The following is a 72,089-nucleotide window of genomic DNA, read 5'->3' on the forward strand; positions in this document are numbered from 1 at the left end:
ACCCGCGTGTCCCGTCTTCCTGAGATATCATGAGCATAAAAATATGGGTGTTTTATGGTAGGTCCTAAAGTACTTGGACTGGACAATAGGCCCACTGTTTATGATGGGTCCGCATTACGGTATCCTTAACGGTCATCCTGCTCGAGGCTCACGTCCGGTGGTCATACCGTAGCGGTAATTACCAGGCGACCCCTCCAAATCTCGAACAATACGCATTGTGTGCATTTTTGCACCTTTAAATTGCCCATAAATACATAAAGATGTGCAGTCCGGTATGATTATATTGGAAAAGTTCGAAAGATATTTAGCGAAATAATGAGAATATAAAATATACAACATGACGATGCACACAGTGCAAATTGGGAAGGACATGAGCTGTAATGAATGCGAAGGGGAAAACAGAAATTATTATCATGCATATATGTACGTGTACACCGCATTAATTAATAATTAATTAAGTTCGTTATTACGATTCGCTCGTGTCATTCGATTTTAATAGAGAAGTGAAAAATATTGAAAATTTTGAGCGATCAGCATTCGATGATTGGGAACTATGTATTGCATTCGTGAAATGGACTGGATCGATGGTTCCAGAGAACAGGTCGATCCTATTATTTCTTGGCCAGTTCAAAAAGAATCGTGCGTGATTAAGACCTCGTGGAATGAGGAAGAAAATTGATTTCGAGAGATAATCTTTTGGATGGTGATGGATTTAGCAATGAAAAGTGGTCCAGGTCTGAGGAAAAGGAAGCGAAAGAAGAGGAATAGCTCGTTCGTGAGATTGTCAGAGGTGTTATCTGTGGCGTTAAGTAGCCATCTCTCTGGTAGGGTTGGATACTAAGAATGGCGAGATAAGAAGGGTTCGTTTTCTCAACAGCGATATCAGGGTAATTAGCGAAGATCGTGGTATTCTTGGATAAAAAGAATGATCAGTTTGATGCAATAAGACTTGCAAGATTTGTAAGATTTGTGAGAGTTGTTAGTAGATGGCAGATAAAATATTGGAGAATAATGGCTGCGACTTTTGCGATGAAGATCGATCGTATGGGGACTTTCACAGATGAAAAAATCCGCAGATTTCTATATTCTAGAATTTTCAATGTTCTAGGAATTTCGAGATAGTGCGAGAATTATTTTGATTCAAGATTGTTCAATCGAAAATTAGTTATCTACATAATAAGCTTATCATAAGCTTATAATGAGCTTATAATATAATGACGCGACACTAAATTTTGTGATACTGAAGTAATTTGCAATATTCGAACCAGCTCCTTCTAAATGGTCTCGGAATTATTATTATTTAAGATCACTAGATGGAAAATTCGGATGATTTCTTTGCGTAATTCTATAAAAGAGCTCGTGTTCCATTAGATGGCGCAAAGCCGGTGACATTAGACGACTCGTACTACGTGTTACGTATTAGCGATGTTACGAGTTACCCTACAGCCTCTGAGATGTTTCCTCCATGCACATTCTCATTCTGAGACACGTGCACATCATGTCAGCTCAACGCATTAGGAATTATGTACATGCTTTGTCGCCCATACTCTACGTATACATGCATATGCACGCTTGTCACCTTGTAATCCCTCTCTCACATTCTTCACGTCAAAGTTTGTTGCAACACGGTTCAGCCGTATTTAACACTTCAAGAATCAGTTTAAGTTAAATGACCATTAAGAAGTTTGCAAACATGAACCTTTGTGTGGTTTCCTTTTCCTTTATACAAAGGGAGAGGAGATGGCACAATATATGTATACTGTCCTCACCTTTATACCGTTGTATTACGTCACCGTGCAAAGTAGCACTATTCTTGAGAATATAAAGATATAAATATTCGCGAATATGTTCTTCTTCTTTAAACATTATCTTTTTAATATAATATCTATGTGTCTAAAATATTATAGTACAGGTATCCCTCGCATAACACGGTATTCTTACACACGGATTCCATCAAATACGATACATTTGTTAGTTTAGTTCAATAAATCTTGTGAGATATTAATACATATGTGTCAAAAGAAACAAAAATACAATAACTATATGTACATATTATTTTCATTAGATATTTTAAAATTCTCTCTTATTCTCTACTATTATATTATATACTACTCGATAACGAAATAATAATATAGTAACAATTTAATTACACAATCACATTTGCTCTCTGCAAATGAAATTTCGAACAAATGGGCCATGCATTCTTTATTCATATTATAACCTCAAATATTCTGCATTCGCACGTTCAAAAGTCTCGCCTCGTCTAATCTCTCCCACACAACACAACCAATCAATTCTCTTACTTAACACGAACTTAATTAATCAAGGCACGGAATTAAGAATTCTATAAAGCCACCATAACTCGATTTTAACGTCAACCGAATGACTAAAATGAAAAACGCGACTCGACGTTCGAAGATCGTTCGTCGATGGCTGGAGCACGCGAGCACGGTTCGTTCGCATTAATTTTTCGCTCGAGGCGGCGCTCGTGCGCCGATTACGCGATTATTAATTGCGATTATTTATCGTTTGTCGGGATCGATGCACACGTATAACACAAAATATCTTTCCACAAATCTGACCCGTGTCATGCGACGAAAAAAGGTGTTTGCCGTCTTCGAAGAAACGAGAACATATATAGAAGGGACGATTAAGAACACATGATTTAGAAGAAAAGGCTCGAAGACTGTTCGAAAGGTGAAATGGAAGTTACATCATATATATTAATATATAACAATATCAGGACTGCTCGACTCGGTAAGTTTAATGCGACTCTATTTATTTGCAATCGTTTAGTGACGTTAAAGTTTGAGGTTTTTAGAGCGTCCTCTTCGAAGATACATACTTTTTCTATTAATATTGCGTTATTGTATGTAGATCTACTCATGAAATGAGTAAAAGTAGAGTATGTATTCAAATCACTGAAAAAAGTATAATTTTATTAACACAGTTATTTAAACTAGCAATCTCAAACATGACATTGGATTATCCATTTAATAACAACTATCTATATATCTAATTCTCTTAATAGTATTAAGTTATTAACTTAACCTCTAAACACTATGTATGTATGTACATATATTATTATATCCTAAGGATGAAAATAAGCAGAAGCAGAATGTACATTTAAATAATTGCAAAATAGAATTTTATTAATATATATAACCACATGAAGCAACCAGTTAAAATATGCTACTGAATAATTCATTTGATTATAACTTTGGTAATATTGTTCATAAATCATGTATTACGTTGAATATTATCCTAATATCTGAAATGTACTTGATCCCTATCTGCAAACAATAATATTGGAAGTATGAATATCAACATGTAATATCATGAATATCAAGCTTTACCACTCTAATCATGATAATTCTCTTACTTCAGTATCGTTACCTATATTAATGGAAACGATAATGTACCGTTAATTGTACACTGTATCGATGTGAACATAGCTGCTGGTGGAGAAATAGCTAAGTCGTAAATTATGTATATCGAATAATAGGTACCGATTAATATTGTCCATGTATTTCCTACAAAATTTCTTGATTGCATTCATAACTCATAAGAAAAATTATATTCCCTCTAATATAAGCCATTCTTAATGATTTAATGTAAATTACCAATTGATGGTTGATAATTACCAATTGAAAGGAAAAGAATTATATCGTCTCGTAAATTCCTCTAAAAGATTTATAAAGAAATCGTATATTAAATTGTAATTAAAAATAGTCTGTTAGAAAATGTACTATATTGTGATAATATACGAATAAAAAGAGCTTATACAAAATTTTCTGCTTAACTGACTTTACGATCTCGCTATATCTCCAGCATTTATAAACACCAATTCGTGCATGGGCTAATCCACGTGAAATAACACCATAAAGAAGACAAGTTTTTTATAACGAATCTACCCGTAATACTTTGCCACGTGCGTGTCATCGCTAGCATCGTATTCGTTGGTACATTTTCAACGCGTATGTCGTCCGCGCGAAATTACACGCTCGCACGCGAGTAGATGCGTGTACCGGCCACCTTTCAACCAGGACAGATCATTACAAAACAATCCCGCGGTTCTCAATTTCATTCTGTCCTTTTTTCGTCGCCGCTTTATCTCTTTTTGCACATTCGCGAGAGAAACCGTACAAAATCGGTTCGCGTGTCGCAGGTTGCCGACCCCGCAACACTCTCGTGTTCCGACGTATTAACCCCGAAACTCGCATAGAATGACACTCGCCAGCTCAATTACCCAGCTGTTTTCTCGCGACAACAGCTTCGATCGCGCAACCATAAGTCGACATCGAAATGTAGAAAAAACTAGAACCTCGAATTTTTATTCAGATAGTATGATGTTATTTTCCATAAAACCATTAAACACATCATAATTCCGAAAATTAAAAATTTGCTAGCCTTCCATAAATTTGGGTTTCGAGTCTTTATTTATTATATTATTTTAAACCGAAGTATATTTGATAGATACATATTAAATTGTACCAATACCAACGATTTTATACCGAAACTTGTAAGCTGCAAGTGTAACACTCCTTAAATCAATAGTCTGCACCTGCAGAATATAATTTTCAATAATTTTCATACGATAAACGTAACTAACTGTTTAAGAAAGGATAAGAAGATAACAAGAGCTAAGAAACTTCATTATTGTCCGATCGATCAGCATGTTCGGCTTGAATACGTAAATTATGATAGCCCAAAGTTGACGTCGCGAGTTGAGCTTGAAAGAAAGGTGCTCATACGCAGTCGAACGTCCCAGTGGAGCTCAGAGTATGTCAGGAGTATATATGATGTCGTCCGTGATGATGACGTCAGAAAAATATCCCTCAGTTGCACTTTGTCAGGTTGATAAAACTTTTAGAAGGTCTATGCTTAGGATGAACATTTCTTTAAAAATTAAGGTAACATTTCTTAAAAAAGATTGGCTAAATTAGAAATGATCGAAGATCAGTGATTGAGAATTTTTCATTCTATATCGTGCAATAGGTATACACCTTATCAAAGTAAGAAATACTTTAAGTATTAATTAAGTATTAATTAAATACCTTAGTACCTAAATAAGAAAAGAATGGACCTTCTAATTTCTAATACTAATCTTATGAAACGAACAGGGGGAAATCAACGAAGGACAAGGATGTAGTAACAAAAACGTTTTAAAGCATTTTTTCCCTGTCGCTTGTTGGAGTTTCTTTATTCGGCGAATTTCAATTTATAAGACGGGGTAATGCTTTCTAATGCAGCTGGAGGAATGTTGCATTATGCATACGGCTGGCATTAACTTCGTTATCCAATTCAAAGCGTTTCTTTCTTCTGCAGGCGGTTACCGGAGTAACGTATTAGGGTTTAGGAAAATTGTATCTGGGAGAAAGAGGATCTCGCGTAGAGGAATGGACAAAAAATATGAGGATAGTAGTCCAAGTTTAAGGAAAGGAGACGATCTACGACTACGAGCGTACTCTCTCCGTTACTTTCGCCGAATAATTAGTATGTATTTATTAGAGCATATGTGGCATTGTGTTAGCATAAATTTACAAGTTTCGCTCCATTTATTCCCTTAATGTACAGCTTCTCATCACCTGAGCCAACCCCTTATTTCGCGGCTGGATATTCGGTATGCTGAGCTCTCAGTTTAATGAATTGAATATTCTTCAAAGTGTTAAGTGAGCATCTGTTTCGAAGTTTGAAGAGACGACGGAAACTTTTCGGCGAGGACAGATAGAGATAGAATTGCTGATATGCGTATTTCCACGAGGGTGGAATCGATAATAATGGAATTTTAGGAGATTTAGGAAGAGTAGCACCTGAGCTTTTGAAGATTGGTTATATTAATGATCGAGTTCTCGAATAATGTTTTGTCTCTTTGTTAATTGCATCTACAGTCACTCATATGGTTTTTTAATTTAATAGGCTTATAATCAGTTAGATGCTCGATCATTCCAATGATTCCATACTTGTAACAATTAAGAACATTTAACAAGAATTTAACAAGAAAAATTAAGAGAAAAGTAGTAATTTTCAATATATTATTTGAGGAGGAAGTCTTCCTTCAAACCTTTTTTAAAAAGGCGAATAAGAATAAACTATCTGGAATAAAATTCTGCTCCCATACGCATCTTTTAAGAAGAAACCTAATTCATGACTAAGAACCATCAGAGTCAAATTTTCGTTCCTAACAATAGGTGCGCGAGAAAAATGTAATAGCGACGGTTTAACATTTCGCGAAAGGGAAGCTAAACCTCATCAGGCCGTTAAGCACTTTCCCAAAATGGAAACGATCAAAATAACCAGGTAATGGTGTCCCTTAACCTCTAACCGGTTTAACCTGCATGTAAAATGCATTGAATAGCTGAACTGCAACGGTCGGTATGTGTCGGTGAATGGGCTGGTGTTTCGTACGAATATTCGTAGGAGGACGTAGGCGCTCGTAATAGCTGCTAAATTACGACCCTATCCTCGAAAAATGGACAGGATCGTTTAAACGGAACTTCTGTTATCGTGAATTCGCAGAATCGCGATTATCTCGCCTAAGTTTTCCACGATTCGCTATGATAAACGAAATAGAGGATAAAATGGAAACGCTCGGAGACACTAATCATCTGAAAACACTGGGACGAATGCAGTAGGATGGAACAATATATCCATTAATCAGCCTACATCCCCGTAACTTGAGAATGAGATTAACCGATTGTCCCAAGCGGCATTAAAGGAACTTAAATATTTAAATTAATTCATCGAACCGATAGTTCTTCATTTTTTTTTTTTTTTTTTTATTCACATGAGACTAGTGAAGCACCCGCGCGTTTTCGAAACATCGCGGCTCGAAATTATGCTGGAAATTATATTAATGCGAGATTGACGCAATTAAAATGCAAAACGCATTTCGTGAGCTCTAAATGAGATACAAATAAAAACGATTGCAGGCGAAAAGGTGGCGGTGACAGATAGTACCGTTTCATGGGAGGGGAACGGTGCTAAAGAAAGCTGCAAAAAAGAAATTGCATTCATGATTCGGTCGCTGTTGGCGAATATATATTTCCACGAAGCTTTTCGTCGGGCTCTGGACCGCTTAAGAAATTAAAAAAGAAAAAGGGAAAAAGAAGTAAAAAGGATGGGGAAAGGAGGAAAAGGCATACGTCATGAATATTCATGCGTTAATGCGGCATGCGTAATGATGAGAAAGTTGTTCACCATTGCCGTGCTTTCCGCGAGGAGATATGCGCCTGGTGTATACGTGCCCACTTCACGCGCGTTCGGCTGAAGTGCCACTATAAACTGATATACGAGCGTCATAGTCATGCTTGCTTGCGGACCGGATATTAAAAAATGCCTTTAACGCGAAATTCATCCTTTCGATATGGCGACAACGCGAATTTCCTTCGTGTGGTGTTTGTTTGACTAGCTGTGTCCCGAGCTAAGGGTTGGTTACGTCAAGAGTAAGTTGATACATTGAGAAAGTGAATTAAAATCGTGTAGACGAAGTGAAAGATTCGATGGTGAGGATCAAAGAACTCAGAAATTCATATATATTATGTACCAAAGACTCAAATCAGTGAAAGCTTACGCATTAACGACGAGGAAAATTTGAAAATTTTTACACGACCAACGATAAATTGATAAGATCCAACAATACAGTCATTAATGATAGAAAAATTCAAGAAATTAGAAACTTCATTGTGAGATGAATATAAATCACGCAGATTCGTGTGAACATTTTCATCGTAAAATCGATGAACGAGCTTCAGATTCCAAGTAGGCGATATTTGTGGAATAAAAACGATGGAAAAACGAAATCGTTTCAGAACGACAGATACCATCAATCGTAACCCGTTTCATGGTGGTCTTGCGGATGTTGCTGAAATATTCTTGATTTCTTTTATCCGCTTATCGATGTGAATCGAGGCACAAATCCCAATATTTACCATACCAGCGTTCCACATTGAAAGTTAACCGCCTTCTCGCGCTCGCCAGCATCTTCCTGCCAACTTTCGTTATCCAAATTTCCGCATAAGAATCGACTTATCCCCCAGTCGATATCGGAAAAATCCTTGAAAAATCCGACTTCCCGAGATAAACAGATACTCGATGCGCACAACACGATCCTCACCGCAAGCATCGTTCTCCGGTCGAAACGACTCGCGTTACGGATAGTTATGGTTGATCGAGTCGCATCATACACGAAACGAGACACGGAAAGTGATCGGTTTCCGATCGATTACCCCGTAAACGAAACGGTTGATCAACGACGTTAATTATGGGAATAGGATCAACGATCGATCGCGTTCAATCGCTCGTATTTCGTGAGCTTGCATGTCGCTACGTTGGGTTTGGTACACGGCGGCGATGCGAGTTTGCCGTTGTGACGCTTTGCAATTTGATAGTTTTGGTATAAATGCATGAACATTTGCTCGAGCACAGAGTCTATTAGACATGTTTAATGATGTGATACATACGAGAGTATTACTATTGAAAATATATAGAAGCAATGGAAAGTTATAACGACTAAGAATCATTCGAATGCATCGAGTACCTGAGTCTTGCTCGGATTACTCAAGATACCTTGATTAAGATACTTTAGGACTTAAATTACAAATTTAAATTTCAATAAAAATTTAAGTTTCAATACAAATTGAGAATCTCAAGCGTTTTCTTTGACTGGATAAAAACAGGAGTTACTTGCTAGATAACGTAATATTATTTCTAATTACGTGCTTGTCGATATCGATCTCCTAAACCAAATTGATTTCAGATACGCATTTCCCGTTAAGCTAAAGTACAGTGAAAAGCCAATTAATTAAATTCGACTAATTAAAATGAATTTGATTTTAAATAGGATTTGAATTTTGGGATTCCAACATTAAAATTTAATATATATTTAATATGTTTCTAATTCAATATAAAACTGTTACATGCTGATTGAGTTTTCGAAAACTAGCTTTCTATAAAACGATGACATTTTCTGGCTCTGTAAATATCTATAAAAGCAACTGCAAACGCAAATACTTATATCAAACTCAGATAACTTGAGTAATCTGAACAAGATTCAACGCGAGTTCGCGCGAATCGGACAACGCGAATTGAACGACCATTCACGTGACGTTGTTCTTTGTACTTTTTGTTTCAATCTATCTTTCTTTTGCTTTTTCTAACCTGTTCCGCCGCAACGATTACTTGGTTTTGTAGCTGACCCGATGGAACGAAAATGGGCAACGAGCTTCCGCTTCGAGACCACGCCTTTGATTCCTTCCTGCGCATTTCTTCTCGCACGACATTCGCGTTCGTATGATCAATCTCCAGCGAGCTCTCGGATCCGGAATCCATGGCCAAAATAATTCCAACAACAGAGAGAGCTACTCGAACGTCTCGAAACCGGAAGTAGAATGATACAGATTTCTGATAAAAGACATTCTGTTGTTTCGATGGAATTTTTAGATATGTGAATGGTATGACCATTTTTGAAATTATTGAACACTAGAATAGGACTGATAAGATAAAACATTGTTATAAAATTGGTATATGAGAATAAATAAACGTACAGGAATATTAGATGAAATTGTATTTTAAGATCGAATGTAAGTGGTTCTTTTCTGATATTTTTTCCACGTTAACCCATTCGTTGACATTTTATTTAAAAATACTGAGAATACGAAAATTTGTTGTCAGTTTTATACGTACACTTTGAATGCATTTTCTTTCGTTCTGCAAAAAAAAGAAACATTTTAAACGTATCGCTTTCTTTTACATTTCCACTCGGCGTAATAATAGCTAGTACGAAAGTGATGGTTTTGCGTTCAAAATTCATGCTGAAATTTCCAAAAAAAATAATTTTGTTCCGGGACACTTTTTTCTGCGTAACTTCGTTTCAGAATACTTTTTTCCTGCGAATCTAGAATTGAAAGAAACGTTCGAATGGTCCCATTTAAATGCACCGCTCGTGCCTGCGGGTAACAAAATACCAAAACCGTAAAAACACAATTTTTGGGCTAAGCGAGAAGTGGCGATAGTATGCAGTCGAATTTTTGACCTGATAAAAGTGACAGAGCATGTAAATTCGTTCGCGCATTCGAATAAAACAAACCAGTGGAACTGTCGTTTCCGTTTCGCTAAAACATTCCTCACTTTCCTGTAATTTATGACTCAAATTTCGGAGTAATGTTTCCACGCATTTCGAAATAGTTTCGCCACAATTTTCGCGTGTATTTTATCATTTGTGTTTTCTTGCCACAATTCGACTAATGTTATTAGCGAAGTTCATCGAATCATAAAGTGTAAGTTGTTAGCAATTATTAAATCCTTTTATGACAATGAAAGAAATGAGAACAACATTACAAGTGATATTTTGCAAAATTACTAGTTATTTGACTATCTTGTTTGACGTACAGTCGTAAAAAAATAGTCTATATAATTAAAAAGCGAGATACTTGAATGATGCAGTGGTATTATTCTTTGTCATCGATATCATTGGCATTATGTATATGAGTTTTTAAATCAACTACAAATCAAATTTCGTACTGCATTTCGAAAGTTAATCTCGTTTAAGATCGTAATCGAAAATTAGGACAGTTACTTGTTTTATTCGGGTATAAATTACAAACCCAACTCATTCTTTATTCGAGAAATGACAGGCTGGAATCGTTATGTGAAAGCACAGTTGAACGATTCGTAGATAACGTTATTTAACGTTATTCAGCAGCAAGGAGAACAAAATGGAAGCCACGCGGTTTCGCGTTTCATCCAATTATCGACTCTCGTCGACATTGCGTGCTTTCTTCCGTTTACGTTACCAGAGATTGCGCCTGATCGTTACTAAATACCTTTACAAAGACTTCCGTCTGCTATGCGCTCTTTGCAGTTACCTTTACCGTGAAATTTGCAACTTGAAAAGTTTCGCGAACTTTTTATTCGATAAAGCAAAAAGAGGAACTATTCGAGAAATTACGATTTACGAACTCATCTGACGAAGTTTAGTTATTTACGTTGTAAATTGCTCACAGCTCTCGCAGCTTCGGCTCTACTTTTAGTTTATTAAGTTTCTCGGGTTCTCTTCCGCATAAAGACTTAAGTTTTCTGGACGATACTCAACAACCGTTCTTCCTCGCATGTATTAAAAATTTTGAATCAGTTTCTAACATCGTTGATGGAAGCCGGAAGTCTTCCGTTGGAGCGAAGTAAAAAATTCCTGTTTCTAAAAAAGTTAAAATGAAGTTACGCGAGTTGATGTTACGCGGTCCACGTTTCAGAAAAAGTTTCACAATATATTTTTTGCGTTGCTGACAAGTTTAGAAGAAAAAGAAGCATAGATTGTGTGAAACTTCGCGCGAAAAACCGGAAATCGATCGGCTGTGACGATTTTGGCGACGTCTACCGGCACATTTTCGAGCCAAATTTCTCTTACGCTGCTAATATCAACATTCGATATGGTTTCTTTTATAAGAGAAACAGACACGTATTTTCTTCGTAAAAGACAAACTGCACGAATCCAACATGGGACGATAACTATTTATGGGAAATAAAGTGTACACCCGCTGTGACTTCAACATATTTTATTTCACTTCACATACGATTACAATCTTTTCAATGGAAATAATTTCGCGTATAACATCTCTCGAATCTCATGGAATTTTAATCAACGTATTGCAGCAATTAATTTAGTACGAAACAAAAAGTTCGAAAATCATTTTTACAATAATAAACGATCAATAATAAATGAAGATTAGAACATTAAAGTTAATGATCTGAAAGACACGATTTTGGATCACTATAAAAGAAATAAAATTAAATCCTTTTCCATTTGAGCTCGTATGCTTAAATAGGGAGTGTGAAATGAAAAGCCAGAAATCACAGAATCTCAGAGAAATAACAGATAAGGTGGATGTTCTCTGAGAGTATACAGTTGCCTGGGCTTCTCACGTCCCCTGCTTAAGTACAATAGATATAATATATTTCATGTAATAACGTAAACAAGATGTTTTTGTACAAATATCCCTTATATAAATATGGTGCTTGTCTGACGGCTAGGCACAAATTTCGTGACTTGCGTGTCTCAATCATTTTTTCTTTCGCCTTTTTTTTGATATTTTTCTATTTTTTCTTTTTTTTTTTTTTTTTGACTAGACACAGCCCCACCGTAAGTATATTTTAGGCTAGCAAAGTCGACTGATCAGTAAACGAAAATAATCACGTAATTACAGAGACGGACGATGGACATACGCACAAGACATCGATTAGGGACGATCATCCAACATTAATATCGTTTCAATTTGCATTCTTTTTTTTTTCATCTTTTTTATCTGTTATCTTTTCTGAAAAATATGGTCTTCGCGACGTTCGTCATAGGCAATCTAAAGTCCAATGCGGATGAATGTGCTTACAAGGATAAAAACTCGAGTCTCAAGGTACTTTCGATTAGTTCTTTCTTATGCGCTAAATGTTTCGCTGTTTTAATTTCTTAGAATCATCGTCCCGTCCAGAAAAGGTTTAATTGAGAGCAGAAAGGCTCCTTTATCGTTTTATCCCTACAACCTCGACAAAATTCTTTTCTATCTAAAATTGTTTCGTTGGCTATGAGAAAGTTTCCGCATCTATCGCCGTAGTTCATCGACCAAACATGGACCGTTCGTTTCAAATCGATCAATACCCTCAAACTTCACACGAGATGTGGTCCGAAATCTTGATTAGGAACACCAATAATTTCTCAGAAACGGACGTTCGCTTCACAGCATCCGATATTATCCTCCGAACAAGACGAAGGCTACGGATTTCTTAACCAATACGATACAAATACCCTGAATCCGGAAGCTAAAGTTTAAAGCGATGAATATCGAAAGGTACCAGCTCTTTTCGTCAAATATTTTCTCCCGCGAGATCGATAACTTTGTAATAAGAATATCCTCTTGTAATAATATAATATATTATAATATAATATAATATAATATATTATAATATAATATAATATAGTAATATAAAGGATAAGGATAAGTAATATAAAGGATATAAAGAAATAAGAATAAGTAGAATATTACGATTAAGTACAATGACAATAGAACAAATCAAATCCTAGTAATAATTTTCTGAAAAGTCCTCTCTGTAGGACCTCCGAACAAAACGTCTTACAAAAACATTTCCGCCTGTCATAGTAAAGAGATATCTTTATTACAAAATTAATTTGTTAAAAGGAGAAGGTACTGATCGAAAAGCAGCTTTCTAGATTCGCATTTCGAGATCCATCTACACGATCGTCTGTCGTTGTCTTTCTTATCGAGTGTTATCTGTCGTATTCGTATCCAGGGTTGGTGAACACCGTCGCCTTCAACGTGATGGAGGGCGGTTGTGACAACGAACTGTTCCTAGCTACCCAATTGTTTATAATTTCATTCCTTCTGTGCCTCCATAGTTTATGGAGAATGAGAGAGACTTTGGTGTGGTACGCTGAACAAATTGATCCCCTGGCAAGTGCATCTTTGGGGCATTGACGACACTTGAGCAAATTTCTTCTGTTCTGTTGATTTCGATACCTAGCTTTCATATCTATCAAGGTGATAGCCCTGGATGGACACTTCTTTACAGGACTGGATGTCGTTTCTTCTAGTTTCTTGTCCTGGTTCTCCCCCTCAGAACAAGTTGAGTCCTCGTCATCGAACTCCTGGACCCCTGTCACCTTTCTGGGCTGTCTCTGCTTCCTCGGTCGCCTCTCGTGCGGTTTGCTCAGCATGTTTCTTAGCCAAGGTAACTCATACGGCTCCGTGGCTGACTGTCCCTTGCTCGCTTCGGGTACGGCTCGGTAGCTGTGCGCAAAATCACGATTAAGTAAAGTAGAAGTAGAGTCACGACTGGAACAACCGGTGCACGGTTCGTCGTGTACATGACGGTTGTCGTGTTGCTCGACGTTCGACGAGCATACGGCGTAAAACGAAACGAGGTCGCGTCTCAGTATCTCGGTTTCATGGTGATCGACGATCTGGTTGGCGTCGTGTTGACGATGGCGACGACGATGGTCGTGGTCGCGGCCGTGCTCGTGCCAGCTCGACCGCCTCTCCTCCTCCAAGGTCGGGTACGCCATTGTCGCTGCAGTTGCAGGGGAGTTTACCATCTCGTGGCTGCAACCACCGCGGCACTGTTCCATAAGTTACGTTCGCGTCATTTTTCTACCAACGAACGAGCGCTCGTCGACCGTGCGACGAGAAGGCAAGAAACATTTTTCTTTTCTTTTTTGGTTTTTTTTTGTTGTTGCTTTGTTTATTTATTTTTTAAAGAAGAAAAGTATAAGAGACAGTGACAACGAGAGAAGAACAGACAACGAAAGTGAAGCACGGGAACGTGCACGACACCGCGTGTCCTGGCGACACCGAAAGCAAACAAACGAAGCGTGCACACGGCGCGAAAGAAAAAAACTAAAAAATGACGCTGCAACGTAACAGAAAATGGAGAGGTAGGAGGGCGGGCGAAATGGTGAAGAGCAGTTTCAGTGGCAGATTGTAATCTTTTTGTTCAAAATCGATCTATAAATTTTACAAACGACTTTTGTTTAGCAGACAATAGTTGTTGAGAGATGGTCTACCCTTTTGAAATTCGTAGGAATTTATGTTGCAGAACGATTCAATCTACCACTGAATAACGTCGACCTGGTACAATGGGCGAATATAGAACGTAATATAAAAAAAAAAGCAAGCGCAGGAATGGCACTCGCAACTTACGAGCACACACGACGTCGCTAATGTTCGTTTAGGTATTTATTAGTAAAAGTACTTTAAGGCGTTAAACGACAAACTTTAATTTGCTACAAATTCGATTTCCACTGTCAGAATATGTATTGGGTAGATTAAACGAATTACTTGATATCTAGTTCTCAACTGAGCACTCTGGCACAATTGAATTAATATATTATTAGTGACATTATACGAGTCACAAATTATCTGCCTATCCTATTTGATAAAAGATTATAAGACTGTAAAGGAGATCTACAATTTTTAGCTTAGAAATTTGGATTGATTATTGTGCGAGAAGTATCCTGATATCTTTGGTCATGGGTAACTACGGCGATCTATCTTTAATTTGGACCACGTAGTTCAATAAAAAAAACTCTGTACGAATGACTGGAAAACCGAATCGATAAAGTCCATAATGTAAAAATGTATATTTAATATCAAAATGTACGTATTTTATGTTTTATCAATTTAAAAAAAGGTGGTGTATAATTAGGTTTCTGTATACTTCAATTATTCTCGTTATATAAAACATAGAATTCAATGCAAAATTCAATCTTCCCAAAATTAAATAACATAACCCAAACTAAAATAAATTACTATCTATAGCCTAATAATACCGATCTTGCAAATAATAATATAGCGGATAATACCGAAATTACAAATTCCAACAGTGGACATCAAATCTACATTTCTCTCTAAAGATTCAGATATTAGCTAATAGAAACTGGCGTAAAATCTCGTTGTAAAGATTCATGCTATTCGACATACAGATTCCCGATTAAAAAACATCAAAAACTAGCATGTTTTGTCTGTCGTACGGGACAAATGAGCAAACGAATTCGAATTTACGAGCGGAGTTAGCTTCGCCGATCTCTGTGCGCCAACGAGCGAATCACGGACGGGCAAAAACAAAAACGAATAAAATAGCTTAGGAGCGTGGGAATCAGAAGGTTAGCGAGATGCTTACCCGAGTATCGTTGTCGGTGGTATCACAGTGGTAGCAGGTGCGATGGCTGGAGCTGGAGCTGGAAAAACTGGTGGACCAGGTGGTGGCCGTCCTCCTCCTGCGGGACTGTAAATTCGATAATTAACCATGTATAAAGCACATATTACAGCGAATTGCAATATTATTATTCAATGAATAAATCGTAATACGATCATAATTTCAAAATGTAAGCCAAGTGAAACAAACAATTATCCGATCCAACAACGTTGTGCAGAAACTTATGAGAGCCTTTGAACACTTTTAGAAACATTTTATGAATATATTATGTACGTTAAGCGAAACAATTTGAAATTTCATAAACATTATAACGACACCTAACGAGTATAATTATATATAGGTAACGTTTGCAACAAATCTGAAAATGTGCATCAGATTAATTTCTACTGGTGCGCGAAAGCTTTTCGTTTGCAGTTATCTTCCATAGAAAAATAAAATAACAACCAATCCTCCAAAACACTACTCATTTTTAACCACATCATTTTTTAGTCAATATAATCGAACAATTATGGGAAATATTTAAATACTTTCGTGAACCACTGTTCATCGATTGAATAGAAGGAGGTGCAGTAATAAACTGCTGGACGAAAATGATTAATGACGAGAGTTTGCACCAAAACGTGGTATAATATACGAAACCAGCGGCGAACAGATACGGATAAACAAAATTCACATCTTTCCTCTTCAGCGATCGGTCGAATCCCAATTAATTCGTAACTCATCGTGATCGATATATACGTAATACTTTTCTCTAATTTCTGTTAGCGGAACGGTTTTGTGTAAAGATGGCTAACGAACTAGAGAAACGGGGCAGGGAATCGAAGTTTAAATCCGGCTCGACCGCTCGTTACACACTTGCTTTCCCACGGGACGCGACCGGAAAAGTAACGAGAGCGCGGATTAATCGCGTCCGATCGGCTTCCAATTAAATCGTTTTAATGAATTTCCCGGTTCTCGTGTGTCGTGGCAAAACCTCTAAACTAAACAGACCAGCGCACTGCGGTTCGATGAGTTTTACAGGGCGGAAGATGCACGAGAAACCGTCCGATCCGGATTCGTTTAACAGCGCGTGAAGAAAAATGTTGCGCGAATTTTCGAAGTTCGGATCGAATCGTGTGAATCGCGTTTTCGTATGGTTCGACACGACTTTCTGGGCGATTGGAACCAAATGAGTTGGAAGATGAAGCAAAGAATGAGTTTGTAGAGCAGTATGTCGAATTTATATATTGTAGAGATTATGTGAAATTCTTTAAATGTGCCTGTAATAAGAATGTTGTTCAGGACGATTATTGAAAATATAATTGATACGTGTGAATAATTTCCTGAAATATGTAAATACGCTCTACGTCTTATAATTATAAAACCATAGCAAATTTTCAACTCTACGAGGATACAGTGCAGCAAAATCTGTGATACTAGAAGTATGCAAAGTCGAATAGTCAAATTTGTAAATCGCTATCGTTACTATTTCATTTATATAATATCTTTTTCCAGTGAGTATAATCTATCCTTTTTGGGAAGAAAAAGATAAATTGTTTCTCATAATCAAGTTTTTAGATGATTTTGTAGTCATAAGATGCAACGTAGATCGTCCACGTATAAAGTCTTAGTCAATTGAAGAATTTCACTGATATGAATGGCTATCAAGTAAATCCGATTCATATTTCAAATCAATTAAATATCACAGATCAATTAACACGTTCGTCGCCACGTCGCACATATTCGTGCGACGGGTATACTTCCGTGGGGGCCCCGTCACCAACGTATGGTGACGCTCTTCTTGTTCGAGTTCGTCGCCCAGCGTGTTTCGGCTATGTTTCCTGCGGGACCCAAATCCGACTGTGGCTTCCTCAATATTCGAACTCGATGAAATTCTATTTATAATTTTTTTTCTAAAATTCACTACTTCGTCATCACTACTCTCCTCACTTTCAAATATATTTTCACACTGTCTACTGAACATTCTCGACTAAATCGAAGATCTGAGATATCTGCCATGAGATCCCTCGGAATACTCTAGCTGGAAAGTTTATCGCTTTCTCCATTTCAGAACTAAATATATTTGTCGGAAATGAAAGGACATCGGGATTTCCCATCTGGAATGTTGGGAAAAACCCCAATACCCTAGTCCAGACTTTTACTATAGCTACACTTAAGTAATAAAAATAAGAAATAGTTTTAATGTTCCAATCTGGCTTTATGACGATGTGTTCGGGCTCGAAGTGCCATAGTGGGTCACTGGACGTAGCCACGGTCGGATTTGGGCCCCGCAGGAAACATAGCTGAAACACGCTGGGCGACGAACGTGTTAAATAGATGTACTTCTATAACATTCTAAAAATATTTCCTTCTTAATTATCCATTTTATCAACATATCTCAGCACCTATCCAACAACTCAAAATCAACAACTTTTCTCGTAAATCATCCTTCATACTTTTCTAATCCATTATCTCTCATAAACAAATCTCGATTACTGCATCACACGGATAACGGTTAACACAATTAGGACATCAATTACTGCATAATACGTTAACGAAACAGATAGAAACACATTCTTACTGCAAAGGTTGTTGATGGCGATTAGTAGGCGGTGGTGTAGCTTGAGTAGTAGAGGTCGCGGGTGCGTTAGCACTGCTGACTCGATGTACATGCAGCTGGTGCATCTGTAATTGGGCCGCATCTTCGCCAAGGAAAGAGCACCTTGAGCATTGCCGTCTGTTGTGCACCTTGAGCACGTGGGTGGCTAGGCGTTCGGCACGCGCCGCTTTATACTCGCAAAGGGTGCATGCAAACGGCTTCAAATGTGTGTTTAGATGCCGTTTCAAACACCAGTTGTCCACACCGCTCCAGGAACAGTAGCAGCAAGTGTACCTAAAATCGATGACTGTGTTAATCGGTTGTTAAGTCAGCCTATTGATTCGAACGAAACAATCTATTCACCTGAGCTCTACAGGAAATTACTCCAGCCATTAATAAGAACAACAAATTTCTTATATTACATAATCAATAAAAATGAACGATTTCTAGCCACAATTTTAAAAGAGTATTCTTCTATCATTGATAAGAATGCGTTATATTATTTAAAACGAATAATCTTTAGTGTCAATTCCAAGAGAAAATATATTGACAAGAAGAATTATCCTATTAAAAGACGAAAAACTTTAGGCTGCATTTAAGAAATAAAGTCCTTCAATTATTAGGAAAATCTTCAATTATTTATTTTTCTTGTCCAACTCCTATATGTACTATAAAATCATCAAATTTTCCAAAGAAATCTCACCTTCGTTCCTGAGCACCTTTAGAGCTTCCCTTAAGATGGCTCTTGCTGTTACATCCACCATTCTGTACTCTTCTTCCAGTGGCGCAGTTCGCTGCATCAGGTTGCATAATACCCGGAGCAGGCATCGATGTTCCTTGATAAATTCCCCCCGCGTTAGTAGCTGTATTATTGCCAGTATTCGGCTGCAACTGGTAATTTTTGTTATTATTAAATCCTGACGAGTAATTTGTGTGCTGTTGCTGCGGTTGGCCATTCGTATTCACATTTCCGGTATTCGCGGTTCCTGCTTCTTGTTGGAGAGGCTTTGGTGGACTGGATCCAGCTGGTCTGCGTATCCTTGATAACTCGTAACCGTGCTCGCGATGCATCCTTAAGAAATGCTTTTTCACATGATCAGCGCGGTTGAATGGTTTGTAACAGATATAGCAATGGAACGGTTTTTCCTCCCGGTGGATATTTTCGTGTCGTGTGTACAGATCGCGGCGATCCGTTCCATAAGGACAATATGGACAGCTATACCGCTTCACGCTCGGTGTTACTGTCACTGAAGACATCGTGGTGGTGTTCTGTGGAATTAATAAAATTTGAACACTACTTGTTAATTAACTGAGTTACTATCGAGTCGAGAGAAGATTTCATCTTATCGTCACGACAATGGATTTTAGATATGTAATTTTTGCAGTCGCTAGAATTAAGCAGACACTTCTTTAAAAAATTAATATTATTTGCTGAAACTTTCGAAAACTTAATTACTGACACGCAACTGTAAACAGAATCACTGTAGTGGTACCGGCAGTTTTTCATGAATATCTCGGAAACTAAGTGAGTCCACCCCTCGCGTGTATAGAGAAAAGTTATCAGAATAGAGTCATTTATGCATAATATACAATACATTTTGGTACATGTCAACCTTTTATACCTCATCCCGGAATATAGAATATTATCGGAGTAAATATAATTTAGAATTCTATAGGATTGTATAGACTGTAAGATATTTAACACTAAACCTACCGACATTTCGTGTATACCTATCCTTACCGTGTGCGGTCAAAATGATCGGTGATTAAAGAAGTAATAGTTTTTATGATTTAACTTAGATAATGGTTAATTTATCACTAAATGTATATAAAATGATGAACTTTCATAAAATTTCGTTCAAATTTACTTTTGTTTAATTTCAATTATAGACTTAAATGGAATTATACTTTTATTTATATAGAGATATATCTTATTCAACTTCGCTGCATTTTTTACAAATTATCTTATTATCAAATGTACATTTGCCGCATAAATATTTCCCGCATCTTAAACAAATTTGACCTTAAGGTAGCCTTTTCTTTGTACTGATTGCATTTATTTTAAGAATAACTAAAATATTTTGTCGAACAGTCAAAATGACCGCTCATGGTAAGTAAGGCAGAGTACAAATTTTTCTCAGAAAATAAAAGAGCAAACTAAAAGTAAATACCGAAAAATATATTGTATTGTATGTTTTAGGAAAAGTAAAAAATTATGAAGCGATATGATAAAGTTTAAATATGGTTTAGTTTGTGTAGAAATTCGAGAGCGGTCAATTTCACCGCCACTGGTATGTTTAATGTTAATTGTGTTACAGAAAAATTTTACGTGATAGAAATAAACTATGCTCACTCATTTGACTTCAAGGATTTGAGAATAACCATGAACAGAGACATACCTGATGCAAATGTTGTGGTGCAGGAGCTGATGGTAATTCTTGTAACAGAAAGGTGGAGGTGACAGGTAAAAGTGCTGCAGGCACTGTTTGCGTTTCCTGAGTTCTCCTGGATGGTGGTGCCACACGTTCTACTCGTTCACGCAGCCTTTCCAGATAGGAAATCACATCCTCCACTTTTAATTCTTCGGACTGTCGATAATCCTGTGAGGGCGAATGATGTCTGTTTCTGCTATCGTCTCCAAGAATCCTTGACGAGTGAAGTTCCATGAAATGTTCAGCTACATCCCGTGGTCCACCTCCCATCAAATCACCTGGAGAAATAACGTGATTCGTAAATTTATCCGTTAGTCCAGAATATCGGCCTAGCCAATGAATGACCTGATCTGGTAAAAGTAACTCCAGAAACTTTTTGTTTCTTTAATTTATGGTAATAAACTTCTGTAAAATATATCTATGCCTTTATTACTTCAATTTGCACAGAAGATACGATAGTATACACCCTTTGATAGTATCGCGAAACTTCGTCAAACACCGCCAAACACCGTCAAACACCGTCAAACACCGTCAAACACCGTCAAACACCAATCAAATGTTTTCAAATATCGTCAAACGTTGTAAAACGTCTTCAAACGTTGTAAGCGTCTTCAAGCGTCGTCAAAGTGTTAAACGGCGTCGAAGGCGACGATCACTCACGAACTCAAACTCCGTAATGAACGGACGTTGAACCACCCGAAAAGCCATAAGCCCAAGAAAATGGGCAAAAGACGGTAAGACGGGGGGGGGAGGGGGGAGAGAGGGTCAGTACTGTTCACGAGAAACTTTCCATTTGCAAGGGACAGTCACGAAATCCGTAACTCAGGTATTACTAAGGAAACATAGTACGTCATATAGTATTCGTATTGGAGAAGGAACTAAATATCCCCATAAACAGCGAATTGCGTTCACGCATTGTTTATACAGGATGGTTGGTAACTGGTGGTACAAGCGGAAAGTACAAGCGGTGGTACAATAAACATTTTTCGTTTGAGGCTTTGTTTTCGAGAAAATCAACTTTGAATGTTCGCTCAGTACGCGTGCACTTTATCACGTCTCGTTATAACGGATCTCACTATAGATCGTTGTCTCGATGGAAAGATTAAAAAAAAAAATTTTTATTCTATATTTTCAACTTCTTTTTTAGAGTAGAATCACCCCCTTTCCTCTTGTACCACTAGTTACCAACCACCCTGTATATTGAACTCTGTGTCGATTTGTGTATCTAGCCGTGCCGTCGTGCTCGGTGACCTATTATATCACCACATAGCGTTACATGTTTTTATATAGCTCATGTTGTCCTCGATAACCGACGTCATTCTAATAATTAGGCAAATAAAGAAATGAATTGTATTGATGACTATAAATTCTTACGAATTCTATAATGTTCATAATATTTATGAGTCCCTAACTCTATTAATAACTAATATGTATGGGGAGGAATATCTAAAATCTATAAATCAAATTTATCAAATAACCTATATCCCCTCTAGCATTTTTAAAAAAATTTTATTTTATGTTTTATATCTAAGATAAGACAGTTTAAACAGAAGTGGTGCAATTTTTTAAAATTTTACTAGATGTATTATACGAACCGCATTCGTAGCACCTCCATGTCGCTTTTCCAGCGTGATAAGCAGCAATACGACTTCCATCGGTGCCTTTCAAAGGCTCCTCTTCGCAAGTCCAGTTTCCATCATCACTATCGGTCCCGTTTCCGGTATCCTCTTCGGTCTTGTACGATACAGAAGTTTCGAACTCGTTCTGAACGCTTGAGGCTATGATAAACGAAGATAATAAGCTACATTCTCTTTTGCTATTTTATTTTACAGAATACCAAAGCATCTTTTGTTTTCTGCGGGAGCATCATTACGTTTTATGGATTTAAATATTAAAATATAAAATAACGATCTCGATGCACCGAAGCAAAAAAGCGTGCTACGTTTGAAGTATTTATGGTACCCCGCTGGGGGTAGCCACCTACATGATAATCAAACAGCCAAAACAATTCTACCAAATGTCCAAATTGGACAAATTGTGAATGTAAACAACTAAAAAAAAAAAAAACGTTTGAAGTATACCGTAATCCTCCAGAAATATTTATCTTGCTTCAATTAATATTGCAATACTTGCAATTACTCCTTACTTTCATTAACCTTTACTGCGATAGTATATGCAAACCGTTAAACTTGAATTTTAAAGGCACGCTTTAATATTTATACTCAATTTGAAAATTATTACCTCTTCTTTAAAATATGATACACGCCTCATTAATAAAAATATCGATTCCTTTACCGTAGTGATACATGTTAATCTAAACCCTTAATATAAACCTTTAAGCTTGAGAGAGTTTTCAAAGAGCATACTGTATAGTATTTCTAGTTTATTTGAAGACTTATTTTTCTGTTTAAAATGCAGTACACAGTTCAATAGAAGATACTTAAAATTTTCTACCGCAGTAACACATACACAAGTTATTAAATCTATCATTTTAAAGGACACATAAATATCTTTAAATTCACTTACTTCTATGATCAGGATCTTCACCGTACAATTTTCTGGTTATTTCCTTAAACATATCTTCGTAGCAGTCGAGCCTGCTAATTCCTGCACCGCTACCCTCCATCTTTCCAGTCCCCGCCGGTCACCCCCTATCCTTGGAACAATAAACCTTCGCCTACCTGCGAACCGAAAGATGCCCGTAAGCCGGGTTGTAACTAATAATTCCTCTTCCAAATGTATTTTCCTCCCGAATTTTAAAAGGTTGGGTTCCTCCCTTTTCATACTTGGACACTTACAGACCCACCTTCACCCATCGTTATTGCTTTCGTGCTTTCTCTCCTGCCTTTCCTTTTCCGGTACTCGTTTAAAGATATGTCTTTTTTTAGAATCGCTCGCACAGTGACGTATCGACGAAGGGAGCTAATTGACTCATTGAAGCTTAATGAAATCTTGCCAAAGCGTTGCCCCTAATCGTCCACAAGATTTAATCTTTCCGCTGGCCGGCTTGAATGGCACATTTATATAGAGAACGGGAGTTTGTCGGTACTAAGTGCGATTCAAAGAAAACGGAGGAGATTGGTGATAATTTGCCGAATATTCTAGCGCGAGAATAACGAATATAGTTTTTTGAGATACTGTTCTGGATTTTGAACATCTGCAGGAATTATATTATCAAAAAAGAAAGAAAAGAAAAAAAGGAGAAAAAGAACTGAAAACTAAAGTTTGAATAGAGTTAATTTTTCTTGATGCTAAGTGGTGTCATATTATTGACTGTCTCTGTTTTATGAGGGGGGCCGAGAATGGTAAATGAAATGTCGTTTTCGCCGAGCGTTCAATTCTTCGGAAATTCTTAACGTCGAAACAGTTTGTAGAAGGAAAGATATATAACGCAAGAATTTGACGGTCGGATATTAAGTTTCTACGTACAAACATACCCGGTCGCTGCCTCTAAACTCTTCGACAAATTGGAAACGTGAGAATAAAAAGCTGCATTTCCTATTAAGTACGAAAATTACTTTCTGTTTAACGAACCATCTATTTGACAGTAATTTAAATCACAAATTGAAGAAACTTTGAATAAAAATCTCAACGATGATAAACAAATATTAATACTATAATTTCATACTGTGTAACAGAATTTAGTTTTGTATAGTGTAATCATTCTATATCATCGCCGTTAATGACCACAATTGTGAAGGTTGCAAAAAACAATTGCTGTGCGAATCTAGAGGACGATTTTGTTTTTAGAAGACGTGATCGCTTCCGCGTCATCGACTTTTCCCCTATCTTCTTATCTTGTATATATTCAGCTGCAACGCTGCCGACTAAAACATCTTATTCCCTAAAGCCGCCTTCTATCTTCGTGTACCTGAAAAATCGATTCACCCCGGTCAGAAAACGTTAAGAACAACTCGGGGTTCTCGGTGAAGCCGACCTGACGGGCGCTTAAGCCACGTACATACCTACGAAAATGCTTCGTAATGCAATCTCATCGGTAATTGAGAACGATACAATGTTATACGTAATGATAGATGTCTCATTCTAATGCGCTTTGATTTCTTATAACAAGTTTTTAGTTATGTACCTTCTGCTCTGTGGACGAAGAAAGAGTCACTGACAAGGAATCATTAGACTAAACCGCGTTCGCGCTTGATAAAAGTTTCATGTTGATTTGTATTTAAGATATTTGAATTTAAGATACACTATATTGACCATAGAAAGATAATAAAAAATAAATAAAAAGATATTGTTCAAAATTATACTTTCTATTCTATTCTATTTTCTCTGTATCTCTTTCTTGCTCCAGGAAGCAAAGAGTTTCGAATATTTAACTTAAAGAAAGGTTGTATGATATAGTAGTGATATTCATAAGTTTCACAGAAATCTTCCAGACTTTTGAAATCTTAGAACAGTAACAAATATTAGGAAAAATTCCAGAAAAATTCTACGATATTTATTAATGTCTCTATTATATTATACAAATCTTCTCTTAACTGAAATATTTGAAACTTTCCCAAGAGAAATACAAATCCAAAAGAAATAAATTAAAAAGTGAAATGTTCCTTTAAATTCGCGTATTACTCTCAGAGTATTAAAACTAAACATATAATTTTGCAACACGTTGTACAAAAATTAATAAGATTCTATCGTCTATCTTAGACATTTTTAATCACTTTGCCAACGTGTACTAGGCTTAAGGCAATCGCAGCGTTCGATCGTCAAGCGCAAACGAGGCAATGGCAACGTAATAGCAATTCCAAGCTGAAAGAGATTCTGGCCGCGTACGAACGTAAATACAGGGCTAATGTGTGCTAGGAAATCGCGGCTGGTGTTCCATCACGATGACAGGAACCGGTGGTGACGCGAAACTCTGTATCGGAAGCGTTAACGACTTCTCTCCCTGGAGGTAGACGCCGCGATGGAATTAGAATCGAGGCTGTTATGGCCCGTTTAGAAGCACTGATCGTCGTTACGGATCTTCAATTAAGGGCACTTTGAAATCAAGCATGCAGAATAATTATTTTATTCGCACTATACAAGCGTTTTGAAAACTGATGACTAGGCTGCAGAATATTTATGGATTTATGGGAAATTTGTAAATACAAATGCGTATAGAATGCGCATATTGCACAGAAATATATGTTGTGAAATACTGAAAGTGCAATATGTAATAGACAAAATATTTTTCTGTCCAAGTTCGATCTTGTAAGTAATTTAAGTAAGGAAATACGAATTTCCATAAATATCGTAGTCTAGTGAAGAGACTGTGGGGAATGAATTTTACGATTCAACAATTTTCAAACGAATAGAATCTTCGTTTTTCACTTTCAAAGGATAATTTACCACGAAAAATGCGATCTTCCACGTGAAAGAATCTTTCACGTGTTTGCGCAACTTCCAGGCGTTTTGAAACTAAACATTCTGACGTAATATTCCAGTAAACTTTTTAATCGCATATCTGTATTTAAAGAGCGGCGGATACTTAAGAGGCGCGTGAGAGAATATTGTTTGTCAAATTCCGAAAGATAATTTACGAGGAAAAATGGAATTCATCACGTGATAGAATTTTTAATGTTCTCACCAATCGTTGAATGGTTCTACGAAGATAAATGAAAAATTCTGAGGAAAGGCCACGAAGTTAAATACTCTGGTAAATTGTTTAATGCCTGTTCTCTTCATTTTCCGAATGTTTTCAGAAAGTAAGAAACCCTCGAGAGTTGGAGCATGTTGGAAAAGCACTCGGCAGGTCGTGATGTCCTTTGAAAGCGAACCACAATGAATAAAAAAGGATCGAGGAGCAATTGCGAACGTGCTTCGAGGATCTCGAGAAACTGGATCGAAGTTAAGACCACTTTACAATTTGCTGAAGCGTGAGCAGTCTTAACTCTTCTTCCCGGTGTATCTCGAGGGGATGAAAGGAGAATGAAAAATCCGCCTTCGTGTTATCGGCTGCTAAATATTCATGAACCGGGAAATCTTTCGCCTTTGAACCGAGTTACAATTTAGAAGGCTGACTAAAAAGAGTTATCGATTTTCACTTAGAAGTGGAACAAGAGTGAAACCTGCCGTCTCGAACTCATTCACGCGACATCAAGGAACAACACTTCCTTTTCGCCCCATTAACGAGCGCGTTTCCCATTCGTGTCTTTCTTCTTTGAAAAACAGCTGATCAAAGGATAAGAATTCCTTCGAAATAAATGAAAAATATGGAAAGAAAAAAGACAAATTAAATTTTAAATCGGAGGCATTCGAAATAAATGCAAAATAAAAAGAAAGAGAAGAAAGATGGAAATTAAATTGAATTATAAAAATAAAAGATGAAAAAGGAAATGAAAATGAAATTTTTAAGAATCCTTTGCCCTATTTAATGAAATTGCAAACCTTCTAAATTTACATTGAATTTGTAGATACGAACTATTATAAATCTAAGATTTGGAAAAATTGCATTAATAAATCGTAAAAGCTTAAAATTCTATTAACGAATTGTAAAAGTTCAAAATTGTATTCGTTTCTATGCGAGATCTAATATTGTACTAAATAGCGCGTAGAATCCTTAAAACGAAACAAGAAGAATCAAGTGGACAACAATAATTTATTGGACATAAAAATTATTAGCTTGGCTACTACCCTTCAAACACAAGGGAAGGTCTGATTGTCGCAAGGGATCCTTGAAACTAATCGAGCATAAAGACGAGCAGTTCTTCATCGAGCCCTATTGTGAATAATGAAATCCACAACGTCGGGAACAGCTCCTCCAATCTTATAGAACACATTGAAAACGCTTTTGAACGATATAATCACGCTGAGATTCCCATAGCACGTTAATTATTCTAAGTAGGAATCTTCGTAGAAGTCCTATGCCACTCTAACTGGCACGGAGAAGGAAAAACTCATCAGCCACATGGTTTACCGAAAGCAAAACTGTTCTAACAGAGGTATTCAGACATTCAACAGACCTCTTTTCTCCCCAATGCAAACAGCTAAACGGCTAGCACCTACTGTTCCCAAGTTTTCGATCTTCCAGTGTCTATTTAAGTGCATACATTAAACGTGGAATTAGTCGAAACTGAATTTGTAATTCAGGTTGAAACCATTTTACGTTTATTAAGAATTAAAAATTTCCTTAACTTTAAGCAAATTTCAACATCGAATCTCAACATCGATATTTCTCATAATACGTTAAATTTAACGATTCTAAAATTAACATTAAACACGTATGTAAAATTGAATTACACATCAAAGATTGAGACTTATATCTGGTCTTCGATTATTAAAAATCATTTTAATGCTTCAAAATATGATCTTACTTATCACAAAATAATGAACCTTCGAACAATAAATAAAGATTGTATTATCAGTTGGGATTGAAACTACCCTTTGAGTATAAAAAGTTATTCCATTGCTCTTTAAAACTATATTATAAAAATTATATTATACCGTAATCACAATTAACCCAACAATTCCTAAAGATAAACTCCGTCATTACCGGAAGAACGATCTCCAATTAATAGCCCCACCCCATAATCGTCCAGAGCGCGAATAAATTACCCATTGCCGAGATCCTAGCGCTTGGAAGCAACGCATTCCAGAAGCAACAAAATCAATCCGTAAGCAACGCGTAACGCGGCTCGTTAACCGGCCAATCGACTCTGGAGGGGGTGAGTGCCCTGTCAATCGAACTGGATCCTACCCTGTTAGAGCATAGATCGATCGATTTCGATCTCCGCGGCGACGTAACTCACTTTTAGGGGATGCAGCGTCCGGAAAGAGGAAGAAAGAGCCTGGTCGCGTATTGATCGAGCCACGGTTGCTGCCGCGTGAAAACTAGGGGGAGAAACAGAGAGGAAGAGATGAGCAGAACAGAGAAAGACAGGGTGCCTCTGGAAACCCCAAGCGACGGTACCATACATACTCACACACAGATCAAACAGTACATATACACACATACGTATACATACGTACGAAATATGTACACATGCATGCTACTCATATATTATGTACACGTGTATAAGAACGCATACTATTCAGTGTATCTCGGTATACGTATTATAAAGGGGTGGTGGCGAGAACGTTCGCGCTGTGTGGAAGGGGTTAGACCGGCGACGAATAAATCAATATTCCCCTCCGGAACGATCGAGGACATGTCCCGAAGGCGACAGATGGCGAGGGTGCCTTGATTCGTGTTCTGCGCCGGTTGAGCACCACTGTCTCCGAAGAAAACCTAAGCTTGGTGGGGAGATGCGGGTGGGTAGAGCATAGGGAGCTGTCGTATATACAACGAGGAACGTTCGAGGGAACGAAGAGCGGAAGAAACGAAAGAAGAGAAAAAGGTTCAGAGGGAGAGAAACGGCATTGGGGAGTGCTGCGATGGAATAAGACAGAGATATGCAAGAGTGGGGAGATTGTCGAATGGTGGGAGTGAAAAGTAGTGGGGGTAGAGAAGGCGCGCGCAGTGTGCCATTCAAATTCATCCGGAAATTATTACCGACTAACCAAGGACGGCGAGCGGGTCTTGGCGTCGGCGCGCGCGCGTGCAACTCCTCCATGCGTACAGGCATACATACGGCGACACACAGGCATTTATAAATATATAGCGGTGTCTGTATAGCACTGTGGAAGATACAGTAGCCGCGCAGGGACACATAGCAACGAAGCGTAGGTGATTTCCCATTACGATCGAAGAAATTCTACTGGTTCGGTTCTGGTCGCCGTGAGAACGTTTCTCGGTGGCCATTGCGTTTCTTCCGCCTCTGGTAGGCCGATCGAAGGCGCGCACACACGTCGAGCGAGCACGCGAGTAATCGTCGCGATCCGGCGAGCGATACACGCACACGCGACGCATGTCGTCTCGCTGTTCTCTTCTCGAGTTCACTCGTACGCGTACCGCGCACCATGATACTAGCGTTAACCACTCGCACGCGAGCCGGCGTTTTCTTCTTTAGAGCGCGTTTTTTCTTAAAGTTGGATCGTGTTAGAATACACCACACACTCGGATAAAGTGTTCGAGCTACCTACACGAGGACAGCGTCGCTATCTTCTCGGCGGCCACGCGTGTAACGTCGTTCCGCGATGCCCACGGTACATGCTTCCTCTCTCGACGCCTGTTCCGCGTCACACTCTTCAAGTCACTCTGTCACTCTCGCTCTCCGATCGATCGCGGCTGGTTCGTACGTTGGTCTGTCCACTCGTTTGATTCGATTCCTCGTAGCACGAGCACAGTACGCACGTTACATACTGATAGAATTGAGGGTCACGCCGTGTACAGTTCAACTCGAGGAAAGTTCTAACTGACACGATGAAAAATCATGAAGAATCGAAGTCCAGGAGTTGTCGATCTCGGTGAGAGTGAAACGAGCGGTAGAAAGAAGGACGGAACGAAAGAAGGAGAGAAAGACGCGGAATGGGGGGGCCTAGAGAGTGTAAGGGAAAAATTGAAGCGCGCGCGAACGAGTTCGCCCGTATGAGAGGAAGAAGAAGAAGACGACGACGGATAACGAAGGTGATGGTGAAGATACGATACGTGTTATAGAGTACTCACTGGATGTTGTTGCGGTGTGACGAGAACCAGCCTTGCCCAGGATGGAAATTCGTTGTTCGAGGAAACGTTGTGCTGGTTCGGTTGCAGGTTGTTTCCTCGACGGCAGTCGGGTGGCGAGTGGGTGGGCAGGCGGGGTGGCAGGCGGACAGAAGTGGGTGGTGCGGGTGGGTTGGGAGCTAGCGGCGTGTGGGTGGTGGGAGTGGGGTGAGGGAACCCAATACCACCCTCCTCGCCCATTCAATCCTGCAGTATTAGGGGGAGCAGTCGAGCCTGTTCCCTCCCCTCCCTCCCTCCCTTCCTCCCACCCTCTTCGTCACTCTCTCTCTTTCTGTCTTTCTCACTCAGCACATATCCAGCACAGGCAGAGAAACGTCTAGGACGACGAGGATGATGTCGGAGTCGACGACGGATCGTTGTACGCGTGTTGGTGCATACCCTCCACGCTGTATGGAGGTGTTCACGCATGTGTGCGTGCCTCTGTGGTCGCAGTGCCTCACAGTGTCGGCCTGTCTCTTCCTTCTTCGCTACACTCACACGCACGCACGCACACTAAGAACCGAAGCGAACCTCCCTACACGTGTTCACAACGAAGCAGTCAGCCGGTCGAGGGGCGGATTCGCTGGGGTGGGAGGAGAATTTACGGAGGCCCTTCCGAGGTCCTTGTCGAGAAAACCATTACTTGGAAGGGTCTGGAACATTGGGTCTCATGCAGGTCCGTATTTTCGAAACGACAGAGGATCCGTTGAATTGAGAAAGTTGCAGGAGAAGGGTGACGGAAGTTGCTTGCCGGAAGTTCGTATCCTTGGAACGAGGGTGCTCTGCTCGCTTTCGTATGGGTTGTGGAAGGCTCGTATCGTTTCCGGATGGATATCGTGAAAAAATTTTGGCAGAACCCATCTTTTAAATAGAAGAAAGATTCCGTAATTTGCAGCAGGGTAGGAAGGTCGTGGGTGGATGATAGAGCAGATTTGTTCAGATTGGAAATGATTATTTTTAACAATGAGGAAAGAGAATGACTATAATAGAAGAGAAACTGTGGAATTCGTTCCGCTATAAATACTATTTTTTGAGATAGCTTTTATAAGAAATATAGGTAAATTAAAGGTTACAGGGTGGAAGATCGAAGCACCGAGCGTAAAGCGTGAATCGGAGCGGCTAAGTTTTTAGGAGCTTTCTATTAATAGAAAAATCCGATACCGATAGGATCAATTTCTCCATAGAGTCTTTAGAATTTACCTCGTCTCCGATTTTTCTCTGAATTTTGTAATATAAAATACATCACTCTATATATGTTTCCTGCTTCCTATTGAAAATTCTACATTACTCCAATAATAAGTGAAGTTATAATAGAAGTTGATGTAAAAAGGCTACTGATTTGCAATAAACATATAAACGAATTTCAATCAATTTGAAATTCTGATTTTCACTTTGAAATACTGGTTATAGTTTTAAAAACGAACAGGATCGGAAGTCACGTATTGTTCTCTGGTTAAAATTAGTTTGTTGTATAATTCTGTGTAATGTCGAGAGAAGCGATGTCGGAAACCAGTAAATTACAGTAATCTGCGTTATCGACAAAAATCGAATTGCTATGCGATGGTACAGACACAGTATAAGATAATCCGTAAACTTAACATATTATGAAACTTCACATGTTCTGAAATACCGATCGACCAAAAGTACATCGGTTTTGTTATACCACAGACGAAGTATGGAATAGATGTGAAATACAATGCTTTTTCGTGTCCCAAGTTCTGAAGATCACCTGACCAGGCATACCATTTTCGTGTCACATGCGACGTTATCGATTCAGTGGAGTGCTGGCACACACGAGATAGTACCACAGACGACATGTAGAATAGACCTAGCATACAATGCTTTTTCGTGTTACGTTTTGGGGGTCACCCAGCCCCTTTATCATTTTCGTGTCACATGCGACATTATCGATTCAGTACATAGTAATGTTTTGAATTAAAACTACATAAAGCCTTGTACATATGACATTAGAGTAGAATAATCGCAGCGAATTATAGAATTCTATACTTTCACAATATTCTAGAAAATTCTTATACACTATAAAAATAATAAAATACTGTATACTGTACACACATTACGTACATTACATGCAATGATGCTTAAAATTAATGATGCAACTTAAAACTAAGACTTAAAACTAAAGCTCAAAACTAAGGATTAAAACGAAGACTTAAAATTAATGCTTTCAACTTAGACTAATACTTAGAATTTAATACTTTGTCCCTCGTCGTCTCTCACTAGTCAAGCCAAAATAAGGCATAAATTTAACTTAATAAAAATCTTAGAACCAAAACCTACCTAAACAAGAATATATTAGATCGTAGCCATACTGGTAGCCTTTCGGATCAAGGACTATTGGAGCGAAATTTAAAAACTGAAACTACAAACATTTTGTTAAATCGATTGCTTTGTTTGATAATTTGATATTTAAGGGGATTAAATGAAGGAGCTTCTAACTTTTGTCTCCAAGTTAGACAACATATCTTTGTACAAAAGGCACGCATAATAAACTTAGCCCAGATATATTCATCTTAAAATTAATTAAAGCTGTAGCGTGCATCCCATGACATCCTGCGATATCACACAGCTTTCCACGGCAGGTGCTTGTAATTTATTAAGATTATATGTTTTATGATTAACTAAAACTAGACGCATGCATCCCACGTTGGCTGTGTAGCTGAAAGTTGGAACTAAGTTTTAAATATAAAACTCAGAAATAAATATACACCACTTACCATCTCCCACAGGAAGATTACACAGACGTTCACAAACTTAAAAGTAAGTGTACATCATGTAACATCTATCTCCTACAAAACGATTAGACAAATCGCTACCAATCGTAGATTATAGTCTACGATTTTATAATTAACTAAAACTAAGACGCAAGCATCCCACGATGTCCCTGCGATATCCCATGGCGTCCTATGACGAGTTGTTAGCCTAGTCTAGATCAGTCAAGGACTCTGCAACAAATTTTGGATAATCGATAGTCTAGAGTGCATTGCATTAGTATAGTTCTTAGCTTGGCATCGTTTTCCGAAGATTAATTAACGAATATGAAAACAATGTGAAGATTAATCTCTGGAAAACCATGCCAATTACCAGGTCTCGCCTATGTATCAGCCAACATTACGCATAAATTTCGACATTCAAGCTGTTAAGAAGAATGTCGAGCTTCGACTCTATTGTCCATGATTCTGCGTAAAGCGAGATAGATATTTCGTAATTCAAATTAGCACCTACCTCCCACGTAGCGTTAACATGAATTTTAACAAAATTAAAACAAAGCATGTTACAGCGCGCTACATTTATCTCCGATACAACGCTTACACATATCTTCGCAAATTTAAAATAAGGCACATGCCACGCTACATCGATTATCCCGCGCGACACTCACACGTATCTCTGCAGACATTGTACAATTATTTACAATCCTGCTGGCACCATTCAGTATTAAAGATACGTTGGTCTAACTTGGAACGAAGGAAAGGAAATGAAGCAACTGACACCATTCGCAATTTCGTGTCTTGCAAAAAGGAAATACGAATCGTTGTGCCAAACTCTAATACCCTGCTTTCGCAACACTAATACGTTTCAATATCGAAAAATTACCTGGCCTGAATTAACTGAACTTCCCTTAAAAACAGGAATGCGAACAGAACCGCGATCGGTCAAAGAATAAAATAAAAATCGATGAAATTTTGAGATTTCGAAAAAATTTCAGAAAAAGAAACGAAACGATCCCTCAAAAGAACCAACGAACCTACGCGACGTATTTCCGTGCACGTGAAAACCTTAAGTTCCTGTGGTTGGGAGATACCTAGAGTTGGATGATACATCTCCAAGAGATATCTTTCAAATATTTTTCGATAAAAATATTACAAGTTGCTAGTTATTGAAGTGTGCATGAGTGTGAACGGTAGAACTAGTGGGAGTTGAGCTCGTATCTGAGCTCAAATAAACATGTTTGAACATTGGACCCATCACCGAAGAAACCAAACTATGCGACTCACTAATCCTAGCACGCACGATTGAACGAAAAAATCTCGTTGCTTACGATTTCATTGTATTTGGCTTTTTTTTATTATTTAATTTGTACTTTACAATTTGTCCAGCTGGACATTTGGTAAATTTGTCTTTGAGAAGAAACAGTAAAACATATTTGATTCTAAAGAAGTAGTGAGTATTGAAATTTTTCAATTACGATCTGAAGGTATTGGCAGAGGTTATAATATAGCTTCAAAGTTTTGTTTGAATAAACGGAGCCCGCTCAAACGTATAGTTCAAACGGATTTATAATCACAATCGTCATGACGCAACGTTGCAAATTGTAGAGGGCGTGAAAAACACTGATTTTTTTTCGAGGTCGGTATTTCAGAACGTGAGACACGAAGTCCCATTTAATATCACATGTATCCTGTCTCTAGTCAATGTATATTTATTTAATGTCTACGCTACGTCTCGTATATCGTGGAGGATGTTTTCTCGTCGACTCTTTTGATTTTCTCTTTACAAAATTGATTTCTTCGGTGCTAGATGTCCGTAGCTTCGATTCGAAGGGATCCGCCCAACTTTATCACATCACCAACTTTACCAAGTTCCGGTCAATTTCCGTCAACGAAGAAGATTTCAATGGACGAACTCGATGAGCGCACAGTCCAAACTATTTTGAATTAACATTCGGAATTATTACTGTCAGTCAGAGACAAATTTATCAATGAAATAATACGTAAACTCGTTGTTTCATTTTTATTTCTTTAATAAAATAAATATTCTCATCAAAACCATCCCTTCGTATATATCGGTTTATCGCTTTTTTCCTAATTTAAATATTCTTAATTTTGATGCAACTATTTGGCCAAAAGCTTTTAGATTTTTAATGATGAAACATTTTATGTGCAGTTATGTAACGAACATACGTACATAGGATCGTGTAAATAAGCGGAAGGAAGGTTCACTCTAAGGAAGGTAAAGGCGCTTGTTCTCGCTCGAGAGAAGATACGTTGTGACATATAAGTATATGTAAATGCATGGGAAGATTATGACACACGTGTAACTTCCTTCGCCAGTAAAGGAACGTATGAAATTGGGGAATCGATAGGGTTACGAGCGGAGTTCGCCAATTACGATTAAGAGGAGCTAAAAATAAATCTCTTATTGGACTTAGTTTCCCTTTTTAATTACAGTCAGCGATATTCGTGGAAAATTGTATTTGTCGAAAAGTAAGGAAAATTTAAAGTAACTGTGGTTGATTATTATTTCTAAGAATATGATGTACATAGAGTGGCAGCTTTCCTGGAAAGAAAATAAGAGAGGCGATAGATCGAAGCACGTTTTGAAAGAATGCAAGCGCAAAAGCGATAACACCAAGTACGCTTGGTCGACGTCAAACCTCGACGTCATCCTCCGTGGCACGTGGTATGCGTCATCGCTTATTATTCTCACGTAGATCACTCGCCTATTGTTGCGCGCGAACTACGGCACCTGTTACAACCATCGTTGTTAATCTACAAATACTTTCCCAATAACAACCTCATTAATTACCCAATAAATTAGACCTGAAGGAATAAATAATTAAACTTTATTAAACGAAAACACAATTCTTTTATGATTGTATAAAAAAGTCATATTAATCCTGGTGCGGTCTTTTAAATTTGTTATTATAGATACGTAGATCGTGCTGTCTGTTCATTAGAAGTAATTTTAAATTTTAGGAGAATTTGTTAGAAATAACTTCAGTTTTGAAAAGAAACGTTCTTTCATTGAAAATAATCTCAAATCTGGAAAATGAACCTTGGAAACTGGAGAACCATATCAATAATAACTTGCTTGTACCTCCCTAAAAATTGATAAAAATTTTGTATCAAAGGTAAAAGAAAATTGCATAGAAAACTAGCCTAGAAACAATAGAAGGGTTAAAGTTGAATCTCGGAAGCCACCAAACCATCCATTCATGATCCTCACCTCATTATCTTTCCTTCCTTCAGTAAAATATAGGCATGAATAAAGGCTTGTATTATGGAAATTACATTCCCTCGTGAAAAGGATCCCTTACATTACGTATTATATTATATCACGTATCTTTTATTTCTTCAGTATAAATTTCATACATTAATCGTCTCTCGCCGTACTTTTCCCCATTCGCCAAAAGTCAACGTAGAACCGTCCAAACTCGTAAAATTCGCCGGGGCTCATTGACACTGTTCTCTCTTTTCAACCCTCCCCAACCCTCTTTCTAGCCGAGAAAGCTAAAAGGACTCACGTAATGCGATCGACGGAGAGAAAAGGAAAAAAGAAAGGCGTCCATCAGTAGGTCGTTCGCACGCAGGATCGCGAGCATGAACCCGACGTCCGGGCTGCGTCGGCGTCGGCGTCGGCGTTTTACGGTGTAGCGATGGCGCGGCGGCTAGGATGGTGTCGCGACGCCTCGCGTCAGCGTCGCTGAGACCATCGACGACGGAGGCAACAGTGGTGGCCAACGCATCGCGTCAGCGCGGTATCCGCCATATTGGCCGCGAGGAACCTGTTTAAACTACGCGAGGAAGAGAGAGATAGAGGGAGAGGGGGAGAGAAAGAGAGAGAGAGAGAGAGAGAAAGGCTGCTCTCTTACGAACATTCGTCCGAGATCCGGCCGTGGGGGTGAGAAACGAGGGCGTGTAGCACATAGAAGAGCGTGTGTGTGCTAACGCGATTCTAAGTGTGTGCGCGACAAGGGAAACGAAGAAGGTGGTCGGTGGTGGTGGTGGAGGAAGAGGGCAATCGCGTCGTGGGACACGCCGAAATACGCCTCGAACGTTTTCCACCACGCCACACGGTGAAACGGGGTGAAAGACGGCCCGGCCCGTTGAAACATAGAGAGGGAGAAGGGAGAAGAAGAGAGAGGCTGCAAGGAAGTGTACACTCTGGTGATAGTGGCTAGGAAAGTGTCAGCGCAAAAAGTGTCCCGTGCTTCGAGCCGGATCGGTGGCTACGATCGTAGTACCACCCTTGGCCTACACCCCATCGCTCCGAACAACTCGATGACCCTGTTCCGTTTCTTTTTTATTTCCGACAAACTTGCGCCATCGATCGCCGATCGCTACTGATCGTTGAACGACGTGTAATATAGTCAATGCATAGTGCACACGTTGATAACTCCGGTCAGCCAGTGTAAAATTCTTTCCATGCGACCTTGTGTATAAACGAGAGCACGCGTTCACGGGGTTCAGTAACATCGTTCGTTCAGCAGCTACCACTCGATTCGATCGACAGAACCAACCCATCACATTCGTATTTCGTATTCGCGATCACGTACGATCGTCGATCGTCGAGAGTGTATTCGATAGGAGGGAGAGAGGATCAAATTGGAGAAAAACGTTCTGGGTAGTTCCGGTGGAAACGACGCGGCTCGCGAGAAACTCGAGGCGGAACGTAAGCGGGTTAGCTGGTCGGTGTCCAGCGTGACAGCGCCGTGGGCTTGTCTCTCCCTCTGGTCTCGACTTCTGCCAATCAATAACCAGCGCACCGACTCGTTCACGCTCTGCTCTCTGCCTTCCTCTCCCTTCTCTCTCTCTCTCGCTCTCTCTTTCTTTCTCTTTCTCTCTCTCTCTCTCTCTCTCTCTCATCCTATCCGTTTCCCTCGTTACCGTTCACCGTTCAAACTTCCCTCTCTGTCTCCCCCAGCTCACTCGATACGCTTGAATGACAAACGCAAGCCCGATAGCGAGTGGAATCGAAAGGGTTTAAAAGAATTGCCCGGATGAATTGAGAGGCTCGTGTTTGCTCCGCGATGCCTTTCCGTTTCTCTCTTCCGCCCGATTCGCGCCGTTCTCCTCTGCCCCTGCGCGCTCCGATCGCGTCTCGCGTTTCTTCTCCCCTCGCTTCCACTTGCTGCTAGCTTTCGCCGCCCTTTCAGCGGCTACAAACACGAGACTCTCCGTATCCATCCTTTACTATCCTTCTTGATAACGATACACGGTGAGCAGAAGCAACAACAGGCTGTGCGTGTTTTGGCGCAAAAGGACGAACACGAGGACGGCAACTTGCGACGACACGAGAGCGGAGGCAACGCGTCGCGACGAAACGGAACAGCCAGAGGCGGCGGTAGCGGCGCTCTAGCTGCTGGCGGCGCCAGCGCCCTGCACGCAGCACCTTCAAACAGAGCCACGAAACCTATTTATACTCCGTCAACGTAGCGGACGACGCGACGTAGCGAGAACAGCGCCGTGTTCTGGCCGCCCACGCGAGCAACAGCCCGAACGAACCGCGCCGTGAGCTGCACGACCACGAACCTCGAGAGAAGACGATCAAGACGAGCAACAGCCAGCAGACACCAACCTACTCTCTCGTCCCCGATCTACGTGTTGCTGCTCGTTACTAAATATTCGCCATAATAGTTCGCTGCCGTCGTCATCGTATCGAATCGTCGTGCCGAACCGTGGCTGGAGGACGTATCGTAGTTAACCGGTGGAGCAATTCGGTGGAATTCGTGAAACGCTCGTCATCCATCCATCCATCCATCCATCCCGTCGTACACACTCCTGCTTTCCAACGATTCGAAATTAGAATCGTTCTACTGGTTGGCCGATAGAGATAGAGAGAAAATAGAGGTTCGTTGGTCGTCGTGGTGGTGTCGATGGACAGCGACGAAATCCTCATGGGACAGGATCAACGACAGTGGAGTCTGGCTAGCGGCGCGGCCACCGGAGCCCACCCATAGGGGACGCCATTGAGAGTCTATCTTTCCCTTGGCGTGTGATCGACCGTCGCGCATCCGCCTTCCCTTCTCGCGTCGTGTGCCGATCTGCGCGCTCTACACCACCGCGGCGGTTGCTCTCCTGTCGCCGGAGCTGCTCCGCTCGCTGGATGGGGTTGGGTGTCGTCGTGGTGTCGCCTTGCTGTTGGGTGCCGTTGAACGCGTCTCGCTGGTGATCGTGTTGCCGGCGAACGAGTGGAAGAAGAAGAAGAGGAAGAGGAGAAAGAGGAAGCTCTGTTTAGGGAGCTTTTCAAGGCTGGACGAGCCAGCGGGCGGGAAATGGCCGGTGGTGTACTGTTATAATGCTTGAGGACGATCCGCTGGCTGGACCAAGGCGCGCCGATTCGTTGACTGATTGTTGTTGTTCAAACACCGACGTTGCTACCGACTTCGTTGAGATCAACGTTGATAGCATAGTCGTGGAGAACATCGTCGAGGGAGTCGGTCGCGAACAGACTACGAAGAAGAGCACAGTGACGAAGGGGCGGCTCGCGTAGCCCAAGAGCATCGTTGTGCGTGTGGTGCGTGGTGCGCGCGTATGTGTCCGTCCGTGAGTGAGTGGCACGAGTGAAAAAGGTTGAGGCGATTGTAACATACGCGACGAGGGCTGCGAAGAGCGCGTGCTGGGAGCATGCAGGGTTCGGGCGAGGCCCGAAGAGGCCTGAGTCCCGCGGGTGGACCGGGATAAGGTTTAGCGATACGATTCACGAGTACCGCACCGGAAGTGACGAAGAGGATAACGAAGTTCGGATTAAACGGCTGCTTGGTCGCGTTCGCTCGACCAAGTGAACGTCCTTAAGCTGAGATCGCAGGGACGCGGGAAGCGAGCTGGACTCGCTTTCGGGCGCATGGAACATGATAGAGGTGAGGCGATGTGATATCGATTGAGAGATGCCCTGTCGATGGTTGAGATGCGAGCGAGAGCTTGCGTCCTGTGTGGCTCCTTTCTCTCTTTCTCTCTCTCTCTCCTTCTCTCCCTATCCCTCTCTCTCTCTCTCTCTCTCTCTCTCTTCCCCTATATATATACATATTTCTCCCTCTCTCTCTCTTTCTCTCTCTTTTTCTCTCTCGCTCACTATGCGTCTGCTTTCCGTTTATATTTCGTGGATATTTTATTGTTCGTTTGGTAATAGAATTTTTTATTTTCAAATAGCGATTCTCATGAGCGTTGGAAAATGGGAGAAGAGATTGAAGAATCATTTCATAGTAGGAACAGTTAACAGCTGGAAAACGTCGAGCAGTGGCGAGGATTTAGGTTAGCTAGATTGTGTCGAGCCTGTTGATCCAACCGGGCTTTATATTCGGCCCGGATGAATAGTTGTTGCCGACACACGCGCCAAATCCAGGTTTCGCGATCCTCGCGACACGAAAAATTCGTGTGCTACTCGTTATCGGTTTATTGGACGAGGTTAGAAGAAAATTTATTTTCGAGGTTAGTTATTGCGAGTTGGAAATAATTGAAATCTAGGTCACTGGTTTGAACATCCAGGTAAAGTGCCCCTAAGAAGCTGTTATTGGAAGTAGACTGCGGTTGTTTACGCAAATTCATATTTTTATGAACACTTCTATGAACGACAGATATAATCTGTCAGATTTATAATATATAATATATAATATATAACAGATATACATATAATCTAGATATTATAGTGCGAGATCTAAAATACTATACGCATATACTATACGCATTGCCCGTATACGTATATTCCGTATATTTTTACAAATTTTACTCCTCATTAATGCATAAACATCCGCAGTCTAATAATAAATTTATGAAATACGATGAGTTTGTGGCATAATATTGATAAACAATAAATCTCAGTCGACATTTTTTAACGTAAACTTCTTCCACGATTTTCATCTATTTGGAATCTATAAATACTGACTACATATCTTTTAACACTCTACATAAAAGTCTAAATATTCACAATATCATAACTTTCGAACACAGTATCCTCGATCAACTTGTACATTCGTTTCTCGAATATCGGAAGATACGTGGAACGATGATTCGAAGGAACGAAGTCGGTTGAAATTGGTAAAATAAACTCAATGTACAATACAAACGGGTTTGACATACTTTGGTCAGGTTATGCACGTGCTTTGGAATGGAGCAATTCGTCGATGGGGTCGATCCTCTTGCACATTAGCGTCGATAACGCTTTAACGTTTCGAGTCACTGCCACTCGATGATGATACGTGCATCAACAAGTGTCTGAGCTTGTTGCACTGGTGCACGAATACTGTACGATGTTTCGGAAAAAGCCTTTTCTCGAACAAGGTTATAATATCGTCCGGAGAATACGGTATTCAAAAATAGAAATGCAGCCTTTGGGAAAATCTTTCTTTCCTTTTTTACGCGAATGTTTCACAAATGAAAATGTTTTCGTATCTTTCGGAATATGTAAACGTTGTGCGAATGCACTTTTAGGCAACGTTCCAATAGTCGCCGGAGATCCCTCGATCATTTTGTATCCACGTTTTCCTTATCGTTTTATTGGCAAACTTTTTTCTCTTCATCTTTTCACGTTTAATTAACTTTTTCGTTATTTACGTTGCATAATCTCGATTTATTTGCATACGTTCGTTTTAAACTCGAAGAATAAAACACTAAAGATAAAAAATTACCCCTTTATTTTTAGTAACATTGAAGAATGAATAATTTTATCGCTTTATTAAATCGTATCATTACTTGCAAGCAATCGTGAAAGATACAGCTTGAATTTTGACATTCTCGAAAAAGGGATCCTCTCCAATCTTCCTTTTTTCTTCTCGTTTCTTTTTTAATGTACCACATTGTATACTGAAATAGTTCCAAAAATAGCTTTCAATATATAAACATTTTCCTCTTTACATCTCTAATCTAAGTTCTTACAAACAATATCTTCTGAAACCACTCTAACACCCTCTTTTATCGCATCGACCAATACAGCTTAACTTAAATAACATTTACAACCTATAAATAAATTTCCAATTAATTATTAAACCAAACAAAATTGTTCAACGAAATTAATATATCCTAACATCATCTAACACGTCCACTTCCCCTAAAGTATCCAATTTGAATTAAATCAATTAAATCGACTGATCCTTGCAACCATCATAACTTAATCTGAGATTAAACGAACCTTGGTTAAAATTAAATAGATAATTTTCCAATTTATAAGTACACTGCAATTTTTTCCAAGAAAATTCATCTTCTAACACTCGCTGAGTTGTGAATTCTTCCTCGGAGCGCCGTCAGACGCGCTTTTCTCGTGGTAGCTTCGATTTTCACCCCTCCACTTCCGCCTGTCCGCTCCGTCATCGGCGAAAATCGCGTTCGCGACCGCGATTCGCAATGGCAATGAACCGGCACGCGTTTTCGTCTCCAAACGCTTCGATCTTCCATCTTCGTGCACGCACACGCGCCGCACGAAGGCCTGCTGTTTATCAATCGGTGCCCACAGCCCGTATAAGCGACTCTCGAACGCGTTATCGTGGCGAAGCTGCTCGCCAAGCGGATCATCGATATACACCGCCGCGTAAAAATAAAGCGAATAGGGAAAGAAAGAGGAAGAGAGAGCGATTGTGATCAGTGAAGAGGCGATCCACGAGATTTCGCTTTAGTAGAGGGGTTAATTCCTTCGATTCAAGATAATCGGATACCTCGAGAACTTGTTGCGATCTCGATGGTCTCTTTGGTTTTGGAAATTTTTCAAATTTCAGGTACTTCGATACTCTGCAAAGCTTGAAGATCTTTCAGAATCTTAATTGTTGAAATTTAATAAAATTCTTTTTAGAACATTACAAAGATTTTGTAAGTTTAGGATACTTCGATACCTTGAGATCTTGAAGACCTTGTAGAATTCAAGTATCTTAGAATTTTTGTTAAAACATAGTCAAAGTTTTGAAAATTTTTGGCTACTTCGATCACACCTTGAGAACCTTTTGGAATCTTTGCGATGAAAACATTTTACGATCTTTTTCATGTTTGAGATTTTTTATAAGTTCTTGGGGTCTTTTTGGAATCTTTCTATGTAGTACTCTTTTAAACATTCTTTTCGGAATTTTTGGAGAAATTCTTCAAAATTTTCAAGAATTTTCGTGGCGTCCAGCGTTTCACGAATTTCACACGCTTCCTGTGAGATTTTGAATTCATCGTTTCCGTGCCCACTTCGAAGATACGAACGGATCGATAGGTGCAGCTGAGCGTGCGACAATCGTATCCAAACAAATTGGTTGGCTTTTGAAAGCTTATGTGTCAATTACCGTACGGTCAGGTTGTTTCAATTAGAGCTTAACGACTTTATCGTGTTTCCGCGTGCGAGCCGACTGTGATGTTTTTCGAGTGTTCAAATACATATGGGGCGAGAGATAGAGAGAGAAAGAAAGAGGAAGTTTTGGTACATGCCATACACTAGCCCATAGTTAACCCTTTTCCTTTTTTTTTTTTTTTAATAAAAGCTACCCCGATACGTGGGAGCGGCCTCTTTCTGGCCACTTCTATTCAATGCTTTGATATTCTAAAATAGTGAATGGAATCACGTGCGTGCTTTCTACCTTGATTAAATTCGACTCCGAAACTTTCAACCTATTCAAACCTATTGCCAAACGAACAAGAGTTTCCTTGCCTTTTCAGAGAATACACAGTCTTCTTTATTAAATAAATTCCTTCGCTTGCTAAATAAATTTCTTTACTTAAGGAAAATTCTTAATACTAACTCAAAATAATAGTTGATGCAGAATGGCAACTGCATTTTCTTTATTTTTGAAATATAATTATATTCTTATCGCTGGCCCTTCTAACTCAAGAACCATCGACCTAAGCGTATCGAAGTATTCTATATATAAATAATTTGATTTAAAATACGATAAGTAATAGTAATTACAACCTATATATATATATTCTAGTTTTCTAATTTTGTCAAATTTTGCTAAATATTGTAATCATAAAAGAAAGAAATGTAAAATCCCACATTTTGATAGACTTGGTAGTTCTACCTACAGTTAAGGCTTTGATGTAATAAGGAAACGTTCATTAACCACTTTCCTTATTACCGACTGTAGACTGTAATTAGCACACATTTCTATAAGACTATATTCGTAGTATATTCGTAGTAACGACATTCCTCTCTTCGTCGATTCCGCGTTTTTTAATCGGATTCCCCTAATTAAAACTCTCTGGAGGATAAATTCTTCATCGTTGATACTAACGTAGCAATCGGAATCTACAATGTGATTTCGAATCGTCGCTTTCGAGCGCACACAGACTTCCGTGGTCAATCTTCGCTCATTATTACCAATAGTCACACTGATTTAGAATCGACTCTACCTAATATCACCTAATATCCATAAGGCTGGTCTACTCGTGTCTCTTCAGTCTCCTGACAAACTTCAAATTATTCCATTTCTCTACATTCTCCATTTAGATACTTCCAATTCAATTTACCATCCCTATCACTTTTTTCCCTTATCGATTCTTTCACGCAGTGTCCAAAATTTTAGAAGAAGATCACAAATATCCTCGTCTTCTATCCTTTTCTTATCATCTTTTTCTTAATAAATTTCCAACGTTCTAAATACCATTTCCGTGATCTCTAAAGAGAATTCCAAAGAACATTTTTTTCTTCAAATGCACTTATTCTACTCATAAGTTTTCCCTGTAAATCCAATTTACCGTTCCTTTCATTAATTCTGTCACGTTTCAAAGGGGTATTTCGAAACTTTTAAAGAGAAACCTAAAGAGCGTACCACATTGCTTTTTTAATTTCCAAAATTTCAAAGAAGATTCCAAGGGATGTTCCCTTTTGTAATTTTCTCTGTCCCGTTTCTAAGCCCTCTCTTTCAATTCAATTTACTCCCTCAACTCGCCATTACTCAGCTTTCATTAATTTTGATCAGAATTTTTCTTATCACGTCTCTAAGTTCCCTTTCCAAGCCAATTCGCGTTTCCTACCGCTTTTCCTCAATTAAGTCTTGCACATTTCAAACTCTTCCCAAGAATATTGCAAAGAATATAGTATTCTTTACCACTTCTTCCCAGTCTACCCCTAAGTTTTCTTTTCAATTCAATTCCTCTTTCGCCGTTTGCCGTTCCTGCTTTTCTTCCATCAAGCTATTCATATTCCAAACTTGTCTTTCCTAACTTCCTCGAAGACTATATACCATTCCAATCTTCTTGATTCCACGCACACGAGTACTTGGTCCGATCCAATTCATCGTTTATTCAATTCATCTCAGCCTGTAATTATAGTTTATACGCTGCCTCTCAATTAATCCCACTAAACATTCTCGTAAATATTTCCAAAGAAAATTCTAAAAACTATACCATCGAATTTCTTCCATGCAAAATGGAATACACCGTGATGCTAATCCACCGTAAGATTGTGTTCTCGGCGAATCGGTGACAAAGAAGGTTAAGGTCGCGAAAAGGCCGAAGAGCGTCGATCGGTTGCTCCAGTGACTCGGCGTGCGCGCCTGTGTATTTTTAGCGAGATGGAGCGATGATGGGTTCCGGAGCTGGGGATAGGGCTGGCTGACCAGCGCAGATATCGTTTGCAGATGTCGAGCGGAATCGGTGCAACTGCAATGGGGATCGACGTTAGTCACGGGGCAGGGGGTGGCGAGGGTGTCGCCGGTGGGTGCCGGCTCCGCGCGCAGAGCCAAAGCCAGGCGAGCGGATCGTCGGGCAACTCGCAGCAGTCCTCGCAGCAGCAGCAACAGCAGCAACAACAGCAGCAACCCTCGTCGCAGCAGCCGCAGCAGCAGCAGCAACGCCAGTCATCCGGAATCATGGGCCGCTTGAAGAAGGACAACTGTTGCCTGTGCTGGTGCTGGTGTTGTAGTTGCTCGTGGTATTAATGTGCCTGTCTACATCCCGCTTTTTCTTTTCACCAATGGTTTGACAAAGTTTGTGGAAGGTCACGTAGTTTTTCTTTACAAGCCCTTATCATTTTGTCAAAATTGTTATCACGAGAATGGTTGGTTAGGTACGTTTCGTTTTTGATTTTGGGCTGGTACTAGGCTGATTATTTTCGTTGTTGGTTATTATTCAGCTGCCCCTTTATCGTAGTAATTTTTTTTTGTTAGTTGTCATTTAGAGTTATATAGAGCTATTAAGCTTCAATTGCCACTGTTACATAGGTAGGCGATGTTGGCAATTTGAAACGAGTTATCTGATTTTATAGTAGGTTAGTTCACTTACGTTGCGTAGTTTATGCGATGAAAACTATTAGCGTCGTTTGTCTCAGAAGATACGGACTACAAATGAAAACTGGCTAATCTGAGATTAAGTAACTTAATTTAAATCTAATTATAAAGTTACTTTATGATCATCTAGTTTCTTATGATACTAGATGAGCGTTAAATTTAAAGGAACAAAGATTGTTCGTACGAGAAAATAGCGATTCCCGTGATTGGTAACACTGATGTCAGTTGCATTGGTCAATTGCTAATATTAGTTATATATTACACAAAGACTGGATGTTTTAACTTGTAATAATTAATTCAATGACTGTGCTCATACAGAAAGCCATTACCTTTTATTCGTACCAGCTATTCGATTCAGTTAAATACAATTCTCAACTTCAATTATTAATTCCACAACTTTCGTCCTCACGATGCTTCATGCTTAGTACATGTCACTCTTCCTGCAATGCATCCACGCTTATGTCCCGAGCATCTCATTAAAGACAATAAGCTGACCTCGACTCGTCATAAGCGTATGAAAAAGAAAGAAAGAAAAAAAACGTACTTTTACTAGAAATCTCGAGTTGAAACGCGCTCGACTTGAAAGCAACGAGTCGATCGAACGTTTTCATCCGTCCATCGCGGAAAAGAAGAGACGGTGGCAACCGACGATCGATCCTCGAAACCGTCCCGCGATAACTCGCGTATCCTGCCGCGTGACAAGCCATTATCGCCGCGTTTCGTAATATAATCGTAAGCGAAACGACGTCAGTCCATTGTCTTTAAAACGGAGCTACGACCTATTTATCGAAGAACAGCCATACCTATATACACTCTTTCTGTGTTTCATGCTGCACGCAGGCATAATTGGTAAGCAGGCCATCTGCGTTCGTTCAAATTACTTCTTCTTTTCGATCCGTAGCATTTTACTATATTTTAACGCAAACGAATGGCGCAATTCCTCTCGATTCTCACGAAAGAAATTGAAAATCCCACTTAACAAGATCAACCTCCATTCACATTGCCGAAAATATCGGAAGAGATTTTGATATCACACCTAACTTTCAATCGACAAAGAGAAACTAAAAATACCATCAGCTTAATACGTTACTTAAAATTCCTACCTTGAAACGTAGAATCTAACAAAAATTAAGTCCATCAAGTTAAAATACCCTCGTGCTGAAACTTTTCATTCCACCAATATTCGTCACATCGTCTATCGATTATCTAACTTACAGCTGACAAACAGACAATGAAGATATCATAGACCCAAATAAGTTTCTGCGAATTCATCTCCTCAAACGAAGTCGATGACAAAATTTAAACCACGCTCGACACTAAAGCATCTCATTCCGCAAATACATATTCATACCAGCATCCCTTAACGTAAGCGACAAAACGGAACCACAAATATCGCCGACTCGATAAATTCAAAATTCATATTCCAAGAGGAAAGAGATAATAAAACAGAAACCCGTCAGCTTAAAGCAAAACTTCTTATTTCACCGATATAGCAGCATCGATCGACTGGCAAACTTTTTTAGCAACCCCGAGAAAATCCACCCTAATGCCCATTGAACATCCACCAATCTCACGCTCCTCCACGCGAAACAAACAACTCGTAGCCATAGATCTGCCTCTTTATACACGAAGAAACGGAACAGAGTCTCTGTGAATATCCCCTCTCGAATAAAAAGGCATTCGTACGATAAGCAAACGGACTCGCCGCGGCGTTGGTCGAATTTTTTGGAACGGCAGACTGTTTCAGTCGGGCGATAACCGCCCCTGGGTCGATAGATTACGCGGTGGCTGGCACGGAACCCTCGCCGGATGCGTAACACGTGTCCATTCTCGACGGAAATCTGGTGGACTGGGGGAAATGTTTTTCCGACTGGATGTCTCGCGCGTCTTTCTCCATCGCTATCTGCTTGTTTATCCACGAAACTCACGGGCTCTTCCAACACGTTATCGTCGTCGACTGAAACGAAACGAGCGAGCTTCCGGAATAATGGAGCTCGTTCCGTCGCGCGGAGAAAACCGTACAAAGTCTCCTTTATTTTCGTTCGTTCCGTTTCGTCTCGGTTTGTAGTTTTTTATCTGGCAAGCGTCGCGGAATCTTTACTTTTCTTTTCCACTTCCTTTGTGAATTTTCCTCTCCTTTGGCCTGGTTTTTACGGTTCCGTGGCCATCGTCGGTCGAATTGCAGTGGTTAACCGTGGATCGTTTGTTTTACGAGTTTCGAGTTTGTGAATCGGTGAAATGGGCATTTTGAGGTAATTCCTGGTGGTTTTTACGGTATCTGGTATCTTTCTCTTTACTGTTACTGAAATTACTAGTAAATGAATGTAACGAAGAAAGACACGCCTGCATGGTTCGTTCATTGTGTAAAAATTCGCGAAGGAAATTTCAGTTTTTGAAAGAAGGACCGTTGCAGTTCATGGTTTATCACTCACGCGAGTTGGATTGGGAAAAGAACTGAAAGTCGATTTTCTCCTCCTAGAAACTTTACTCGAGTAAAATAGTCCATCGACAAAGGAACGTATTACATTAGCATACAATCGCATTTAGCACCCTCGCGAAGAAGAATCTTTCAAATGGCAATAAAAAGTCGATTCTACCCTGCAAATAGCCTCGCTTGAATAAAATAATCAATCACCAAAAAGATCTATTATCGTAGAATCCACACCACATTCGCACTAAAAGAAACAACCCTCAAATCACTCCACAAACTCTTCTCCCCCAAATAACTTTACTCAGATGAAATAACCGGCCAACAAAAGGCTGTATTTGCCTTGCCGTACAATCATACTCAGCACCCTCACCGAGAAGGAAAAAAACAACCTTCGAATCACGGTATAAAATCGATTCTTCCAAACCTACCCCTATGATCACACTGATATTTGGATATTTAACCAATCTCATGTTTCTATAAACACAGAAGTAAGAGAGATAAGATCCAAGCAGAAATCAGTTCACCTACGAAATATTATATAATAAGCACTCTACCTCAGTTATTTCCTGTATCAACGTACGTCTCTTGCACTTTGAAATTTCTCATAAATGCGTAAGAATTTACCTACGATCATCCAACCCCCGAAACTTCCGAAAACTATTTCGAACGTTTATCGAAATACAAACTAAAAGAAATCGTAAATCAAAATTAACAGTTTGTCGGCGTTGAGGGGAAATTCGGCAGGCGCAGGAGGCGCGATCGATCAGGGGAAGAAGAAAGGGAACTCGGGTGTGGAACACAGCGAATTGTGCGACACGGGGAACGGACTCGACGGCTTGGATGGTCTCGATGGAAACGTGGAGTGCAGCCTGGAGGAGATCAGGTCGTGGGGCTCGTCCTTCGATAAACTGATGAGGAGCGACGCGGGCCGTAAATTCTTCAGGGAGTTCCTCCTCAGCGAGTACAGCGAGGAGAACATCGCGTTCTGGCTCGCTTGCGAGCAACTGAAACACGAGAGCAATTCCGAGAAGATCGAAGAGAACGCACGCTACATCTACGATCGTTACATATCCACAGTCTCGGAGAAAGAGGTTCGTGATGCTTGTATGGCTCTATTATTTAGTTTCAGGCTAGATTAACTAACTAAATTAGTAGTAAATTTTCTGCGGATTTTTAGCAATTTCATTTATCAAATGATTTTTCGATTAGAATTTAGGTAGCGGATGGAACTTTGCAAATGTGAATTATAAAATTGGATTTTTGTGGAATCAAATTTTATAGCGTGATATTAGCGAAGCGAGAGCGGTAGATATTTTTTCGATAAGAAGTTTGTGAAGCCGAGCCAAGTTAACGAGTTAAGTTGGGATGAAGAATTTGATTAATTTAAGGCTTAGCTATATTAAACTATTTGATTTATTATGACGATATCCAGGCTTTGTTACCAAAGGTCTTTCATTTTTGTACCTGGACGTGAGAAGAGTATGATGGGGTTTCAAGATGGGAAATTTAATTTAATTTAAATTTCGATTAATTTTAATTTAAATTTTTATTGGAATTATTGATAATGTAAAACTTGACACAATTCAAGCTTGAAAAGTTTAGTAGATTGGAAGAAAGAATAAATACTGGTGTCTTTTCTTTAAAGGCCTACTTAAACTTCCTTTGTACTATAATAAAGTGTTTGTTTTTGGTGAAAGAATCGAGTAGGCATCTGCCGCCCTCGAATACGCTCGGTAAATACCGTAATCTGTAGAATATTGTACAAATGACCGATCGTCTGCATCGTTATCGCTTTCGTTATCGAGAGTCAAACATCGTCATTGCTTCACCTGAGAAAGCTTAGTTCAAACATCTGTAAGGACAGAAATTTCTTTAACAGATATATCTCTTGAAAGATTTCAAAATTTCTTCAACAGAAGGAAATTACAATATTGTTTTAGCAACAATTATCTTATCGTTTTGATCGTTGACAGATTCAAATAGTCTTTCAAAATACAATAATTAGACTTAGAGAAATTCTAAAAATCTAAGCTAACAGGTATTTATGCAAATCTAAAAATCAATACCAAAAATTAATAAAATATTGTTACAATTATGTTTACATACTCCTAGCTTGCATTTTTCTTGCATCTTTAATGTTCAGTGCAGACGAACAACGCGACATCATATTATGACGATTTCACAGCATAAACGCGGCATTATATGATCTCACAAATCACACATCGACCTTTCTAGCCAGAGATTCAAAATAGCAGTAATTTTACACATTTTTTAATCACTGAGTAAAAATTAATTTTTATTTCAAGTGAAATCAATTATCAACAAATCATTTTTAAAAAATTAAATGATTAAAAAATATTAATTTCTAATTGTTTTGATTGCGAATAACCATTATGAATGATTAAAATTGTTTTCGGCTAGCAGTAACCATCGTCGATGTCGAAAATTTAATTTTAATTATCACTAACCAATACAGATGACCGGAATTTTTTTTCGTTACTAGAAACCATTATCGATAGCTCGAATTTTATTTTGGTTACCGGTAACCATTATCGATGACACGAATTTTTTTTTCGTTGCAGCTAACCAATATCGATGACAAAAGCTTTTTCTCGTTACGTTCGATTATAGTCAATTGTTCCTAAATTACTGACAATTAATATTCATTGACAGTATAAAAATACCCAATTATAAAATTTATGTATTTTATTAAATAAAAGGAAAATATAAAAATATATGAAACAATATTAATACAAGTGTTAATACAAATACTCTACTGCAATATCTTCCACCCTATTTTTTGTTTCATATATTTTCATATCGTCTTTTTTCATTGTTAATGAAAATATACAAGTTTTATAATTAATATCCTCTACGTTGTCGACGAATATATACCAATTATCAGTAATAACAATCGACAGTAGCCGAATACGTGAACCAGAAAGAATTGTTGCCGTCGATAATGGTTATCGGTAACCAAAATAAAATTCAGTCCATCGATAACGGCTACTGGTAACTAAAAAAAATTCCGGTCATTTATATTGGTTACTGGTAAACAAAATTAAATTTCCGTCATCGATAATGGCTATTAGTAACCAAAATAAAATTCCTATTATCGATAAAGGTTACTGGTGATCAAGAAAAATTCCGGTTATTTATATTGGTTGCTGGTACGCAAAATTAAATTTCCGTCATCGAGAATGGTTATTCGCCACTAAAATAAAATTCTCGTAATTGATAATGATTATCAAAAAAATTTATATAATAGTAATTATTATTCGTAACCAAAATTTTCTAATTAAACACACTTTTTAGCTGTTATACCATGATTTAAAAAATTTGCCGTATAACAATTGCGACGTCTAGCTGTAGCGAACAACGCTTCTAACACACGCCTGCAATTTTCAGGTGAGTCTGGACTCGCGAGTGCGCGAAATAGTGAACCGTAACATGGTGCAGCCAACGCCGAACACCTTCGACGAGGCCCAGCTGCAGATCTACACCCTGATGCACCGGGACTCGTATCCCCGTTTCGTGAACAGCGAGATCTATCGACGGGCGGCGAGACTGAGCAGCGGAACGACGGGATCGAGCAATCAGGAACACGGCAACACAGCCAAGTCGAAGGGGAAGAGGTCCACCACGTAATCGCTCGTTCAACGACCAAAAAAAAAAAAAAAAAGGACGATGGGGTGGCAGCGGACCAACAGCCTCCGTCTCTCAGTAGGTAGCCCCGAGGCGACATTGGGGACGCCGCGACGCTGTCAACGCTGGCCGATGACGACGGAAGCCGGAGGACATCGGCGTGAAAACAACAAGAAATAGTATCAGCTCTAAGGTGTCGCGCCTCGACGAATCTCTCTGCCCTCATCATAAAGCAAACAAAGAAAAGAAAGAAAATGAAAAAAAAAATAAAATAAAGTAAAATAAAATAAAATAAAATAGAATGAAATAAAAATCGGGATCTCAAGCGTGTGGAGATTTCGAAGATTTTCTCCTCTCGTCGGAGAATACAGGAGAAAGAGGAAATAAAAAGTTTTCCGAAGCGAAACTCGCGACTCGCTCTTCCACGCGATGCCACATCGGGGCCAACGTGCACGAACTTGACGATGGACTGAACTAAATAAATAAAAGTAACTAGATGAAGAGGAACGACGAGAAATTGAAAAGAAAGGAGCAAGGACTAGGATGAAAAGAGTAGAGAAAGGAAAGAGCAGCATGAAAGGATCGCGTATACGTTGCGTTGATCCATTGACTCTTTCTTCCAGGACACTATGGACACACGCTCGTTCACGCGTGACACACGAGTATAGATCGAAGAATCGAAAACACAGAGACATATACACACGCGGGTCGGTCGGGGATGACGTTCATCTTTCAAGGAAGTTCCTAATTTCCATCGTCTTTAGCGACTGATCATCGCCGATGATCTCTCTCTTTCTCCCCCCTCCTCCATACACAAACATAACCATAACCACCCCAACCCCTCGCTCGATAACGAATTAGTCGTGTTTTTCTCTGTCTCTCCCCGCTCTCGAGCTCTCTTCTTTCTTTTTTCTCTCTTCTTTTGTACCATTGTTTTTCTTCGTCCCCTCGTTTCAACCCCTCTCTCTTTCTCGCTCTATTCAGTCGAACCTCTTTCATCGTACGAGTTAGGGAAGATCTAGAGATTCGAGGAATTTCCTGCGATAGAATCGTTTGGAACTTGGGTCGCTCAGGATGATAGAGTCATTCAAAATATCAGGATCCTGCACGATAATGATATTAGCGAATTTTGATAAGTCACAATTTCTAGATCGTAGACAAATTGTATGGTATCACGTCGAAATGATTTGTAATTTGTAAAACTCTAAGTGTTTTCATTGCCAAGCTTACATTTGTCAAACTGTATTCGTTAAACCTGTGAAATTGCGATTCGTAGAATTTCACTAATAATATGTACTCGGTTGTGCATGAGCATCCGATATTGTTCAATCCTACTTTTCTGTGATTAAAATTGCACAAGACAGACAATGACCCGAGTTCTCGCAGCACAGGGGGCTCTGCATGTTCCAAGAGACGCGCGAAGAAATGAAAATCGCCGAAGCAATATCCAACGCTGGAAACGATCGTCGTTAATAGAATCGATTGTTGGATACTTAGAATCCCCCAAAATATCAACGAAAGAGTAGCGAAACGACGAATATTCCGTGACGAGGCTCCCATTAAAAGAAGACACTCTTTTCTCAATGTCTTGTTGACGATGAAACGGATCTCTGTTAATAGAGGCAGAGATTATTTTCATAGAAAAAGGAGTGACATTTCGTCTGGTCTTAGGGTGCCCTCAGACGATCAATAATGTCAATATTTCAAGATTCTCAACATCATTGCGGCTTGTCAATAAATATTGATGATATCACCAATGATGACGTATCGTCAATATTTATTGCGACAAACCGTATTTTCTCGTATGTTCAATATTTATTGACGATATCTATCGATCGTCCGAAGATCTCTTTATACGAACAATGATATTGAGAGCCTTGAATATTGATAATAAATATATACATATATATACATATTGCACGTTTGATGGCATCCTTACTTGTAATCTGACAGACGAACTCGAAAATCGGTGACGTACGGTTCGTCTCGTCACAAATCGCGATTTCTGCAACGGGACCATGAACAGATCGAAGTAATTTATTAGCAAATAAATGGTAAATGGGCCTCGTTCGTGGAATACTCGTTCGATGAAAAGTATGTCGTTCGACTGTAGAATACCAGGTCAAAGAATATCAAAGAGCGTTAGCATAATTCAATTACGGAGGCGTTGTGAAGTATTTTATTACCATCGCACTAGCATCGTAGAAACGTAAGCAGGTTCGCAAATTTCTTTGTCAAATTCATGTACTCGATCTTGAATTGCTAATTCAACGAACCCTCGACACTATTCTCTGAACGTTCTTCCTCGTTTAATCGCCGTTTCTTTAAACATGCCGCGTTGCATCGGCGATTCGAGATCGACCCAGAGGCTACGCGCCTCGACAATCCGATTGCTAATTGAGATTTAATTAATTCAGCCCCTTGCATTCCGACATCCCTTCGACGTTCTCCGCCTTGCATCGATATCTTCCAGCAACAAACGAAAACTCTGTAAAGAACTTCGTTTGAAAAGAGTTAGAGAATACACAGATACCATTTTTATTATCTAATACGCATCGGAACACAGCCAAAGATCAACCAAATCAACCGATCGAATCGCATCGTGCGCAAGTAGAAAATTTCTTCTTTGGAAGGATGCAAAAGACGAAGAAGAGAGAAGAAGAAAGAAATCCTCGACGATCTTCCCTCATCGACGCCTGCCACATTGCAAACCTGGAAGCCGTTTCACTTCTATTTTCGCGTGGATCGTTCATCAAGATGGCCTCCATCCTAATGAACGAAGCAGCTCGTCGTCCCCGAACAGCGTACATCAAGTTACTGCCAGCGAGACGTACCGTGGATCGAACACGCCTCACGTGGATGACCAAGAAAGAAAAAAAACGAAGAGTAAAATTGATGCACGATCTAGTCAGAATCGCTCGAAGACGATGGCGTGGATGAAAGAAAAAGGCCTAAGCGAGAAAGTTTTCAACTTGGACCGCGAGTTCGAACTGACATTTGGAATATCGTTCGTCATACTATCGATGCGGCGGCGAGAACAGAGTATCACGTCGCGTGACGTTTCTTCGTCTCCTATTGTTGCACAAAGTTATCGTCCTTGTTAATATAATTTCGTTACTTTATCGATGAGGGAATGTAACGGATACCTTTCGTTTTTCATTTTCTTTTTTTTTTTTACAAAGATGGCGAACGATCGAAGAAGTTGGAACGCGACGCGATATCTTCGATTCTCGCGCGAGACGTTCAAGCTCGCTCGGATACTGTTCGACGCTGTGTAAACGACCGAAAAATTTTTTTTACACCCGCGATTCATTATCGAAGGTACTTAATCGATGTTTAAGGGTTGTTACTTTACGCGGTCGAACGTTCGACAAGTTGATCTCACCATGATGGATCTCACAGCAGCGCGCTCGAAAGGAGGAAAAGATAAGAGTAAAATAAAGAAAATGAGGAATGAGTGTGGAACTGCGAAAGCGGAAACGAACCGAATTTAAGCGTGTCTCGGACGAGACACACGCTCCAACACATGCACATGAACAGACACGTGACCAGGGTCCCATATCGCTCTTGTGAACCTCACAATTTTACCCATCCAACGACCACGAGTAAAAGTAAAACCGATGGACACCTGAACTGGAGTCACGTTCCTCTGTGTTTGCGCTGTTTCATCCCTGATCTTGCAAACCAAAAGAAACAACAACAAAACGTAAGCATTAAAAAAAAGCGAAAAAAGTAAAAAATCGATTAAAAATCTGAGTCTACAGTTCTTTATATCGACACTTTCATTTGATACTACCATTTTCTTCTTGTTCCACAAATTTTCTATAATCTTTACTTCCCCGTGATAATGACGTAGGGTTGACATACGCCCCTGGTCACGTGGCTGCGCCAAGAATAAAAAAGGAAAAAAAAAAAAGAAAAAGAGAAAAATCGCTCGCTCGAAGCTCGTCGATCAGCGACGCTTAGGGGAAAGACGCGCGAAATCGTCGCGAGCCGATTGCACAGGAAAACAAGCAGAGAAAAAAAAAGCAAAGAGTGAAAAATACTAAAAAAGTTCGCACAGTCAGTCACAGCGGTTGGCTACTGCCCTGTAGATAATATTCTAGATAGTAAACACGATGGCGGAGGAAGGAGGATAAAACTAATTATACATGCGAATATATGAATATACATAATATATATATATGAATATAAAAGGAATCTAAAACAAGAATATATATATATTATAAATATATATGAAATCTCACCTACACATAAACAAACACAAACGCGCGCGCGCGCGCACACACACACACACTCATGTGCTACATATGTTCGGCATTATAAATATGGTGGCAGGGTGCGAATCGCGCGCACGAGGGGGAGAGAAAGGGCGGGAGAGAGTGGGAGGGAGTGAGCGTAAAGGTGAGAAAGAGAGACAAATATCGGACGATTTTTTCGTTCTTCCGTATTCCATTCCCATGCGAGAAGACATCATTCGCGATCGAGCATTTCACAGGCAGAAGCTGACGCTTTACAACCCCCGTCTCGTTGTTTTCCACCCTCCAACTGATCGATCAAATAACGACGAAACGGTTCACCCTTTCTCCTCCCATTAACCACTGTCGTTTCACGTGTGATCTCATTTAAACACATCTCTAAAACGAGAACAAACGTAAGCTTCGTTCATTCTCGAAGAAGAGAACGATTATGGTGGACAGAAACTGATTTTTATATACGACCACATCCAATCATTTCCTCCTCGCCCCTGTTCAGTCGTGAAACAATATTGACGTATACACGAGATATATGACGATGAAATATGAAGGAAAAGGCGACTTCTACCGGAAGCAACGAGACACGAAGCGATTCTTCACGAAAGCATTTCCCCCTGGAAACGGGGATGGAAAAGAATGACGCGGGGGTTGATGTGCGTGAAGACGGGGCAAGAAACGAGAAACGCCGGTGGAAAAAGAAGTGAATTACGGTGAAATTGGTCGAGCGTCATCTTCTCTAATAAACGCACAATTTTTCTGAACCTTCGATCCCCTGCTTCTTTCTTCCGGTAGCCCTTTTATAACATAATAAAAAAGAAAAAAAAAGAAGAGGAAAAAGAAGAAGAAAATCGTCGTTCGATTTCGATTACGCGATTCCTTTTGTATATCACTTTGAACGGCAATATTTGTACAGCACCGGAGGACGCCCATCGCGGAACCTTTTCGTTACCGCACACGATCGTTCATTTTGTGTCGATTCCTTTAAGAATCGTGGAACACCTCTAAGTTTTTTACCCCGAACGTTTTCGCGACTGGACATACGACGGAGTTCTCCTCCCTGCTTTTTTTAGCTCGTCACAACCGGCGGAACAACGGACAATAGGCAATAAGAGAGGGATGGAAATGTGAGGGTTAATAAACTGGTGAAACATTGAACGTTGCCTGGTCTTCGAGTGTTCAATTATATACATATATTTACGAATTCGTCTGATTATGAATTTTAAGGGGCTGATCTCAATTAGCGAGGATCGATGAGCCTGAGCAAATTCTCGAATCTCGAAGGTAATTCGTCGAGAATTTTTATATTCTAACTTCTTTTTTAGTCAGCTCATCTTTCGTAAATTTCTTTTTGATCGATTTGAGATTGGTAATCTAAGTTTCAATTTAAAGTTAATGTAAGTTTCAATTTGAAGTGAAGAACGATCGAAGTCTGTTACGAATTGTTGCGGAATTTGTTCGTGTCCATTGGTGCTCGCAATTTGAGTTCAGTTTTATGGAAATAATGCTCAAACGCGCTTATTCGTTGTAAATTAAATTTTCCAAGTATTCGATACGAAATTTGCAATTCTTTCGGATTACCATGAATTCTTATCGTTTGTTTGTGTGGTCGGAAGAATGATGCGTACCCTTACCAGAGACGCCATCTACACGATCCACGAATCAACAGCTACATCATTTCTGCCTACTTCGTTTGAACATTTTCACTACACACAAATAATCAACCAATAAGATAAAAGACTCGAACGAGGAGATGTAACATTTGTAAATTTTTTACATAAGAAAAAAGAAAGGATAATCAGGTAAGTACCATATTTTGTCTCTCTCTTCCCCTTCCAATATCCTGTATTTCTAATATCAACATTAGAATTACCAGCTTTTAATATGTAAGTTTCTATTCCTGAATCTTAGCGCATCTTTTTATTTTTAGTAAAATTTCGATATCTGAAGTAAATTATGAATTTTCAATTGCACGCGAGATTCAATAAAACTATTAACGTTTATTCTGTTATTTTTATTACTATTTATCTATTCATTTAAACTAACTATATTACGTTATAATACATAAATACATTATCTAACTTGGATCAACTTATACCTTACCATATACAGGGTGGTTGGTAACTGGTGGTACAAGCGGAAAGGGGGTGATTCTACGCGAAGAAAGAAGTCGAAAATATAAAATAAAAATTTTTTTTTTAATTTTTCCATCGAGACATCTACAGTGAGATCCGTTATAACGAGACGTGATAAAGTGCACGCGTACCGAGCGAAAATTCAAAGTCGATTTTCTCGAAAACAAAGCCTCAAACGAAAAATTTTTATTCTATATTTTCGACTTCTTTTTTCGCGTAGAATCACCCTCTTTCCGCTTGTACCACCAGTTACCAACCACCCTGTATATCTGGATTTACCTATTGAATACTTGATTTTTTCCAACTTAAAAACCGACATAACAACTATCCTAAGACTCCTAAATAACGATATATCTAGATGTACCACACATAAATGATTATAATCAAATCAATACGACTTGTTGATGTTTCCATTTCCAACAAAAGACAAAATTAATTTAGTCGAAAACATTTGCACGATTGCAAAGATTAAAATATATTAGGGCTACTTTGCAAAAATGATAAAGCTTGGTTCCTCCTAGTGTTGATATTCCAAAGAAAAATGGGAATCTCTTTCGATGTGTTTCTTTCGTTCTACAGAGATCGATCATTACGGGGATTCGATTGTGATTCCAACGAGTTTGTGCGAATGGAAGCGTAACTCGCGCCATGCCCTTAATGGTATCAGCCTCATCGTGGCCATTTAGGGAAGAGGGTCGTTGAATGTCTTGCTCGTTTATCGATCCTCTTCGGGACGATGCCATTGTCGGACTTCTTCTTCTGCCTTCGATTATCCAGAAACGCGTGTTTTCGCGAAAAAATGTCCACGCGGATCCCGCGTCGCCTTTCTTCTCGGCCGTTTCGCTGTTGGACTTCCCTCGTAATGCGTTTCACCTGAGGGACCGTCGCGACTGTAAAACTGAGAGGCGTGTAAAGAATTTTTCCGTCTGTCAGCGGGAAGGCTGAATTAATTTGCAAAAACCATTTAGTTACGCAAATAGATGCGTTAATCCCTTCTTGTCTGCAATCCACGATAGAATCCACGATGACTTCTTTCATTGGATTTGAATTAATCACCAACTTCAGCGTCATCAGATTTGAATATCAGCAATAAATCTCATAGGAAGAGAAAATTGATAGATCGATGGGAATAAATTTGAATACTTAATCGGTATTGGACAGATAGGAAAGATTCTTCGAGGGTGAATTTTCGCGCAGTCTTTGGATTTCCTGGTAGATGGCGCCATCAGGGTCATCTGAAGAGTCAACTGATACTGCGTGAATTGGACGAAAATGAGAGAACTTATATAACGTTTTGATAAAACGCCAAGTTCCATTTTTTATACAAAAGTAAGAAATCCTGAGTTTTTAGGTACAGATTAAGTTTTCTTTATCCTTTCGTTGAATGATATTAATGGATTCACTAACTAACTAAGAGAAGGGAGAAATCCTCGCCTTTAGTGAAGCTACTTTTTAAGAAAGATGAGCGATCTCTATTTACTTATATTACATTTCATTCTCTAATAAAATACCTAGCTAACCGATAATACAGATCCCTGCAATTGCATGCTCGACCAATCGAAACTGAAAAAGTGTCCATCTTACTGGTACACCGTTTCAATCACGATAAAGGCCAAAATAAAAAGACGATTCGAATGGAACCATCGACTCGTCCGTAAAAGCTTCCTCATCGCACGTTCAACTCACGCAATTAATATCAAACATCGGGCCAATCAAAGTTAAACCTTTTCTTTTATCTCGTTTTCTTGCAAAATCGTTTTCTTGCAATTACAATAGTCGACATTCGCGCGTCCATTAAAAAGGAACTGTAGGAATCTTTGAAAAAGAAAGAAAAAAATGAAGAACGAGGAGAAAAAGAAAGAGCCAAGCATACCCGCACAATTTCTAAGCAAAAGCGAGCAGCTCGTCACCGGCCTAAGCCGCAATTTCCTCGTCGAGGGGTTAATCGCGGCCATTAAGTTTCCGATTACATCCGAGCCAATTTATCTGGTAATTTCGCGTGATCGGATCAGCTTGCGCGCTTCTATGTCTTTCCTGCGCCTCAGTCTATCGTACCTTTTAATAGAGAGAGATGGTTGGTCGCGGTTCATCGTGAGTAATTACTTACTCGTTGATAGGGACAAGCGCGTTACACGTATAAGCGAGCTGGTTTTCGCGAAGAAATCTCGCGTTACGCGCGGTTGCTGGCCAGGACGCGAGCCAAGGGGAAGGAACAGCGTGGGTCTAGCACCGAGGAAGCGGACGTTGTCACGCTTTATGTACTAGCAAATCCTACGCGTTCGCGCCAGCTGCAGCTGCGACAAGCTAACTTTAGCCAGACACGCTCGTGTTCCTCTCAACTGCCCACACGAGGCCGTCAGGGTAGTACGCGTTACTGTTCGAATTTGTTATAATACTGTTTGATCAGTTTTCAGAAGGTTTCAGCGTTGCATCGTGTGGGTGGATGGGTGTTTTATGTGTTGGATTCCTTGGGTTTGAAATGGTTGGCGGTGAATAACTTTGGGATTTTAGAGTGATGGAGCGTTCTCTTTTTTCTTTTTTGAACGAGTAGCGGATTTAGTTGAAATTCGTTCTTTTGAGAGTGCGTGTTGGAAATTCTTTTCAGTCGGGGATTTTCTATTTGAGAGAATTTTAATATTTGCATATTGGAACATCGAGACAGTAAATATCGATAGGAAATATTAACTGATCGGAGGATTGATTGGGTTTTGAATCAGAGAAAGATATCGGGAGTATTAGAAGCGGAAAATATAAAGATTGGGTTTTTTCAAATCGGAAACGATATTAAGAATATTCGAATTGGGAAATATCGTTATCGCGAGCCTTCGCACCAACATAATATCACGCTACAAATAATCACCCTGCCAGTATGAAACTACGAACGTGAGAAAGGAAGTTTCCCTCTACTATCGTACCTAAAACGCATCAAACCATAATAATATATCCATGCATAATAGCCATTAAAGTCCACGAGGGAGACGTTACTCGTCTCGGCACGCAACGTGGCTCGAACTGCCTGATTGAGATATAGGAATCAACGCGAATCACGGAACGAACCTGTCGCGATAACCGCAATTTCGTACGCGAAATTCCGCATCGAACCTTCTCTTCCCTCTTCGTGCCTCTGTTTAAGCAGGCTAATTTCCATCGTTCACAGTTAAAATTACGTCGAGAAGCTGCGATGGACGCTCGTAACCGTAACCCATAACCGGGGTATCCATTGCCGGACGAACCACAAACGCCACGTGAAATCCGATGCGATACGTGCACGCCGCTCCCTCGGCGCGTATATTCCGCGAGCTTCGAGGAAAGAGGATTCCGCCGCGTTGAGATCGCGCGCGTTCGCTTTCTTCGACCGCCTCACAATGGCCACAACACGCCACCGCGATTATTTTTCATCCGCGGTGATCAAAGTCACTGGTGTGTTTCGCAAGTAAACTGCGAATTTTTTTGTGTCTCTGTGAAACTCGAAGATACAAATATGCATAGAACGTATGTAATTAACAAATAGATACGGGCTGTGCTCAACTTAAATGTCAGAACTTCGGGAACGTGTTCTTTTTAACGTGAACGTAGAAAAGCGTCCTTTTGAGAGATTCGCTAATTTTTGCTGCATTTTGGAGAAAATAAAAAAAGAAAGAATGGCCAACAAGTTTCTGTTTCTCACTTATCTATTTACGTTTATTTATGCATGGTATCATCTATTTAACGAAGATACTGTGATAACAAAATGCTAAGCTCTTGCTGAGCTTTAATATTGATCTGATTTGATAATTGCAGTTTGACATTATTGTTCTGGTGGTGTTTGGTGCACTGCAGCTACGATTCCGTTTGTCAGGATAAATAAGTGAAAGAACGTGAACTTTATGTCATTATCTTTCGCGATTTCCTCTAAAATGAGGCAAAAACGAGTAAATTTCGAAGGATCTTCTTTCCTTGTTCTTTTTTATCGGCCCCTTACATGCCCCCGAAATTTTGACATTGAAATTGGGGACATTCTGTGTATATAAAATATCCGAAGTATATAAGTCCGTTATAAAGTTTAATATAACAAATAATTTTCTTGCCGAGTTTCACTTGTTTAATTATCTCCATAAAACTATAAAGTTACATACATATCTGCTGTCTATTTATAAGTACATGTGAAAAGAAAAGCGTATACATGGTGTGTATTTCTCATTCGAAAGTTTGAGCCACCTACCTTTTACAAATTCTGTACATTTCTCTGTAAAATAAAAATATTATAATTGGGGGTGTTATTTCTAAATATACATAATGAATTGCAGTTTCAACACCGTAGAATAGTAATATTTATTTTTACTTTTAACGAAGTAGTTACTTCTTTCGAAGCCCTAACATGCTCTAAACTTTTGAACAGGAGTGTATATGTGTTCGTATGTATAGGGAGTTGCGAGGTTTGGAACTTTCTCCTGTTTGGTGCAGTTTGAAGATGAATGGACGTTCTTGGGTGTTCGAGTTTAATGACAGATTGTACTTAATCCTCTATAATCGGATTTCTCTTTGCTCGTGAAAAGGAGAAGAAATTATAGTTGATTACTGTTTTTCATTTTATTGATTGAATATGTAGGTATGCAGATTAGTGGCTGGACGATGATATAGTGACTAAAGCATATAGTACCGTATTCAGTATACGAATTATTATAATAATAGATGCATATATATGTATATACAGACTGTTCATTCTAATGGTTCACGCGATTCTTCAATCGTTTGCGGCAACACGTTGTTGATTAAAATTAACGTGTTGTCGAATGATCATGCTACGTATGGTGATAAATACCTCGAAGATATTCTTTTTCTACAATGAATTCAAATTTTTTCGTTTCTCTTCGGCTAAAATCTTGATATTGAAAAAGCAGTCTATTTATCAACTTTTTCAATCATTTCCGTATAAATCAATCCGAATCGAACGGTTAACTTCGATGAGATCAATTATTTTTCCTTAGGGTATAACTTAAGTAACCAACTATGATATGTACCCTTAAAGAAAACATTTTCAAATTAACATCTTGAAACATCTTCGAAAGAAATTGAACCTCTACTCTCCGTTTTTTAACCTAACGTAAAACAAAGGGATAGGAAGTTCGCAAGTTGCACACAATGAATCTCTCGTAGCCCGAGTGGACGCACAAAGGGATGCATTCTGGGAGCCACGACCGTGTCTCGGCAAGACTCCCCATGCAAAAATCTGCGCGCGGGCTCGTGAATATTTTTCCTTTTTTATTCTACGTCCAGCTACCGGCTACAGATCGAGGCGATCGAGATCGCATGGGCCGAGGAGAAAACCGAACCCGGTTAAACTCTTTCACTGCCCCCGCCTCCGTTTGTCTCCTCGACCGTGCTGACATCGTTTTCACGGCCTTCTCTCCTCTCTTTCTCTTTCTCTCTGCTCAGGTGACCTGCCTCTTCCATTTCCCTCCTTCGATTCTCTCCACCTCAAAAGCTAACGCGGACAATGCAACTTTAATAACTACATTTCAACCATCCTTTATAATGGAGCTTCTAACGAAGACTTCAAATTGTTGAAATTTATATGTAACTTGGTTGTGATTCTTAAATTTCTACATTCGAATTTTGTTCCTGCTTTAAGAGACGAATAAAATTGCAATGTTTGACAACGGGAGACTACTTTTAAGAAAAGCTCGAAACGAGAAATTACACGTATCGGTAATAATTCTGTATCCTTGCCTTAATTTCTCAACCATAGAAAGACACAATTGGCTTAAAAACTACAAAACGTCGGCAGAGTTAAGAAGAGAATCTATCGGAATATTGAAAATTTATCCTGGACAAATTTCCTGAATAACTGAAAGAGTTTGAAAGTTATAAGCGCCTCTGCAATATCGGATCACTATAGCCAATTTTGAATTAACTGGTCGCTCAATGCTACGGTAACACAGCCCCCACCACGCTAACCATCCTCGCTTTTCACCCTTCACTTCTATCGCCAAATTTACCTGAACGAACCTCCACAATTCAACGAGTCTGAAACATTAACGTAGCCTCGATATACCGAAACATTTCCCAGAATCGTACCGCTTGCATATTAAGGTAAATCCTTAGGTCTCTTCCTCTTCTTTTTCTCTTTTCTTGCGGTGATGCCAGAGTACCGAAAAGAAGCGATCGAGTTGAATTATCGTTAACACATTTTTATCCTGCACGTACACTCAGCTTTACGTACGCCTTCGAAACTCGCGTGGTGTTTGGTGCTTTCACGATCGAACGACGGTAATCGGATACAAGACGCCGCGCGGGGAATCGGTAATTAGCCAGGGATCCGGCGCATCTTCGACCCGGCGTCGCCGGGAATTAAAGCGTTTACAGTAATTCGGGGTTACAATATGGCGAACCGGCATTGGGTAGTTCACGATCCTTAGCTCCTCTCTCCACGTCTATAAACAGCGTTCGTTATTGCCGTAACTGGCGGCCGGATTATCGCGATTAATATTGTTGGCGTATTCGGAGGGAATCGCCGAATCCCGGCGCGGAAATGATAAAATAAGTTAACGCGCGAGTAAAACTCGCCGGTCGGATTCGTTCGTTTTAAGGCGAACTCGAATTTATCGCGCCAGAGTTTCTTTCAAGCTGGAAATTGTAGGAACTGTAATTTTTGTAGATGCGACTGTTTTTGGATGAGATTGTACGTACGTTTTATTGAATGTGGAGGGTCTAAATTTAGTTTCGAATGTAGCAGAAGATACTGATCGTGATTTTAATAGTTTGGTACGAGCAAACTCACAAAGATTGTTTTCTTATTAAGTGTAGAATGTGTCTTGAATTCAGTTTCGGAAATAACAGCAATTTTCCGATCGTGGTTTTAATAAATTGGTGTAAACGAAAGTTTTTCGAGCAGATCGTGTGTTTTCTTGCTAATCGTGTTTTTTAAGTATAGTCCCACGAAACAATAGAAATGTTTCACTTGTAGTTTTAATAGTTTGATGTGAACAGACGTTTTGTGGAGTAGTCGAATGTGGAAAGTGTTTTAAATTTAGTTTCGAAAATAGTAGAAATTTTCTGATTGTAGTTTCGATCGTTTAATACGAAAAAATATGTTTCTGATGTTTCATTCGATGTAAATGTGAATTTAATTTAAATGTTACTTTTACTGGTACCATTTTATTCGCCATAATATATGCTTCTTGGAATAATCTCGCGTGTAGCTCTTCTTATTAAACTCTGTAAATAATGATTCAAGCGGACGCTATCTTTTAAAAGAAAGTAACGTAATAGCGTAAAGAAATTGTGAATTGTGTTCAATTTCGATATTTGTAATAAAAGAATCTTGGATAAAATAATACCGACTGTTTCGAACACATAGTGTCACGGCTGAAAGAAGTATGGAAGACATTTTCGGCTCGGGACACCGTGTACATGTAATCGAGGGGATGGCCTCGGGCAGGTAGTTCTTTCCAGGCTGCGTATCGAGAAACGTGAGAAGCGCTATAATATAATCCGCGAACGTAAAAACTCGAAGGTCGGGTCGATAGCTGTCCTCGGTTGTGATAATGATCCGAGGAGGCTGGCTTTTAAGGGAACGAACAAAATTCACCCGGCAGGCCTTCTTTATTGTCATGCTCGGCCACCACCGATTCGGATTCTGCTTTTGTTTTCCAGGGAAAAGAGACCGCCTTCGGCTTGTGAAAGTTTTCAGAAGGCCCACAAACCCAACTTCGGAAAGTGATATCGAGAGCACTAACTTATTCACATTCTTCGAAGCTTCAAGAACATGAGAACAGTTTTAACATTTTATGGCCTGATCTCACCTATGATTACAACACTTGAAACGTTACACGTTTTATCTTATAATGAAGCTTGATTCCTATTACGTAGTTTTGATCATTTCCCAACCAATTGTGTTTTTCTATCGTTAAAACGTTTTTTAGGTACGTTGTTAATTTACAACTTCTCGTTGCGATTTTACGAGAAGTTTTTCTTCATACAAAAGCTATAGAGCCTTCCTTGAATCGTTAAAACCGTTTTTGTTTGTTGAAACGGGAATGGTATCGAAACGTAAGAGCTTCGAGAATTATAATGAGATATTGGCTTGAAATTGATCCGTCAAATCAGCTACGATACTCGCATAACGAGAGTTATTTCATGAATCGATTCCCAAGAACGTCACCAACAACTAAATTTATTCGTTTAGCAGAAATAATTGGTCCGATATGTTCACGATCATGGATCTATATATCGACTCACAACATTGGCAAAAAACTATGTCACCTAAAATCCACGAGGAAATTTGTCGGTTTCTGGCAGAAACAGGTGGCTCAATTCGTCCACAGTTATAAATCTGTCGATGGTTTCGCGATACAGTCGAAACTCGAGTCGGTCGATCTCAAAAACGACCTCGATTTCCAGCAGACGTATCGTAACTCGGGATCTCTTCAAGGCCGCGCGTTACCGCGCGAGACCCGGAATCGTCTTTAAAGATGCTCGATTCTCTTTCTAGAGTAGAGAACCATCCTTTAACCAAAGAAAAGCAACGATCATCGCGTAAACAGGGTTCGTTACGGAGAAAGAGACGATTACTATCGCGTTACTCGTTAATTATCCTTTTAGTGGGGCTCGTTCGGGTGGTATAGCCGACGTTCGAACGGAATAATCGATTCACGACGTTACACTCGATCGTTCGGGTACCTGAGTTCACCTGAAACAGTCTGGCTAATTGCTGTTTGACGAGAGCAACGCGATCTGCTGCGCGCAACCGCGCCTATTTCGTTTTTCGTCGTTTTGAGATCGCCGAGGATAAAGTCGCGTTCACGTTTGATCATTTAACGCGGATCTCCGGCGGTTATGATATTCTGAACGCAGCATGGTTGTAATGGAGCGATGATCACGTGGTGATTCGAGTTACAAGATGCCGCTTAATGATGTGTTTGTTTAAGGGAGGGTCGAAGGGAGGGGAAAAGTGGAGGAAGGGTACAGATGGGGATGTCCACGGTTTGATAAGAAAAGTTTAAGCATCCTTCTATTATGTATCGTAATTCGATCTTTATATCGTGGCTGTTTTATCAAGATTTCGATGCGTTATTAAATGCACGGGGAAAATGTAGTTTACATTTCGAGATCATACGTGGCAATTAAATATATAATTAAAATTTGATATTTAACGACAGTAGATTTTAGGTTACTGGTTATCTATCAACTTGATACTTTTGTCGAGATACTTTCGAGAATTTTGACAGCTTCTTTTTTTACTATTGCTTTTTTCTATTTTGACACTTATCGTGTTCAAGTTCACGCGACTCGATCGTTTCTTTAGACCAACGTTCGATATTTCGTCGTATTTCTTTAAATTGATACTTAATATTTTTTATACGATAGATCGCTTTGGATTTCGTTTAATAGTAATGATAATTTCGCTTGACACACGATCAAAGGCTCTTGAAATCTGCGATGAACTTTGCTAAAATTGGACCTTTTCTAATTTTGTTTATACGAATAATATATAAAGCGGAGAATTCTATTTCGAATAGCGAATATGAAATATTCTGTACTGACTGGTTACTTCTGTAACCAATCGTGTAGAATAACGTAGATGAATTCGATTCCCGCGGCGCAAGAAGTCGTACGCAGCGTGGTCCCCGGATGTTCCGGTTTAATTGGGAAGAAATGTCGGTGAGTTTTTAACGCGAGGACCGCCTAACGAGTGGTGCCGGCGTCAGCAGCATAATTACAGGGCGTGGCGGATACGGCGCCAATGCCAGGCAAATACTTTGCCTTAGGGAATGAAATTAATCTACATTAAGGGAAGGGATAGAAACTGCGGCCCATTCCACCACCGATAACGAGGAAAACGAGAAACTGCGCAGTTGCGACGACGATTTTCGTGTTTACTTCGGTAATAAACATCGATGTACAGGGTGTTTCACTATTCCTCTTTAAATCTTCTTTCTCATAAGAACCTAGGGAATCGTATGATTTGATATTTTATGTCACCCGAGAGCCAATGTCACTAGAAAGCGAGATTGCCAATAGATTCCTCTGATACAATGTGTTCGAACCAAAAATCAACCTGATCCAATCATCTACCGGTCTTATCGTAGATTAGATTCGATCGTAAATTTTCGCAGCGAAACAATTTACTATTTGTCGAAAAGTAGAATTTCTTGTAAGTGCCAGGCGTGTCAAGATCGTTTAGAATAAAATCTATAATGAGACACTTGTAGTAAATATCTCGAATCTTCTGTACACGTTTTTGCATTGCTTTCGAACTTCGGCAAAATAGTTACTTATTTATTTACTTATTTACATACAGGACAAACCCTTTGATGTAACAGATCAACGTAGGAGACAGAAAACAAAAGGAAAAACGAGCAGAAGGTACAAGTATAGAGAAAAGAAAAGCGTCGTAGAAAACGCTCAAGAGAATGTCTGAAAGGTACTATAGATTGGTTCGGAGATATTTATGTTCGTGTGGCAAGAGTTTACGTGACTGACCATACGATTTATCCAATTACAGTAACCACACAATGTGCGATGTTATTGTGTATGGAACAACAGGTGACTTTTTAAGTCTCTTTGAAGGTGCATTGAGCAAAACCAACTATATGATATCCGAACAGTCAACGACACACGTTTAGCTATTTCACTAATGAACATTATATCAGATATCATCTTTCTCACGCCCTGTGTAGAAAGATATCAAGCATGAAGGTATTGTCACAATTTCGAGAATCGAACGTCATCGAATGTCCACAGTATCTGGCGGCGAGGTTCAACGAATTTGTGTTCAACACATTGGATATTACGGCTGTAAAACATACAAACACGCGTATAACGATCATATCTTTTTACATTGCCAATGAAATTTCCGAATGTTTCGTATAACGCGCGTAACGTAATACACATAAATATTTTCTATGTTTAAATACTTTCATGAGCAACTGTATTTATAACCGTCTCCTATTTCTAGCATCCTCCACCCTTTTCCCAGGCGCCAGGTCGAAGGAAATTTCCTCTGAAAGGAAAGGCGCCCTTGGTTCCCCTTGCAGGCTATCTCGTGAGCTCGCACGCAGCAAGAAGGGCGCATGGTGTACCACGTTCTTCCTTTCTCCGTGTTTATCTCTCTCTTTCTGTTTCGAAAAGTCGCAGGAAGGCCGCCGGCAGGGAAGAAGACAGGGCGTGGTCGCGATCTCCCGCACCGCGAAACGCGTTTATTTGATCGAGAAATTTCTCTGCACCTCCCTTCCCCCGCTGTTCGTATTCCTTTCTTTCTTCATCTTCTTTCGTCATCCTCCTCCATCACCCTTGCACCATTTACCTCTCCCTTTCTCTCTCTTTTTTCATCTTAATCTTTGTCTTCCTCTTTACAATGTTTTTCTCTCTTTCTAACGAACCGTTCCTACTCCCTCTCTCTCCTTTTCTTTCTCTCTCTCATACAGATACACACACATACACATAAACGTGTGCACACACAGCTCGATCTCCCTTTTTCTTCGTCGTTCTTCCCTGTCCCCGACGTTCGAACGGAGGCTCCTCTCTTTTTCGTCTTTTTGCCAGCCGACGACTAGGAACGCGCGTGCGTGTGTCCACTTCTATCGAAAGGCGCATCACGCGTCGAAGTCTCGACTATGGTTGCGAGAAAGAGGGCTTCGAGGAAGATTCGAGGAGAGAACAGCACGGGGTGTGAAAGAACAACCCTTTCTTGTCTCGTTCTCGCTGTTACGATAGAATTTTTTCTATAGGAGCTATAGTGGCTGCAGTAGAAGTATTTGAACAGTTATATTACAGAATAAATATAATTATATTATATTACAGATTAAATATATATTATGTCTGTGAAGCTTTGGACACTTTGAAATTTCGGTAGTACTATAACGAGGCACGATACACTGTTTGAAATCTAGATAAATTCTTTGGTATTGATAAAGTCATGGAGGGAACCACGTGAATGCACATTAATACACATGAGTATTTCGAGATCGAGTATTTGGATTAATACCATGAATTAATACCGTTCAAATATTAATTGGAGATAGTTAATATTTCCAAATGCCCGAAAATCAAGTATTTCAGTTAATATCATGGATTAATACCGCTGAAATATTAATTGGAGACAGTTAGTACTTGCAAATACTTGGATTAATTAAATTGGATTGACAATATGATCTAATGTCTTTGAAATATTCAATGCGATCAAGGAAAATACAATTTGAGGTGTTAATAATTCAATCAAACGGGTTAAATAGCTTTTTAAAGATACTTAAAAGCAACTGTACGCAATTTTCTTCACACAATATCGCAGGAGACGTGGAAAAGCGGTTCAACGACCTATGGCAACGCGATCTTTACCCGTCCTTGAGCATGAAAATCTGTATCACGAGAGAAATGGACGCGGCTGTGGATCGACAGCGCACCTGTTCCTCGTGTATATCGAAAATAGAAGAAAACCGGCAGACGTACGTGGCCGATACAACATTATTGCATGATGCCGCCGCGCCATTGCTCCTTTTAATATCATTACGACGTATTTCTTGCGAGCGACGTCTGCTCGAGATCGAGAGGAGCGCGAACCTGAACCAAAAAAGGCTTGGGAGCAAGAAAAAAAGGGAGGAGGACACGTCGGATATGAAAAAACGACAAGAAACGAACGGATGAACGAAGAACGAGAGAAATGTCACGAGCAAAACATTGGAGTGCTGCAAAATCTTCTTCAGCGATCGAAGTTCTCATCGTTTTACGTTTTATTACCGTGAAATCGCGATTAAAAAGGAAATGTATCTGATTGGTTCGTTAGGCTGCTGTTTATTAACTCAGATATCCTTCAACTTTTCTTGCGATAAAATAAAGTTTTCTGAAAAGAATATAACCTGTCCTTTATTTAGTATCTATCAAGTAGCTTGAATATTCTCATGATTGCTTCTTGGAAAAACTTTTTCCACATAATAAATTCCTTCAAGTTTTTAAAGGCTCTTAGTGAATTTAGTTTTGTGACGTTAAAACGTTTTGCGAATATCAAAATAAACCATATTCGTACCACGCTCCTAATTAAGACTCGAACCTGGCTTCTGGATCTAGTATTTAATGTAACAGTTAAAAGCTAAAAAACAATACATTTTGTTTCAAATTACCTATAGATAAAGAAACACCCGCAATCTAATAACAAAATTATATTTTAATCATTCTTCTGCAGGAATGATAAATATATGTAGGTTAAGAATCTAATAGTAGAAGATAAGTGTACTATCTAGATCTCGAGAGATTTAACGAAAAGTTTTCAATGTCTACGCCAATGGGGCGCCTCCCTTCGCTACCAGAGGGATCCTTGAGACTTTCATTCGTCTCTTTTTCGCGTACGCTTAATGAAAGTTCCGAATATCCTTCAGCCTCGTTTCCGACTTACCCTTTCGGTACGAAATGTATAATTGTG

At 39.5% G+C, this 72,089-nt stretch overlaps 2 protein-coding genes across 8 annotated transcripts; one reads left to right on the top strand and one right to left on the bottom strand.

Annotated features, from left to right (window-relative positions):
• Window positions 1-11,537: 11,537 nt before the first annotated feature.
• Window positions 11,538-30,485, bottom strand: chn (zinc finger transcriptional factor charlatan). Of its 5 annotated transcripts, none has more exons than XM_033343691.2 (8): window positions 30,269-30,485; window positions 23,254-23,408; window positions 22,323-22,505; window positions 20,695-21,005; window positions 18,999-19,564; window positions 18,278-18,589; window positions 15,682-15,786; window positions 11,538-14,105 (listed from the first exon to the last, which is right to left on the bottom strand). In XM_033343691.2, exons 2-8 carry the CDS (start codon window positions 23,351-23,353, stop codon window positions 13,274-13,276), a joined length of 2,409 nt encoding a protein of 802 aa, XP_033199582.1. In that variant the 5' UTR covers window positions 23,354-23,408; window positions 30,269-30,485; the 3' UTR covers window positions 11,538-13,273. The 5 variants fall into 5 exon arrangements, with proteins under 5 accessions (XP_033199582.1, XP_033199586.1, XP_076480361.1 ...); XM_033343695.2 differs by having other exon boundaries at window positions 11,538-13,793; window positions 30,269-30,480; XM_076624246.1 differs by lacking the exon at window positions 30,269-30,485 and adding an exon at window positions 29,742-30,169 and having other exon boundaries at window positions 23,254-23,404.
• Window positions 30,486-36,949: 6,464 nt separating this feature from the next.
• Window positions 36,950-57,716, top strand: Dhit (regulator of G protein signaling double hit). Of its 3 annotated transcripts, none has more exons than XM_033343663.2 (4): window positions 36,950-39,902; window positions 45,582-45,874; window positions 49,376-49,751; window positions 52,069-57,716. In XM_033343663.2, exons 1-4 carry the CDS (start codon window positions 39,894-39,896, stop codon window positions 52,306-52,308), a joined length of 918 nt encoding a protein of 305 aa, XP_033199554.1. In that variant the 5' UTR covers window positions 36,950-39,893; the 3' UTR covers window positions 52,309-57,716. The 3 variants fall into 3 exon arrangements, with proteins under 3 accessions (XP_033199554.1, XP_076480358.1, XP_076480359.1); XM_076624243.1 differs by having other exon boundaries at window positions 45,582-45,871; XM_076624244.1 differs by having other exon boundaries at window positions 45,582-45,850.
• Window positions 57,717-72,089: the final 14,373 nt, after the last annotated feature.

This window comes from Bombus vancouverensis, chromosome 14, assembly GCF_051014615.1.
Source record: "Bombus vancouverensis nearcticus chromosome 14, iyBomVanc1_principal, whole genome shotgun sequence".
Lineage (NCBI taxonomy): Eukaryota > Metazoa > Arthropoda > Insecta > Hymenoptera > Apidae > Bombus > Bombus vancouverensis.

What these genes read in the sequence shown, in the direction of transcription:
- Dhit (XM_033343663.2), top strand. An exon ending in TGGTGTTGTAGTTGCTCGTG is followed by an intron (nt 45,875 to 49,375) that starts GTATTAATGTGC and finishes CAAAATTAACAG; the next exon opens with TTTGTCGGCGTTGAGGGGAA. An exon ending in CCACAGTCTCGGAGAAAGAG is followed by an intron (nt 49,752 to 52,068) that starts GTTCGTGATGCT and finishes TGCAATTTTCAG; the next exon opens with GTGAGTCTGGACTCGCGAGT.
- chn (XM_033343691.2), bottom strand. Translation starts at nt 23,353, where the DNA reads ATGGAGGGTAGCGGTGCAGGAATTAGCAGGCTCGACTGCTACGAAGAT. An exon ending in AAAGGTGCTCAGGAACGAAG is followed by an intron (nt 18,590 to 18,998) that starts GTGAGATTTCTT and finishes CATCGATTTTAG; the next exon opens with GTACACTTGCTGCTACTGTT. An exon ending in CGCCATCAACAACCTTTGCA is followed by an intron (nt 15,787 to 18,277) that starts GTAAGAATGTGT and finishes TCGAATTTACAG; the next exon opens with TCCCGCAGGAGGAGGACGGC.